At 40.7% G+C, this 72,089-nt stretch overlaps 2 protein-coding genes across 4 annotated transcripts in view; one reads left to right on the top strand and one right to left on the bottom strand.

The window, feature by feature from the left end:
- Positions 1 to 22,802, top strand: part of FLACC1 (flagellum associated containing coiled-coil domains 1) — a 38,508-nt gene extending 15,706 nt beyond the window's left edge. Inside the window, exons 4-15 of the mRNA XM_077747603.1 lie at positions 448 to 496; positions 1,924 to 2,057; positions 3,294 to 3,387; positions 5,047 to 5,108; positions 6,802 to 6,899; positions 8,166 to 8,218; positions 9,874 to 9,973; positions 11,699 to 11,802; positions 16,628 to 16,690; positions 19,884 to 19,973; positions 20,106 to 20,215; positions 22,382 to 22,802. Coding sequence (XP_077603729.1) covers positions 448 to 496; positions 1,924 to 2,057; positions 3,294 to 3,387; positions 5,047 to 5,108; positions 6,802 to 6,899; positions 8,166 to 8,218; positions 9,874 to 9,973; positions 11,699 to 11,802; positions 16,628 to 16,690; positions 19,884 to 19,973; positions 20,106 to 20,215; positions 22,382 to 22,502 — 1,078 coding nt within the window. The 3' untranslated portion in view covers positions 22,503 to 22,802. The remainder of the gene's footprint in view (positions 1 to 447; positions 497 to 1,923; positions 2,058 to 3,293; positions 3,388 to 5,046; positions 5,109 to 6,801; positions 6,900 to 8,165; positions 8,219 to 9,873; positions 9,974 to 11,698; positions 11,803 to 16,627; positions 16,691 to 19,883; positions 19,974 to 20,105; positions 20,216 to 22,381) is intronic.
- A 5,194-nt stretch (positions 22,803 to 27,996) lies between these two features.
- Positions 27,997 to 51,774, bottom strand: CASP8 (caspase 8). 3 transcript variants are annotated; one of them, XM_077747613.1, is made up of 10 exons: positions 51,667 to 51,774; positions 44,303 to 44,530; positions 42,917 to 43,254; positions 38,582 to 38,687; positions 37,640 to 37,778; positions 37,488 to 37,532; positions 37,025 to 37,089; positions 34,758 to 34,899; positions 30,953 to 31,454; positions 27,997 to 29,786 (listed from the first exon to the last, which is right to left on the bottom strand). In XM_077747613.1, exons 3-10 carry the CDS (start codon positions 43,219 to 43,221, stop codon positions 29,651 to 29,653), a joined length of 1,440 nt encoding a protein of 479 aa, XP_077603739.1. In that variant the 5' UTR covers positions 43,222 to 43,254; positions 44,303 to 44,530; positions 51,667 to 51,774; the 3' UTR covers positions 27,997 to 29,650. The 3 variants fall into 3 exon arrangements, with proteins under 3 accessions (XP_077603739.1, XP_077603738.1, XP_077603742.1); XM_077747612.1 differs by lacking the exon at positions 44,303 to 44,530; XM_077747616.1 differs by lacking the exons at positions 42,917 to 43,254; positions 44,303 to 44,530; positions 51,667 to 51,774 and adding an exon at positions 40,509 to 40,594.
- Between the last annotated feature and the right edge of the window lie 20,315 nt (positions 51,775 to 72,089).

Genomic DNA, 72,089 nt, shown 5'->3' with positions numbered 1-72,089 from the left:
ACTTATCCTGAATCTACAATACTGACCATTTCTGGTTTCCTATCACTAATTTCTGATACAAATAAGAAAGGCTTTTGTGCAGACAACGTTAATGTCACTAGTGTGTGCATCTGAGATTATGCACCGCAGGAGGGCCCTTTGGATTCTCAGTCTGGGACTCTTGACCCTTATTTTAGGAGTGGTTCTAATAGGCATAACTAGTCAATTCCCCACTTTTTTACTTCCTGCCTTTTTATCACAATCTGTATACCAATGATCTCGGGATCGTTGAACATTCCTTAGTTCCTGAGTAGAATATTTCAGAGCTGAAAGGGGCCTCAGAGATCATCCTGGTAATGTCACTTTTTACAGATAAGCAGTGAGATAAGCAAATACAGATAAGCAAAGAGAAGCTTTGAACTTCTCTTTATTCCCTGATTGCTTTCTGAACATGCCTTTCTGTTGCAGAGTGAAAACCCATTTAGGAAAACAAGAGGAGAGCAATAGATTACCTTATGTGAGTAAAAACATGAAGGGGACAAAGGGACTAACATTTATTGAGTGCAGACACAGGCCTTTCACATGTACCTGCCTCATTGGATCTTTGCAACGATCCTATGAGGAGGGGCTATCGTTATTGCATATAACGTAGCTGGTAAGTTGCAGAAAAAGGACTTGAACTCAGCTGAGCCAGACCCCAAAGAGGGCGTATAATTTCCACTCTCTACTACCTTGTGTATGGCAAGAAGAATGTGCCAAGGAAACCAGACACTCCAGGCCAGGGTACAGCTCATGTCCACGTGCCAGAATCCCACCGCCACACAGGGGAACCCACAAATGCTGGGGGAGGAACAACAGGGCACTTGAGGGGGCGGGGCCAGGACCACGCTGGAGAAAGGGATGGGGACTAAACCTAGGAGGATCTAGATAGCTGCCTAGGAGTTTGGGCCTAATCCTTCTGGTGTCTGGGAGCCTTCATGGGTCTGATACAGGCACAGCACCAGGTAAGATTTACATTCTAGAAAAAAACATTAAACTTTGTCTGATGGGATAATACTGGTGCTTTTTACTACCTGCTTTTACCTAATTTCTTTTTTTCCCCTTAAACAAGGATGATGCATTTCCGTAATAGTCAGGAAAAAAAAATAAACAAACAAAATGTAATTGCCCTCCAGACGGAAAGGATGATGAAGTTTAGGGGAGCCAGAATGAAGGCAGGAAGGCCAGCTGGGCAGGTATGGCCAAAACCAAAGAGAAAGATGAGGGTGGCCTTAGGCTGTTCCAGGGTCAGAAGTGTAGGGAGGAGAAGAGGAAGCTGGTGTGCATTTAGGCAATAACAATGACAGGGCTTGTGGTGCCATAGGGGTGTCCTGCACAAGTCTAGAAGGCACAATCTTACCCTGGTCTATTTCATAACTGTGCTCGACACTTTCTCGTGTTATTTTGGGTTTCTTCATAAAAACCCTTTGAGAAAGAGTTATCCTAATTTTCTGATGAGGAAACTGAGGCACACAGATGTTGAATAACTATACTTAGGGGCAGAACCAGGGTTTGAACTCAGGCCTAATTCCCAAAACTGAGCAATTTTCATGGCGTCGGACTGCCTTCTGGCCTCTGGTCATGTGGAGAATGCAGATAAGACACAAGGCTTGGGGCAGAGTGCCAAGTGGGATGTCAGCACTTAGGGCTGCACATGTTGAGCTCGAGAAGTCTTGGGAACATCCAGGAACTGTATGAGTCTTGACACTGGATCTCAGGAGAGAAATCTGGGCTGGAGGTATGAGGGTAAGTGGTAACTGGAGAAGTGCACAGGAGGACTTGGGCTCTGGAATCCCACCTCATGTCTCTGTGTTTAAGATGTGGGTAGCACTCTAGTGGAAGATTTGGAGGAATCTCTGCACTCCAACTCTGCAACATTATCTTACCTTCCACCTTGATGCCCAGGAAGTGATAAACGTGTCACCTGGCTATCGCCTCATTCGAAACAGGGAGCAGATTTCTGTCACCTTGGGAGATGAAATGTTTGATAAGAAAAAGGGGTCGCCATCAGAGATCATGGACAGAGTCAAAATTTCCAGGTAATTCCCTTGGGCCTAATCTGGCTCCTCAGAGCTATCCCTGTTGGGCTTGGCCTGGCCTTAAGGAGAAGCTCCTAACTTCCATGCCCAATGCACAGGGTCTCTGTTCTGAAGGTGCTATAAAGTCGCTTCTCTCCTCATCCCTGTGCTGCTCCTCTCCACACTCACCTTTCTGCCCTGATTCCATTTGAGACAAGATGAAGGTCAGGTCAGGCAGCTGATCTGAAAAGTGATTGGGTATAGTATAATTTGTACTAAAGGAAAGCAATTATTCTTAGAGGTGATGAACAGATGAAATATTCATAAAATAGTCTGAATTTGGAGGATATAAAGTAAGAGGAAAGTCAGGGTTTGGGGGGGGGACTGAGTATGCATCCCTTTCTCATTATGCCAAAAGATGTCCCTGAGCTCGTGCTTCTGGGAGGCACAGCATGGAATATTCTAGCTGAGTCTACCCTAGTTGAGCACAGTACATCCATCCTCTGTCATTCAGGCCCTACCGACTCTATCCTCCGATACCATGTAAAGTCAACTCCCACATCCTTTCCATTCTACTTCCTAGATCTCATTCATGCTTCTCTCCCCCTGTCTCCTCTTACATCCTCTCTTGTTTCCTCACCTTGTTGAATGGAGGACCATCTCTCTCTCACTGCACACATCACTGCCTACTGCCCTGTCTACTCCAGCTCAACCAAATAGTGCTAAATAACTTATAGACATCATGGAGGCTCCAGACCCAGAAACACAGAAAATTGTTATCTATTCTGAAAGCCATGCTCTGAAATCCCCTCTTTGTCTTGTGTCTGGACCATTCCTTGTCTATCAATCCCTGTCAGCATCAATCCATCTCCCACCTTTCCCATTTCCTAATACTCTGAATTATTCCTCCTCCATTTCAACAGTCATTACTGAATCAAGGTCAAACCCTGATAGATCTTTGACATATTCCTCTTTCCCTTGTATACAACAGGTAACCAATCCACTCCTCCACCTACTCACACCCCCCACTTCAGGCTAGCTTACCCAAAAGGGCTGAGTCTGGGGTTCAATTCACCCTGCTGCCTAATTCCTTCTCCCAGACTACCCTTCCACCCCTCTCCTGAACCCCATGATAATGGAGCAGTTGCCGAACATGGCCTGACTCTTACCAAGCCAGAGATAGTCACATACAGGGAGGTACCTGACTGGCACAGAATGGAAGCTCTGAGGATGATAGAAGAATTCCTTATCCCGTAGGACTGATATCATTACTGACCTACAAGAGCAGATCTCAGAGTTGACAGTGATCATTGAGCAAATGAACAGAGACCATCATTCTGCCCAGAAATTGGTGAGTGATTCTTGAGTTAGCTGACATCTCTATGGGTAGGGGAAAGACTGTTTTTTGTTTTTTTTTAGATCGCCTGCTATGTTCCAGGCAAGATGCCAAGCACTTTACTCACAGGAGCCATGTTATCTAGGTGACAGCTCTGAAGATAGGACCATGGCTACACAGTAGGATTTCTCTGATTCCATCCTCATCTATAACTGCAAGAACTTAAATCTATCCTCAAAGCCTAACTCAATTTCTTGGAGTTCTTCAGGTGCCTGCAGTGTGTTCATTGCTACTGACCTCACCATACCAGAGGTGTGGCCATTTCACGTCAGGCTTGCTGTGGAGAGTTAAACTTCAGAGGGTGCTGAGGCTCTTCCTAATGGCAATAGTGCAGTTAATGCACCCAGAACCTTTCAGTACCCACTTCCTGGTGCTGCTAAAATTGCAAAGCCCAGTTCAGAATTTGCTGAGGTCAATTTATACTCTCTGTGTTTCCCGGGGATTTTGGTGACACCTCCTTTAGATTTACCCTCTGTTTTATCACAGTTTCTTCTTCCTCACGTCAGGCAGGGATGCCTGCTGGCCTGAGCTGGAGCAAAAAACCAGAGCAATGCTCAGAAACAGCTTCCCCCCACACTCTACTTGCCTGTTGTTATTGAAATCCTGCAGGCCCTCCCCTCACTCTCTGACATGCCCCAGATGTGTCTGAATCCTACAGTGACCAGGCTTGTGACTCACACTGAGACCTCCCCTACTGTTGATTCATTACTATATTTATCTGAAAACCCTGCCAGGTTTGTGGTCTACTTCTACAGATAGGAAATTAAGGCTCAGGAAATTACATAAGTTCTGTGAGATCAGTCATCAATGGTGGATTATTGGGCAACATGCACATTTTAATTCACTGAATCATTGGCCCTGCTAAAGTCCTATTTAGAGATTATTTCCATGCAGGGACCTCATATTGTGATACTTAAAGTTCTCTCACCTGTGAATGTCCCAAACTCTTGTGTGACCCTGTGGAAGACCCAGCTGTGGTGCTGGCTGCTGGTGAGTAGTCAGAGAGGGACAGAGAGAACCCTGAACCCTTTTGTCTCAGTTGGCAGCAGGTGCTGACTAGTCTGAAAGTGTCCTTTCCTCCTGAGACACCAACCAGAGAATCTGATGTGTTAAAAATGGAAGGTCACCTGGAAATCAGCAAATTTTGCCTGTGGTAACACACTTTTCTGACAAAGAGAATTTATTAACACCAGATTTTAAGTTCACTGAAGGTGTAGGGTTTGAGTCTTAGGCCTCTTTGGCTCTTCCAGGCCAACCTCTTTGCTCAATAGATGATTACTTAATTGAATTACATATTAAAGAAATCTAAAGGCCAAGATCTTAGAAAGAGATTACTGTCCAGCAAAGAGACCAGACCTGCCCGTAAAACCAATTAGTGAAACAGATGGTTTCTGTGCACCAACATTATGAACTGATCACATACCAAACAGCAATAGACCAAGGCAGGGATTGCTCCATTGCCTGTAGTGATGTGCTCTCTGGGACCGCAGAACACAAAGAGGAGAGTGTGGGGAGTAGAGCACTCCCCATGAACAGGAAGGCTTCTCAGAAATTGCAGACTGCAGTGAGAGTGGGGTCCTCGATCCTATATCATTAATGCCACGTTGCTTCCAGCTCTCTGATGAAATGGATCTCCGCTGTGCTGAGATGCGGCAGAACTTCGAAAACAAGAACAGGTACGCTTTCTAGCACAAGCCCCTGTGTGCTGAAGGCCCTAAGACTCCTGCTTCCCTGCAAGGTTTTATTTCACTGGGATTTCAGACAGTGCCAAATGGAGCTGGGTAGGCAGGGATGGGGGAAATGGACAGGATTGTTTGATTTGAAGCCACCAAAATGTAGCACAGAGAAGGTCATTCCTGGTTTTGCACTTTCTGATCCAATTACTTCATTTCAAGTATAATCTTCCTTTCTGTTGATTGCTGAGGAGAGCCAGTTTTCGTTCTCTATGAAATTTCTGTGACAAACAACTGTTGTTTTCAGCCCAGGCTCCTCCTCCCATTTCCTCTGCCTCTTCACTTCCTCCCACTCTTTCTCTTCCTCTTTTTTGTCCAGTCATCTCTACTCTCCCTGGCTACTCCCAGGACCTGGGCAGAATGGGAAGAAGGTATGGGAGGAGCAGAAGCCAAAATCACAAAGACAAGCCAAGGGGAAGTAAGAGGAAATGTGTTGCCTGTGTGGGTGAGGAAACCTCAAAGCCTCCTTCCAGGCTACTTGCTGGGCACCAGAGCAGCCTCAGAAGTCCCAGCAGAGTACACTCAACGAGTACACCTCATTGAGTCACAGACTTGCTTTCAAAAAATTATAATAAATAATATATTTGTTATATAATAGCTTTCATTATTTTTAGAGCAGTTTTAGGTTCACAGTAAAATAGAGCATAAAGTACAAAGAATTCCCACAGACAGCCTGACCCCACACCTGCACAACCTAAATAATCATTAACATCCTGCACTACTGTGATACATTTGTTACAATTGATGAACCTACACTGATAAATTATTATCACCTGAAGTCCATAGTTTACATTACAGTTCACTGTTGGTGTTATACATCCTATGGGTTTTGACAAATGTATAATGACATGTGTCCACCATTACTGTATCATACAGAGTAGTTTCACCTCCCTGAAAATCCTTTGTACTCTGCCCATTCATCCCTCCCTTCCCACTAACCCTTGGCAACCATGGATCTTTTTACTGTCTCTACAGCTGTGCTTTTTCCAGAATATCATATAGTTGGAATTGTATAGTACATAGGCTTTATGGACTGGTTTTAGTAGCTTAAATATTAGGCACTTAATGTTCCTCCATGTCTTCTCTTGGCTTGACAGCTCATACAGGCTTTCATTTTAACATTCATCTTGAACACTGCCAGCTTCTGCCTCCTGGAATGGAGGCTAAAGAGACCCTGGGCTCTCAAATTATCCTGGATGCTAATGCAGCCTACAGTTTCCCAAGACAGCCATAAACAAATACTGTGCTGTTAGCAGGGAGTCTATGGGCCCCACCGGCTCCATTCAAAATAATGGTTGGTTGCGGCACCTAAGTGGCTCAGTCAGTTAAGCATCTGACTTCGGCTCAGGTCATGATCTCACAGTTTGTGGGTTTGAGCCCCACATCAAGCTCTGTGCTGATAGCTCGGAGCCTGGAGCCTGCTTCAGATTCTGTGTCTCCCTCTCTCTGCAATAATGGCAAAAACAGGTCCTCACCTTTTTCTGGGTGGATGCCAGGAGAATGAGTCAGGAAGTGAGGGCTCTGCAGGCTACCCACAGCTTCCTGTGTGAGGGGGGAAAGGTAGGATCAACTGAGTGTAACAGCTCAGCTCTGGACTTCTTTTCACTGATTGTGGACTTCTCCCGGGGTCTCACAGGGAGCTCAAAGAGGCTCATGCAGCAGAGCTCAGTCAGTTGGAAAACAGCTACAAAGCAACACTGAAGGCAGAGAAGCTGGCTGCCCAAGAAAAACTAGGTATGGTCTGAACTGGGGAGAATGACTATGGTGAAGGGTGGGAGACTGACCATGGGGGTCTAGGAACAAGGAACTCCCGTGGCCATGGATGGGCTGTGGCTATGCTCTCCAGATGTCCTCCTAAAGCTCAGAGACAGGCAGTGACTGAGAAATACTGAAAAGAGGAAAACCGCATCACCAATGTCCCTCCTATGCCCAAGAGATAGACTGGCCTGCAACCAAGTGTTAGGATCTGAGCAAGTTCTTAATCTCCTTGAGTCTCATTTATTCTGCCTAAGAATTAAAGACAATAATACCTGCCTTTATCAGAGAGATAAGAATGTGAAAGCACTTTTTAAAAATATTTTTTAATTCTACAAATATAATACTATTGTAATTTAGCAAGTTACATCATCTGTAAAATGGTGGTGTTTTATTCTATTATAATGGACACACTATGATTTATATGGCTTTATAATGCGTAAGAGTTCTGTTGGCCACTTATCCCATTATTTGCCTTGGAGATTTTGAGATTACAGACTAATCTCCACAGGGAGAAGGAGAAATTCTATAATCTCCCTTTACTTTGCCTTACTTTTTAAAAAGAGGATATCTATAGCTTGCTGATTTTCCAATTTTCTAAAGAAAACATGTGTCATTTTCAAAATCAACGTACGCTGAAAACATTGCTTTAAAAAGAGAGAAGCAGGGGTGCCTGGGTGGTTAAGCGTCCAACTTTGGCTCCGGTCATGATCTCACGGTTTGTGGGTTTGAGTCCCATGTCAGGTTCTGTAATGACAGCACAGAGCCTGATTTGGATCCTCTCCCTCCCCCTCTCTCTGCCCCCTCCCCTTGCGTGTACGCTGTCTCTCTCTCTCTCTCAAAAATAAATAATAGAAAATAAATAAAACTGCTTTAAAAAGAGAGAAGCAGATGCATACTACAGAGTTTTGCTCCTCTTTCCCCCACGGATATAGGCTTACCCCCAGGGATTAGTTCTCACATTTGGTGTGCATCAGAATCACTTGGGAAGCATATTATCCACAGGCACTGGGCCTCTCCCCTGAGACCTCAATTCAGTGGGTTTGGCTGGGTGGGGAGTAGGGATAGGAGGACAGGCATCTGGATTTCTAAAAAGCCCCCAGTATGATTCCTGAGTTACAACATGGTTTTAACACCTAGAGGATGAGTTGGAGGTGAAGGAAGAGTACAGGAGAGCTCACACTTGAATATGAAACTTTCATTTTAGAGGAATAACGATGACCCTGTTGTTTTCCTTTTGTCCAGATGAGATGGGAAAGGAATATAAGTACTTGAAGAATATGTTTCATATGTACCAGGTGAGATTCAGAGCTCCTTGGTGGATTATGAGAGTAAGAGAGGCAAGGCTCATTCCTGGCTGATGACATCAAGCTGAATCTATAGCTCTTGGCCAGAAAATAATTTCCTGAGATTCCCAGCATCCTTCGATCCAGGCGGCACTAAGCACATCCAGGGAGAAGAGTGGCCTGCAGACTGTGGTGGCTTCCATGTGTGACAAGTCAGTCACCGAGACCCTAACGAAGTCCACTGACAAATATGTGTATAATTACAAAAGTAATACCTGTTCATGGTTTTCTACTAAATGGAAATACAAAAACCAACTACAACAATGACAAAAGAGAATTACCACCCCAAGACAACCTGCTGTTAGTATTTGTACTTTGTAACATCTTTGATTTTAATAGAGTGCTAGGCCAAAAGAGATAAATGTTTTAAAGGCCTTTGATACATTTGGCCAAACTGCCATCCAAAAAGGCTCTCATTGCACCCCCACGAGCTGGGCCTGGGGTGCTCTAGCCATCTCAGAATATAACTCATTCATTGAGTCAGCTAATTTGAGGGAGGCTGGGGAAACAGGCCATGATTTCTTCCTAGTGGGATGAGAGAGTAGGAGACGAGGAATGAACAGGCGAAGGCAGCAAATCCCCATCCTATTGGTGACCAGCTAGTTGTGGTTTGCCCAGGACTTTCTAGGTTTTAGCATCAAAAGTTCAGGGTCCTGGGACACAACTCGGTCTCAAACAAAGACAATCGACCATCCTCTTAAAGGAGGAAACCAAGGTAAGCACCAGCACCTCCTCTGAAATTCTATTTGCCATCCACAGTTTCAATTTCAAAATTGTATCTAAAACTCATTTTTCAAGATGTATCTTGATACAGTCAGGGACAACATCTTAGAGCAAAGCCTAGGAGAAGCATCAGGCTGGTGAGAAGGTAAGCTGCCCCTTATGTTTGCATCAGTCTGTGCCTCTCCAGAGAGTTTGACCTCTGTGGAAACTGAACTGCCCACCCAGTCTTAAAGATGATAAAAGAGAACCTTTACCTAAATGGCCCCAAACAATTACAAATGAGCTCTGATGTCTAGCCCCAATGTGAGTTATGCTGCTAACCTGGGAGAAAAAAAGGAGGTTAGGGTCCTGAGACCTTACTAGCAGCATCCAGGTCCTAAGCCTTTCTTCTCCTTGGGTCCCACCCCCTTGAAGTCTGAACCAACCGATAGGATTGGCATCAGGTTAAGCTTTTTTAACCTCACCCACAAGGGAAGTTAGATTTGCTGAGTTAAAAATAGACACTCTCTGAAAAACATACCATTGTTTTCTAAGTGTTCAAATTGACTACTAGGCCTTTCCCTTGTTTCTTCACTACTATTGAGTGATTCATGATTCAGAGGAAGCTGACTTGTGAATCTGCAGCAGGGGCGTCCTACCTGTCTTTAAAGGAAACCCAGTTCCAAACTGTTCCAAACAAACACCGTGCAGAACTTGCCTTTGACTTTCAGAGTTCTGCAGGCCCTAGGGTGACCTGGGCTAGAATTTACTCCCACCAACCACCCACAGAGGGACTCTCAGCAAGCATTCCAGTGAGGGAAGCTTTAAAAGGCCCAGTGCTGTGCTTGGAGCCAGTGTTCAGCCTTTTTCAGGACTCTTTTCATGGTGCCTTTGTGCCCCCACAGGACAGCATTTATGATGAAATGGAAGATAAGTGGTTGAAGAAGAAGGCAGAATGGGAGAAGGATGAGAAGTTGGAGCGGGAAAAGATCCTCCTACAGCAAAGTGAGTGCAAGAGCTTCTGTCTTTTTGATGGCACATGTACCCAAAAAACTGCCATTAAGTTTGGTCTTAGCTTGAGAACGTCAGCCTTAGATTCACCAAGGATGATGGACACAGGGCTGGATTCTTGAATCAAAGGTTCATGGAGTTTTCGAGAAAGTGGAGTGGACACGGGTGGAGTCTTTTCTAAAACTCAGCTATTTGAGGGTGTAAGCCCGTAGCTCCCAAAGCTCTCTGATTCCAAGTTTAGCTGTCATGGTCTGAAACAAGCTCTGGCATCTGTAGGAGTGTTGACTTGTTACCTGGATACAAGTGACCCCAAAGTTCCAGAAAAATGTTCTTGAATTAGAGTTTCAAATATTCACTTGTTGGGAGAGTGACAACACAATCATCCTGAGAGCCTCTGTATTCCCATATCCCCCCAGAGGATCTCAAGTTTTCAGACACAATTAACATATAACACTGCATATGTTTAAAGAGTGTAATGTGTTGATTTGATACATTTTTATACGATTATATATTTTTACTATTTCCAACACTTAGCACAGAGTTTGGATCATAGAAAGTGTTTTATGGAGGCTCTGGGTGGCTCAGTCAGTTAAGTGTCCAACCCTTGATCTCAGCTCAGGTCTTGATCTCAAGGTTGTGAGTTCAAGCCCCATGTTGGGTTCCACACCAGGAGTAGAGCCTACTTTTAAAAAATTATTTTATGGATGAGCCTCCTACCGTCAGCAAACATCTTCCTAAGTGGAAAAAGGAGAGTGGAATTTATGCAGACTTTGCTCCCTGACCTAGAGGACTGGTTGAGGTAGGAGTGGAGCCTCTACAAACCTGTACCACATCCTACCTCACTTCAGTTCATACCAGACTTGCTTGATTTCAACAAATTACTCATTTAAATGCAGAAACTCTCTGGGAAAGTTAAATCTCAAGGCCATTCCTACCGTGGTGGGAGCTCTTGACTGCAGGAAGGCAGCATGAAGACCCTGCGATTAAGGCTGAGGAAAGGAATGAGGAGTTGCACCTATCTGAGGCTTTACTTAGAACCCTGGTATAGCATAACCAGGTCTTCTTCCAGACTCCTGGCCACCCATACTACACCCATCCCATATTGTCAAAATCTAAGTTAAGATATTACACCCAATCTTGAAAAAGCAGACTTTACCTGCGTATAGTGTAGCTCAGCCCACTACGGGTGGCTTCCCTATCATTCCCAGCACCATGAAGCTGAAGAAGAAATTTGTGTCAGCCCCTCACCCCTCCTTTCTCCTTTTTGATACTGGGGCTCTGTTGGCAAGTTTGCCTGCACCATAAGCAGTTTAAGCCTACCTCTACTCCAGGGCTAAGTACAGAATAAATTTTATTGCTGGAAAAGTCACATTAGCCAAGAGCTATGTTTTAAGGTAAGAATATCCAAGAAAACATAGTAGTTACTTCAGCAGAAGGAATGGACAAAATAATAAGCAACAGATCTAAAATATTAACCATGTACACACACAAAAATCAGAGACATCAGGGGAAAACTATATGGCTGATATTACTGAAAACCACCACCATGTTCACCTGACTCCCAAGCATTTCTAGGTGAGCATCAGAGGCTGAACATCAGGCTGAAAGGAACTTGAGTTTGACCCAGTCTGGAATTTTTATTATCTTCAGATATTCTGAGTTTCTCTCCGCGTCTGCTTTCCCCACACTTACTCATATATGTAATTTCTTCTCCCACAGAACATAATATGACAAAAAAGTTTGAGTTAGAGTCAGTTGAAGAAAAGAAGAAAATAAATGACTCCTACAGTACTGTCTTTGAGAACTTCAGTCGAGAGAAAGAGGTAACTTAGCCCAAAGCACATGAGTGATTGAACATGCGGCCTAGGTGGGACATTCGGTTCCCAAGTGTCCCTCTGTAATTAGGTGAGCTTTTTGTCTTTATGGGCATATTCTTCCTTTCCCAGCTTTCCTGGAAATATATGCAAGTAGACTGGCAGTCTTGCTGTCCTTTATCTAGATGGTCTTACCACACGGTCACTGTGCAATGAAAACTGAAATCAGTGGGAAATAATAGAATGCTAAACACATACAAAACCTGAAATTCCCTATTTTGTCAAAACCTCAATCTCTGAATGTCCTCCTCATCCTTGACTGTAGCTGTAAAGAAAGGGTAGTGTAGCAAACTAAGCTTAGCAAATTTGGTCATGTACAGCTCTTAGTAATTACGAGGAACTACCTAAAAGTTAGAGGTGGTAGGGGCTCCTAGGTGGCTCAGTCAGTTAAGCATCTGACTTAGGCTCAGGTCGTGATCTTACAGTTGGTGAGTTCGAGTCCCTAGTCGGGCTCTGTGCTGACAGCTCAGAGCCTGGAACCTGCTTCAGATTCTGTGTGTGTCTCTCTCTGCCCCTCCACGACTCACCCTCTGTCTTTGTCTCTCAAAAATAAATAAATAAACATTGAAAGAAAAAAAAAGTTAGAGGGGGTAAGAGTTAGCTACTCCTATTAATCACTCCCCCACAACCTTGATACTGATGCCAGGTCATAGTGAAAGCAGATCTCAGACATACAGACATTAACTAAATAAACATGCATTATTAGCAAATAATAGTCCACAAGTGGTTATACCACCAGCTCTCTAAACTTTGAGATACATGACAGACTCATCAGAGGTATGTGCAATGGCAGGACAGGGTAGGATTCTGTAACCACTGTTGTCAGCATCGGCAGCCAGAGCTCATCCTAAGCAGACAAGGACCATTTAGAGATCGAACCTTAGACACCATCCCTGAGTGTGCAGGCTATAGGCTTTGTTAGATTCCTGTACTTTTTTCCTGCAAAGTGTGGACAGTGTTTCTAAAATAGTATCTAACTTCAATATTCCATTTTTAAGGGCCCATTTCCAACCATCATGCTAATTAAAAAGCCACTAATTTCACCAATTAAAGCCCATTTCTGGCACTCACTATAACTGAGCAAAAACAGTAATGTGGATATGGGGCATGCTCTGCAGTGTGTCTAGTTATTCTGGGGTCTAGAGAGCTCAGACATCTGAATAAAAGGTAGCAATTCCTCTAATGGGGAAGACTTGATCATCTACATGCATCCTTTCTTCTCTTCTATTTATTCTCCAATGATGCTGACTGTGAATCTGTAAATGGTACTCTCTCTGTCTCTCTCATGAAGCATAGTTTACACTTAGCAAGATGTACAGATCTTAAGTATACAGTTTGATGAATTTTGACAATTGTACACATCCATGTAACCAATACCCAAATAAAACTCTAGAGCATTGATTGTTTCCAAGGGGCACATGCACTTCATTGTTTATTGCAGTTCTATTGACAATAGCCAAAGTATGGAAAGGGCCCAAATGTCCATCAACAGATGATGACTGGATAAAGATTATGTGGTATATATGTACAATGGAGTATGACTCGGCAATCAAAAAGAATGAAATCTTGCCATTTGCAACAATGTGGATGGAACTAGAATGTATTATGCTAAGTGACATTAGAGAAAGACAAATATCATATGACTTCACTCATATGTGGAATTTAAGATACAAAACAGATGAACAGAAGAGAAAGGAAGCAAAAATAATATAAAAACAGGGACGGGGAAAAAACATAAGAGACTCTTAAATACAGAGAACAAACTGAGGGTTGCTGGAGGGGATTGGGGTGAGGGGTGGGCTAAATGGGCAAGGGGCATTAAGGAAGACACTTGTTGGGACGAGCACTGGGTGTCATTGGTAGGAAATGAATCACTGGATTCTACTCCTGAAATCATATTGCACTATATGCAACTAACTTGGATGTAAATTTTAAAAAAAAAATCTAGAGCATTTCAGCAACCCAGAAATCACTCCCGTGTTCTTTTCCAGTTAAGCCCCATCTCCCTCAAAACTTGCCCCAAGACAACCACTGTTTTGATTCCTACCATCATAGATTAGTTTCACCTGTTTTTTAAATTTCATATAAATGTAATCATGTAGTATATGCTCTTTTGTATATAGCTTCTTTTTCCTCAATACAATGTGAAATTTATCTATTTGTTAATATCAGTAATTTCTTACTTTTTATTGCCCAGTAGTATTCCTTTATAGGAATATCACACAATGTGTTTACCATTTTCCTGTTTTTGGAGGTTTGGGTTGTTTCCATTTTTTGTCCTTTCTATTTTACAAATAAGGCTTTTGTAACCACCCCTGTACAAGTATTTCTATAGACACAATCTTTCATTTCTTTGGGGTGTATACCTAGCAGTATTACTATTGGTCTCTAGGGTAGTTATAGGTTTAACTTTATAAGAAATTACCAAGCTATTTTCCACAGTAGTTGTATCATTTTATTATTGCACTTTAAATACATGAGAATTCCAGTTGCTGCTCCTCATCAACAATTAATATTGCCATTCTTTTAATTTTGACCCTTCCAATGGGTATGAAGTTGTATTTCATTACAGTTTTACTATTTTGTTGGGCAATTTTTTACATGCTTATCAGACAATTTATATGTCTTCTTTTGTGACATGCTTGTTTAAGTCTTTTGCTGTTTGAAAAAACTTATCTTTTTTATTATTGATATGTAGAAGTCCTTTACATAATATGGGTACAAGTTCCTTGTCAGATATATGTGTTACAGATACTGTCTCCTAGTCTGTGGTTTGCCTTTTCATTTTTCTCATGTTGTCTTCTGATGTGCAGAAGTTTTTTATTTTGTTGAAAGCCAAATTATTAATTTTTTCCTTTTTTGGAAAGTTACAGCTTTTTGTGTCCTTTCTATGAAATCATTGCCTAGTCCAAGGATACAAAGATATTCTATTTTTTTAAAAAGCTTTAATTTTAGTTTTTCTGATTTGATGATCCATTTTGAATAACTTTTATATATGGAGTGAGATAGAGGTCATAGGTCACTTTTTTTCTGTAGAAGTATCTAGTTGTTTGAGCATGATTTGTAGAAAAAAAACTTTCCATTCTCCATTGAGTTACCTTAATGCCTTTGCTGTATTTGGAGGGTGGGGGATGAAGAGGAGTGGACTCTCCATTCTGTTCCATTGAATTATTTGTCCATACCTAGGCCAAGACAACCATTGTCTTAATTATTGTAGCTTGAAATCAGGGAGTAAAAATCTAGCTTTGCTCTTGTCTTTCAAGGTTGTTTTGGCTCTTCTATATCATTTACATTTCTTTTTCTTTTTTAAGTTTACTTATTTATGTTTGAGAGAGAGAGAGAGAAAGAAAGCCCAAGTGGGAAAGGGACAGAGAGAGAGACAGAGAGAGAGAGAGTGAGAGAGAGAGAGAGAGAGAGAATCCCAGGCAGACTCCGAACTGTCAGCACAGAGCCCAGCGCAGGGCCAAATCCCATGAACTGTGAGATCGTGACCAAAATCTGAGCTACCCAGGTGCCCCTGTATCACCTACATTTCTATATAAATTTCAGAATTAGTTTGTCAAGAAAGCTTGCTGGTATTCTGACTGAGATTGCACTGAGTATAAAGATAAATCTATGGAGAAATGAATATTCAATAATATTAAATCTGTACATAACAACAAAGTCTTTGATGAAAATATAGTTTCTTTTTAATATTTATTGATGTGATATGGTGAAAGAAAGTGGTCCAGGTTAATTCTTTTGCATGTCACTGTCCATGCAGCACCATCAGCTGAAGGGACTGTCTTTTTTCCATTGGATACTCTTTCCTGCTTTGTCAAAGATTAGTTGGCTATATATCTGTGGGTCCATTTCTGGGTTTTCTATTCTTTTCCATTGATCTGTGTGTCTGTTTTTGTGCCAATACCATACAGTCTTAATGATTACAGCTTTGTAATACAGCTTAAAGTCTGAAATTATGATCTTCTCTGGGTTATTTGTTTTTTGAGTGTTCAATTTGGTGAGTTCTTTATAGATTTTGGATACTAACTCTTTATCTGATACATCATTTGCAAATATCTTCTCCCATTCCATCCGTTGCCTTTTTTATTTTATTGATTGTTTCCTTTGCTGTGCAGAAGCTTTTTATTTTGATGAGGTCCCAATTGTTCATTTTTGCTTTTATTTCTCTTGCCTCTGGAGACATGTCACGTAAGAAGTTGCTACAGCTGAGATCAAAGAGATTGCTGCCTGCTTTTTCCTGTAGGATTTTGATGGTTTCCTGTCTCACATATAAGTCTTTCATCCATTCTGAATTTTTGTATGTGTGTGTACGGTGTACATAGGGGAAGGGAAAGAAAAATAAGATAAAAACAGAGAGGGAGGCAAATCTTAAGAGACTCTTAAACATAGAGAACAAACTGAGGGTTGCTGGAGTGGAGGTAGGTGTGGGAATGGGTTAAATGGGGGATGGGCATTAAGGAGGGCACTTGTTGGGATGAGCACTGGGTGTTTTATGTAAGAGATGGATCACTGGGTTCTACTCCTGAAACCAAGACTATACTGTATGTTAACTAACTTGAATTTAAATATATATATTTGTTGATATGGTAAAATTGCACATAAGTAAGATTTTCAAAATTTACCTTCAACAATTTAAATGCAGGCTTCATTACACCAATATCTAAACTTTGGTGAATATTACATTCTGGGATCCTATTCTGGCTTTCTCAATTCTCTGAAAGAGTGCCAGCAACTGCAGTGATGACCTTTTTCCAAATAAAATTGTTTTTAGGAGCTACTGAAACAACACGAAAAGGACACCTTGCAAATAGAGGAACTGAGAAAGACCAAACAGGTAAGCTCTTTGAGTCTTCTTGCGGAGTTAGCATCTTCCAAATGCACCAGTAAAATTATACACCCTCAATAAAATGGGATTTATGATAATTTTCCAAAGCAAAAATTAAATAAATAAATAAATAAAACAAAAGGAAGACCTAAACCTAAATTTGCTGGATTCAACAAGTCAAAAAGAATGTTAGAACTATAATACAAAGCCATTTGTAAAGCAGAGCCTTCGTATATTTTTAGAGCAATTTGAGCAAATATATGAGCAATACGCTGTGTGATGTCCAGTATCAAATGCCTTCCATTTCTAGTAAGGCTCAAACCACAAAAGAGTCTTGACTTGTAAAATTCCAAATTCTTCCCTTAAGCTCTAAAAAGTACAATACTGACCCTAGGACCTCTAATCCCAAACCTCTCCTTAATATTCCAAACATACCTCACCTCCAACAGCTTCCTCAAATAATTCTGTTCTTCTGGGACAAATTATGGCACTTCCATGTAGGAGATACCTGAAGGGAAACTGTTCAAACCCATGAACTGCCTTCTGGTTCTTCTTACAGTTGTATCCAGAATGGGCATGTTTAGGAAAAGACTAGGCATTATAAAATCATGGAATAATATTTTAGAGCATTGTTGAGTCAACAAACTGCAATGTCCTTCATGGTAGAGGAAGACCCAGTGCATTATAATAGCAGTTTTGATGAGCTTGTCTACTAATTCTATCATTCCTTTCTGGTTCTGTTTCTATTAATAGATTTTGCTTCTCATTTGTGGTCTTATTTTCTCACTTGTTTGCATGCCTAGTAATTTTTTGTTGGATGCCTGCCATTGTGAAGTTTACCTTGTTGGGTGCTGAATATTTTTGTATTTCTTTAAATATTGTTGGGTTTTGTTCTGGGATGCAGTTAAGTTAAAGTAGTCTTTAGTCTAAGGCTAATTTTTCCCCCTACAAAGATAATACCCTTCTGAGTAGTCTGCACAATACTCTTGTGTACTCTGCTTGGTGGGACTATAACTATTCCCAGTCCTGTGTTGAGCCTCAGGATTCTTCTACCTGCTCTGTGCTCATGGTTCCTTCCCCTAACCTTATCTCCTTCTATTTCTTCCCCTTCATCATGCCACCACAATGGCACTAGACTTCTTGCTGTTTCTTTAACAAGCAAGGATCCTTTACTTGGGGTCTTTGCACTTGACATTCTCTCTTCTTGGAAAGCTCTTTCCGAGATATACACACAACTAATTTCCTTACCTCTTTCTGGTTTTGTTCAAATGCCATTTCTGAGGGGCCACTCTATTTAAAGGCTTAACAACCTACCCCAACACTTCCATTTCCTTGTTTTATTTTTCTATACAGATTTTTAAAGTTTATTTATTTATTTTAAGAGAGAGCAAGAGCAAGCGAGCACACATAAGCAGGGGAGAGGGGCAGAAAAAAGAGGAGAGAGAGAATCTTAAGCAGGCTCCATACTCAGTGCAGAGCCTGATGTGGGGCTTAATCTCACCAAACCATGAAATCAAGACCTGAGCTAAAATCAAGAATTAGATGCTCAACTAACTGAGCCACCCAGGTGCTCCTCTACACAGATATGACTGTCTAACCTTATAAACTCAATGAAAGCAGAGATTTTTGTCTGTTTTCCCTACCACTAATCTCCAGTTTCTAGAACAGTACCTGGCACATGACAGGCATTCAGTAAATATCAATTCATTTTTTTTAATGAATAAGTGAACAGAAGAATGCTAAATGACCTAGTACAGTGCTTTGCACAATGCAGATACAACAAGAGATGGTACTTCTCTAGTTTATACATCTTTAGAAAATGCTTATTCCATCGGAAGAGTTCTGAAGACATGTAGGAGTTAAATGAGGCTGACACCTGAAAGCAGAGAGCCATCTGGCTCATTTTTATTGTCTCTTCAGCATTTATCTAACATAGATTCTACATTTGCCCCTTCTCCATACTTACATTGCATCTTCCATCTTTATCCTTGGTTGGTTTTTAATTTATTATTGTAATTATTTTATTGACTTTTATTTAATTTTTTACACACCCTTCACTAGAGTATATCTCCATAAGAGTAGAAATTATAGTTTTCTTATTCATCATAATACTCCTAGTGCCTATAGTAGTAGGTTTTTTTTCCTAATTAAAAGACTATCTTTAAGGGGTGCCTGGGTGGCTCAGTCGGTTGAGCATCTGACTCTTGATTTCTGCTCAGGTCATGATCTCAGAGTCATGGGATTGGGCCCCTCATCAGCCTCTGTGCTGAGCATAGAGCCTGATTAAAAAATTCTCTCTCTGACTCTTGAATGTTGAGAACAAACTGAGGACTGATGGGTATGGAGGAGAGGGGAAGGGGGGTAATGGGCATGGAGGAGGGCACTTGTGGGGATGAGCACTGGGTGTTATATGGAAACCAACTTGACAGTAAACTATTTGAAAAAAAAAAAAAAGATTCTGTCTCTCTCTACCCCTCTCCCCTACTAGCATGCTCTCTCTCTCAAAACAACTTTTTAAAAGACTATTTTTTAGATCAATGTTAGGTTTACTGGAAAATTAAACATAAAGTGGAGAGATTCCCCATATCCTCCCCCACACAAGCATACAATATACTCTGTTATTAACATCTTGCACTAGTGGGGTACATTTGTTACAGTTGATGAACCAATATTGATACATCATTTTTTATTAAAGTCCATAGTTTACATTAGGGCTCACTCTGTGTTATGCATTCTATAGGTTTTATCAAATGCATCATGCCATGTACCCACCACTGCAATATCATACAGAATAGTTTCTTTACCTAAAAGTCCTCTGTCTTCTACCTATTTATCCCTTGCTTCCCTTCCCAATCCCTGGCAACAGCTGATCTTTTTACTATCTCTATAGTTTTGCATTTTCCTGAATGTCATATAGTTGGAATCTGGAATAGATATTTAATAAATATTCGTTTAATAAATTAATGATTGGTAGCTATTGTGACAACCCATGGGAGCTCTAGTGAGAGCTGGCTCTGGAACAGCACAGTTGAGTCTGCAGATGAGGGTATAGATGGGCAAGACATAAAGGAGATAGAAATAAGAGGACATAGTGACTGAACAGTGTAGGAAAAGGAGTAGCTAAAGTTGATGCTTCACATTTTAGTCCAGTAGCACCTGCAGAAGAGAACAAATAGATAGACATTGTTGTCTTCTTAAACAGATCATGGAGGAAGAGTTGAATGCACAGTCTGTTATCCTAGAATCACTTAACACAACCCTCTACCAAACCCAGATGGAACTCCAGAGAGAGGTGAGTCCTGGCTGGAGTGGGGGTAGGAGTTGTACAGAGGAATCCAGGGCTCTGTACAGTTCTGCCATGTAGCTTTGCTCTGGATGACCCTGGTTTGAGAAAGTGAGCTATTAAAATTTACGTGTCTTTCAGAAAGCTACAGTGGGAAATCTGGAGAAAATGCTCCATACCAAGCTTGCCGAGACTGAAGAAAAGTTTAAATACACCATACAGCTTCTGACAGATGAAAACATTCATCTAAGGTGTGAATGATGCTGCTCAAAAAGACATGGCTGAGTTATCTTTAGAAAATGGGAGGGAGCTTGAATGAGGAATAGATATGAAGATGAACCCAGGTATTTCTTAATAAAGTCAAGGCACAGGCACTTCCAGGAGGGAGTTAGTCACTTACAGCCTGGCCACAGAAGTCACCTGATAAGGACAGACCGTTCATCTGAAGTGGTGCTGGACATATGTCTAGACCCCTCTCCCTTATTACATCTTAGTATTTATGCAAAACAGCACATGAAATTTATCTGAGGATCTTTATTTTCTAATTAATTAATTCGTTTTGAGAGAGACAGAGAGAGTAAGCAGGGGAGGGGCAGAGAGAGGGGAGTGGCAGAGGATCTGAAGCAGGCTCCACTCCAACAGCACTCCAACTCATGAACTGTGAGATCATGACCTGAACCAAAGTCGGACACTCAATTGACTAAGCCACCCAGATGTCCCTATCTGAAGGTGTTTGAGGTCTCTGCCCACCACCTATTCATTTTTTGCTTCCCCTCCCAATTCCTGGCAATTACCGATCTTTTCACTGTCTCTGTAGTTTCACCTTTTCCAGAATGTCACACAGTTGAAATCCCTAAGAGATATTTAATAAATAAATATTTAAATAATGAATGATTGGAAGCTATTATAATAACCCATGTGAGTTCTGGGTTTTTACCATGTCCCCTGAGGGGTTATGGGTTTAGGTGTCAGTAGTTTACACTTAGATACAGCTGCATTTAGTTCCTGTGGAAGTCAACTTTAGGTCAGAAATAATACTGTTACCTGAAGATGCATTTTAAATCATTGAGATAGGGGAGCCTGGATGGCTCAGTCAGTTAAGCGTCTGACTTCAGCTCAGGTCATGATCTCACAGTTGGTGGGTTTGAACCCTGCATTGGGCTCTGTTTTGACAACTGGCTCAGAGCCTGTTTCAGATTCTGTATCTCCCTCTCTCTCTGACCCTCCCCTGCTCATGCTTACGTGCTCTCTCTCTATCTCTCTCTCTCAGAAATAAATAAAACATAAAAAAATTTAATAAAATAAAATAAATCATTGAGATAAATTTTGGTGGATACTTTAATAAAGGGAAGTTATTCATTGTATTGATTTGGTAGTAAAACTTTTCCCTTTTTGTCTATTCTTTGACTTGTCTAATAGTTAAATTGACATAAGACAGATTAATAGGGAAAAAAACTAATTTTGTATGTATTAGGAGCTGAGCAAAATATGAGACTCAAAGAAGTGAACAAAGCAGGCAGTTATACCTTTTAGACAAAGAAACAATAAATTTGTAAAGAATTTTCAAGACACAGAAGTTTGGGCTTGGGGTAGTAAATTACTAAGTAAGTAACAGAGTTGTTGTGTTTTTTTAATGTTTTATTTATTTTTGAGAGAGAGCACAGGTAGGGGAGAGGAAGAGGGGATCTGAAGTGGGCTCTGTGCTGACAGTAGCAAGCCCAATGTGAGCCTTGAACTCACAAACCACAAGATCATGACCTGAACCAAAGTTGGACGCTCAACCAACTAAGCCACCCAGGTTTTTTTATACAGACTTCTCAGCCTTAAATTTCTGGTGATAAGGATATCTCTTTACCTTCTGGTATATTCACATATATATATGTGGGGAAGGTATATTCACATGAGAAATGTATTTACTGCTTTCAGGAGAACAAAGGTGATCAGAATGCCTTTCTTGCACTGGCTGTTGCTTAAGTAACTTTAATTTAAAGTGATCAATATGCAGGTGGCATATTTGCGGATGGCATTCTCTGTTTCCCCTCAGCAGAATATTCCTCATTTAAGAATTTGGTAACCTAAATATCATTTCTCATTAAATTCAAAACCACTGCAAGTACAGGGTGCCTTGGTGGCTCAGTTGATTGAGCATCTGACTCAGTTGGTTTAGGTCATGATCTCATGGTTCATGGGATCGAGCCCCACATCAGTCTCTGTGCTGATAACATGGAGCCTGCTTGGTACTCTCTCTCTCTCTCTGTCTCTCTCTCTAAATAAACATTTAAAAAAGAACCTACTACAAGTAATGTGTGTAACTGCCCCAGTGAAGGAATGAAACCACATTTCTCTCCCCTCAGATATCCTAAATCCCCTTCTTTCTACCCTTGAGTCTATAGTGATACATGTTCTTTTTTCTATAGGCAAAAATTAATTGTCAAGAATGAAGAAATTTTTGAAGAACGATCTGGGAGGTCTCTCTCTATGTATGAGAATGATTCTGATACTTTAGAAGATGATAGCAATGAAAAGCAAAAATTATGAGCAGAAAAGTTGTCCTCCAATACAAAAGATGGCAGGAGCACCATCTCTATAGGCTTAGACAATTTCTGTGAGGGTTTCTTGAGAAATGTATATTATGAGTTTAGTTCTTGGATTGCTTTGGTTCTACTTTTGTCTTTTCACAATTTTCTTTCTTCTAAGTGGTTAGGAATGTTTGAATTCTCATCTCAGTTATACAGATTTTCAAGACTCTTCATTGAAAAATGATGTTCCCTATGCCTGGATCTAAACTTTCCCTAGGTATTGTACTATTTTTTCTTCTACATTTACACATTTTGTTATAAAAACACTGATCTGAAGAACTTGTTCCTATTAAATGTTGACTATATTTTGAGATACACCTTTTGTCCCCCTGGGGGCATTTACCAAGCAAAAATGTAAGCTATTGATTCAATTCCAAAAGTCTATTCTCTCTTACATGTATCCCCACTGCTCCACTTCTCAATCATGTTCCCTATACTGTGATTTTGGAAAAAATGCCTGATGATCCTTGCCACCTTTTCTAAACAATCATCAAAATTCAAATCCCCACAGGGCAAGCAATGCAAATAAATGGAATGGGGTGGACACAAAGAAAAACAATCACACAAACAAGCACAGTGTTAAATGGTAATTGGCAGCAGCCTAAATGTAGGGAATTGAATGGGTTGGGATGGGAGACTGGGGGTGGAGTCAATGGGGTGGGAATTGGGTGAACATACTCTACTGTTGCCACACAAAAGCACGGGATCAAAAGAAAGCATTGTGGGAGGCAAGATGGCGGAGAAGTAAGGAGCTCCGTACATTTTGCCTTCACTCCTCTTTCAGAGAAGGCCTGAAGTCGTAGGACACTGAGCCACAGGAGTTTGGGAAAAGAGGCAGAGTACACTGGGAAGGACACCTCATAAGTGCTTGGGTGCGAACTGGGGAAGATAAAAGCGGGAGGGGACCCAGAGATACGGAGGGAGGGAGGGAACCCGGCTTGCGTGCAGCTGCGGTGAGTGATAAACCTGCGAGTGGTGGGGAGCTGCCGCGAGTCCAGGGGAAAGGAAAGGAAAGCTGAGATTGCTCACAGAACCATCGCTGGAGAAGAGAAAAAACCTCGGCTTAGAAAGACAGTGTTTCTTAGCTCCGGCTGGGGTGCTGACTTTAAACTAGGTGCCCTGGTCCCAGAAGGCGCCAGGAAAAACTGAACTGCCGTGCGCCCAGCACCATCCATGGCGGCGGCGGCCCAGTGAACTGGCAGCAACGCCTGAGGAGGCGATCCAGGCGCTGGGTGAAGCGGCAGTGGCACGCGCGACATCGGCCCGCTGAAGCAGCGGTGGCAGTGACCCGGTAAAGTGGCGCCGGTGCCCGGTGAAGCGGCGGCTGCATGAGCAAAAGTTGCCTGCTGAAGCGGCGGCGGCCAGTGAAGTGGTTGCGGCGTGGTGAGGCGACATGGACTCTGAGAACCTGAAGTTGCTATGTTCCCCAGACACACTCGGGTTGTATCGCTGCTTGACCCCTGCGGATCTGAGGCTGCGACACTTCCCCCACCCTCCACTCAACCCCCAGCAACAGGGAAGCAGCGACCAGTGGGACTGTTAAGGGCAGTATAACAAAGCCTCTCAGGGGTAATCAGACTAGATAGTTTCTCTGGATAACACCGCCGTCTTTCTCTCACTTCTCCAACCATATTCCATTCTGCCTGTTCATTCTATTTCCAAATTTACCTCATCTCTGCCCTATCATCTCTCTCTTTCTCTATCCTCTTCAACCAGCACTGCATACACCCGGCTATTTAATTGCAACTGGGAAATCTGGTGATATGCTTTAAACTGATCTTTGTCTAACAGTTTTCTTCTTTCTTCCTTTTCTTTTCTTCTTATTGACCTTTTTATGCGTTTTTATTTTCTATCATTTGCCTTCCCTCCTCTGTCTTTTCTCATTACTTTTTAGTTTTCCCTCTCGGTTAGCGTGATTGTTGGATTTGTCTGTGCGTTTGTGTCCCTCTGTTCCCTGTGTGTTTGTCTGTATGTTTTCTTCTCCAGGGCTACCTCAAGAAACAAGCCAAAGTACACATGGTGGAGAGTCCCAAATACCACTACCAGTAGGAAAATAAAATAACTAAGGTCTCAACAAGAGAGACCAAGAGATACCATTCAAAGAACACTTTCTGAAAGGATTGGCCCTGGACAGTCAAAAGAGTCTTCTTGGGTACAGCAGTGCTCACAGGTGCAGAAAGCATAACAAGTCTTTAAAACTAACAAGAGACAGAAAGCTAACCAAAATGACGAAACAAAAGAGCTCTCCTCTAAAGAAATTCCAAGAAGAATTGACAGCTAAAGAACTGCTTAAAACAGATATAAGCAGCATAACTGAACAAGATTTTAGAACAATAATCGTAAAATTAATCGCTGGGTTTGAAAAAGCATAGAGGACATCAAAGAAACTATGGCTACAAACAACATGGAGAACAAAAATAGGCATGATGAATTTAAAAATGCGATAAATGAAATACATAATAAACTGGAGGTGTCAAATGCATGGACTGAGGAGGCAGAAAGCAGAATAAGTGATTTAGAAGACACCATTATAGAAAACAAGAAGCTGACAAAAAAAAGGGACAATCTGATCCAGGAATATGAAAGAAGAGTTCAAGAGCTCAGTGATACAGTCAAACACAACAATATCCGAATCATAGAAATCCCAGAAGAGGAAGAGAAAAGGAAAGGTGCTGAAGGAGTCCTGGAACAAATTATAGCAGAGAACTTACCCAACCTGGGGAAGGAAGTAAACGTTGAAATACAAGAGGCACAGAGAACTCCCCTCAGACGTAATTTGAATCGATCTTCTGCACGGCATATCATAGTAAAAATGGCAAAATATAAGGACAAAGAGAGAATTTTGAAAGCAGCTAGGGAGAATAGGGGCCTAACATACAAAGGGAAACCTATCAGAGTGATGACAGACCTATCTACTGAAACTTGGCAGGCCAGAAAATAATGGCAGGAGATCTTCAATGTGATGAACAGAAAAAATATGCAGCCAAGAATCCTCTATCCAGCAAGCCTGTCATTCAGAATACAAGGAGAGATAAAAATCTTTGCAAACAAACAAAAATTGAAAGAATTTGTCACCACTAAGCCAGCCCTACAAGAAATCCTAAGGGGGATGCTCTGAGGGAAGTGTTGCAAGGAATGAAGACACCAGAGACACCACCACAAGCATGAACCCCACAAAGGACACAAAGACTCTAAACCCACATATTTCAATAATAACACTGAATGTAAATGAGCTGAATGCTTCAATCAAAAGACATAGTGTAGCAGAAAGGATAAAATAAACAAAATCCATCTATTTGCTGTCTACAAGAAACGCATTTTAGATTGGAAGATACCTTCAGATTAAAAGTAAGGGGAAAGAGAAATATCTATCACGCTACAGGAAGTCAAAAGAAAGCTGGAGTAGCTATACANCCAGATGGATCTGACAGATATATTTAGAACTCTACATCCTGAGGCCAAGGAATTCACTTTCTTCTCAAGTGTGCATGGCACATTCTCCAAGATACATCACATACTGGGACATAAAACTGCCCTCAATAAATATAAAAGAATTGAGATCACACCATGCACACTTTCAGATCATAATGCTTTGAAACTAGAAATCAGTCACAGGAAGAAGTCTGGAAAACCTCCAAAAACATGAAAGTTAAAGAACACCCTACTAAAGAATGAATGGGCCAATCAGGCAATTAGAGAAGTAATTTAAAAATATATGGAAACTGATGAAAATGAAAACACAACAATCCAAACTTNAGGGCACTTGTGGGGATGAGTACTGGGTGTTCTATGGAAACCAACTTGACAATAAACTATTCAAAAAAAAAATAAAATAAAAAAGAAAGCATTGTGGCAATGAGAAAGAATGAAACCTGGCCATTTGTACCAACGTGGATGGAACTCGAGGGGGTTAAGCTGAGCGAAATAAGTCAGGCAGAGAAGGACAAATACCATATGCTTTCACTTATAAGTGGAACAGGAGAATCTTAACAGAGGACCATGGGGGAGGGGAGGGAGGAAAAATAGTTGGGGAGAGGGAGGGAGGCCAACCATGAGGGACTCTTGAATACTGAGAACAAACTGAGGGCTGATGGGGGTGGGGAGAGGGAAATGGGGATGATGGACATGGAGGAGGACACTTGTTGGGATGAGCACTGGGTGTTATATGTAAACCAACTTAACAATAAACTATTAAGGAAAGAAAAAAAAGTAAAAAAAAAAAAAACATTGTGGTTTTTAGGTGACATGTCCCAATTTTTAAATATGGGCAACAAATTTTTAATTTTTTAATATAATACATTGCAAAGTTAGCTAAAATACAATGTATACAGTGTGCTCTTTGTTTTGGGGGTAAATTCCCATGATTCATCAGTTACATACAATACCTAGTGCTCATCCCAATAAGTGCCCTCCTCAATGCCCATCACCCATTTTCTCCTCCCCACCAGCCCCCCCATCAACCCTCAGTTTGTTCTCTGTATTTAAGAAACTCTTATGGTTTGCTTCCCTCCCACTCTGTTTGTCACTATTTTTCCCCTTCTCTTCCCCCATGGTCTTCTGTTAAGTTTCTCAAGCTCCACATATGAGTGAAAACATATAATATCTGTCTTTCTCTGACTGACATTTCACTCAGCATAATACTTTCCAGTTCCATCCACATTGCTGCAAATGGCAGGATTTCATTCTTTCCCATTGCCAAGTAGTATGGCCATTATATGTATACACCACATCTTCTTTATCCTTTTATCACTAATGGACATATGGGCTCTTTCCATAACTTGGCTATTGTTGAAAGCACTGCTGTAAACATTGGGGTACATATGCCCCTATGCATCAGCACTCCTGTATCTTTTGGATAAATTCCTAGTAGTGCTATTGCTGGTCATAGGGTATCTATTTTTAGTTTTTTGAGGAATCTCCATACTGTTTTCCAGAACAGCTGTACCAGTTTGCAACAATTCAAGAAGGTTTCCATTTATCTACATCCTCGCCAACATCTGTTGTTTCCTGAGTTGTTAATTTTAGCCACTCAGACCCAAAATCTGTAAAGAACTTAACAAACTCAACACCTGAAAAACAAAGAATCCAGTGAAGAAATGGGCAGAAGGCATACATAAACACGTTTCCAAAGAAGACATCCAGGTGGCCAACAGACACATGAAAAGATAGGCAACAAATTTTTTAAAAATACAACTGTGTGAGCCAACACTGGGGGGCTAAAGTAAAACATATCTGTGATCCAAACATTTTCCACCTGTTAGATGTCAATAGCAAAAACAAAAACAAAATGAACAAACAAAACAATCTTCAACCAAGAGTAAGTTAAAATTCTATTTTATAATGTCAAAAACATTGAAAAGAAATATTCAAAAAACATTCTTTAAAGAAACAACTTTTTAAAAAGTTCATAAAGATTTAGAATGAACTAAACATATAAAGAAAGAGCAAATGCAAATGCATGAAAGGCATACAATATTGCTAGGGGAAAAGGAAATCATTTATCAATTGGTTACAAAAAAGCTTTTAACATAAGAAATTACATATTAAAATTTATGTTTTTAAAAACTTATAAATTAGTGTAGAGGATGGCTTGGAAAGGGAGGGACTGGAAGTACAAAAACTGAAGCTAAAATGTCATTAACATCAGTCCTTTCAAAAGTGGCATTAATTGCACTTATAAATAATAACAAGGAAAATCATTCCTGGGTTTTGTATAATCTAAATCTAGACAGAGTCATGATGTCTTCTGCCACTGAAATCAGGGTTTCTTCATAGCTCAGGTGAGGAGGCTCACATGTTTCCAAGATTGCCCATCACACATGCCAGAAGAGCTCAGGTTGGATGCAGAAGCATTACACATGAGGTGGTTTTTTACTTGTTTGTTTGTTTTTAGCTAGGTCGGATCACAAAATCTCCCTCAGTGATCTTTGAGAGGGGGTCACTGGCATCCCCCTGCATACTGTTAAACAACAGAAATTCAACTGAGTAAATTTAAAGATCAAACTGGATTAGGTTACTCTCCTAAGAGGAATGGAAAGAGCTTATCAGCAGGGTTATTTCACCAGTGCTGACCAGGTGATTCCATGTTGACTGGTTAAAGATTACATTCCTGGAAAATTGAATTTTGGTTAGGAATTAAGTATTAACTTTCTGACTTGGAGTTTAGCACAAGTGACTCCATTTGGGGCCTACTGTCCCCTTTTTAACAACACCTTTTACAATTGTACCTCACATTCTGCCCCATAGAATCACATCCAGTTAGCAGGAATGTAAGTCTAACAAATTCTCATAGGAATCAAGAATGAGGAATTAGCCCTTTCACAGAAAGGAGGAGAATTATGGTTTTCATGACATCATCTCCCAATACTTGAACAACATTCACTTATTATGAATCCTCAAGTGGGAAATTGCTTTCCCCACTTCCACTCTTCTTAGGTCTTATGAAATCTCTGCACCATCATTAACTGTGTCCCCAGGTTAAAGCTTTGGAATGACATCCTTTTTTCTAATACTTAACAATTTGAAGGGAATCAAATGATTCTAGAATGTGGGGCACCTGGGTGGCTCAGTCAGCTAAGCACCCAACTTTGACTCAGGTCATGATCTCACAGTTCATTAGTTCAAGCCCTATGGGGGGCTCTGGGCTGACAGCTAGCTCAGAGCCTGGAGCCTCCTTCAGATTCTGTATCTTCCTCTCTCTCTGACCCTCCCCTGCTCATGCTGTCTCTCTATCTCAGAAATAAGTTTAAAAAAATTTAAAAAATAAAAAATGATTCTAGGTTGAAAGCAGATGAGAGATGTACAAAGAACATTCTGCCGCTCCTTTTGAACTTTATGATGTTACATACATTTCATTTAAATTTACTATATTTTTTGTCTACTGTAAGTTTTTTAGAAACTTTTTCATTAAATCAAAAATAAAATTAAAACCATGCCTATGTCTACCAATCTCTAGCTATTACTGCAAAGTCAAAAATTTAGGCTTGAATTTGCATAGAAATTAGGTTGTCCTGACTCTCATTCTCCCCTTCCTGCCATCCAAAAGAAAAAAAAAAAAGCCCATAACTAAAAAATAAATTAAGCATAGTGTTATGCAACTAAACAGCATCAATTAATAGGGAAGAAGAGTTTTTTCCTCAGTGTGAAAGTAGGTTGGGGCATTTGTTTCCCCATGTTTTTCTTGTCATCCTTATTGCTCACTTCAAAGTTCACCTCGGTAAGGATGGTGAGGATATCTTCACCCCTGAAAAACATAACAACACTGTGACCATCTGTGAGAAAACAACACTGGCAGACCCTTTCATCTGCTGTACTCAGTGACAGTTCCTTCCCTCAAAACATGAGGCATTGGAAATCATTAAGTTGCTAAACTAATTTTTATTAAAGCTTCCCAATAAAGGAGTTGCTTCAGAGCTTAATAACTTATCTTTGGTTTACTCAAGATCCCTACTGACCATCAGAAACCTCAGTGTCACCATCAGATTTGGGTTCTTTCCCTCCTCCCCTGTTTGTACCTTACTCTTCTACGTACTGTGTCACTTGCCCCCATAATTGCCTCAGTGCCCCCAAACATTCTCTGCCTCAAATTGACATTGCTTCTGTGATCATCTGTGATCACTTTGGGGCAAATGAAAACTCAATGCCTCCTGCAGTTGCTCCACCCCTTTCTTACCAGCCTCACTTCTCAGGTTAGCTAAGAAGGCAACCTGCTCATTCGTTGTCAAGGTTACAAAAGAAAACCATGGTGTTGATGTTATCATTCACTCCTTTGTCTACCATGAGAAATTCCCACTCTTCATACACTTAGAGCATGATGAGGTATAGAACTAGAAGATTGCTTGCTATTCACCTGTTATGTGTGCATTTGTGTGAACTGCGACTACAAAACCATCATTTAGGGTATAATAAATGAGGGAAAGATATTTTCCCACATTTTGAGACTTCAAATTAGAACAAATTAGTAGGATATATATCCCACGTATTAGTGGGATTCTGAAATATAAAGGGTTTCTACTTGTTGGTACTTATCTCCCACAACACACCGAGAGGGTTTAAGATTGGTTAGCTATTGTACAACTTTGACAGAGATGGAGGATGTTAAAAATTGAAATGGGTTATTGTGCCTTCCTGGAAGACTTCCAAAATCAGTTGAGTTGGCTCAGTCATATTCCTGCCTAAAACCAGAGCTGGGCTGACTTTACCTTCATTCCCTGCTCTATGATACCCTATCATTTCAAGTGCTAAATAAAGGAAACTCTGCAGTAAGTATCTCAGGTTTTTTTCCATCTATGAACTAAAGATATTAACATTTTCCTCCTCTCACACTTTGTAATTGACCTGGAAGTACAGCTATGTAATCCATAGCTAGAAACTTAAAAATGAATTAAGGGCAGAGCAGGCAAAACTTACCTAGGACATCTTTCTCTTAGGCTCTGGCAAAGTGACTGGATATACCAGGTCCCCTCCATGGGGTTTCGGTAGGAAACACAGTTGTTCACAGTGGCCATCCCCAGCAGAAAGTCAGCTTCATCTGGAATATAGCTCTTATGAAGTGATGAGTCTATTTCTAAGTAGGCTTCCTTCTGTTTAGAGTCAGTCTCAACAGCTATACCTCTCTGGAAGTTATCCCCTTGACAAGCCTGAATAAAAAAGATTTTGGGCTTCCCTGCAAGGGAAGGGCACTTTGAACCAGTGAAGTAAGAAGTCAGCTCATAAATGGGGGCTTCCTGCCCATCAGAGCCATAAATGATGCCCTTGTCTCCATGGGAGAGGATGCAGCAGATGAAGCAATCCTTGTTATTATGGTCCATTCTTTGGTAGGTTTTCAGAACCTCACAGATTGTCTTTGCTGTAGAGTCTTTGAAATTCACAATCTCAAAATGAAGCTCACTAAAGGTCTTACTCAAAGCCTCTGAAAAGTGAAATAAGAAAAATCATATTACACCACAGTAATTCCCAGACCACAGCCCAGAGCTAGAGAGAACACTGATCAGATAAAGAATTTGAACTGAAGAACAGTTATATCACAGGCCATTTATATTACCTGGCTGATTTCCATAGTTTTCTAATATTTATTGCCCTTAGCTAAAAACATTTCTAATCCCAAGGCAAATGAGAAAGGGGAGAGTGCTATTGTTGACCTTTTGTCTTTTCTCAACTAGTCTATAAGACTGGGTAAGCTATCATATAGGCTTACTACCAAACCAATCTAAATAATAATTGTATTACTTATCAGAACAAAAAGCAAAAACATTTTTTAAAGTTTTAAATTCCTTTTGGGGTGCCTGGGTGGCTTAGTCGGTTAAGTGTCCGACTTTGGCTCAGGTCATGATCTCACAGTTCATGGGTTTGAGCCCCGCATCAGGCTCTGTGCTGAACGTTTGCTCAGAACCTGGAGCCTGCTTCAGATTCTGTGTCTCTTTCTCCCTCTGCCCCTCCTCCCCTCACACTCTGTCTCTCAAAATAAATAAAAGTAAAAAAATTTTTTTAACTTTATTTTATTTTTTTAAATGTTTATTTTTTTTTGAGAGAGAGAGAGAGAGAGGGAGAATTTAAGCAGACTCCATGGTAAAGCTCAGTCCCATGACTTTGAGATCATAACTTGAACCAAAATCAAGAGTCAGATGCTCAACCAACTGAGCCCCACAGATGCGCCCCAAAACACTTTTTATAATAAAAGATCCATATTTATTTTATCTTGAGCGCTCTCAAACTTGTTTATCAAAATGCAAGATACGAACGTTTCAAAAGTCAAGTACAACTAAAAGGGTTATTACAAAAAAGCTATCCCTTTTCTACCTCTTCCTATTACCCAGTCATGTCCCATGGAAGCAACCACTTTCAATTTTTAACTACTTTATTTTGGTATTGGCCTCCATTTTGTAATGAATTTGGGCACTTTGCTATTTATTTATTTATAAAATTTAGATATGTACTGAGTTCTTATTATGGAGGATGAGCATTTTTTTAAGTTGATTTATTTATTTTGAAAGAGAGAGAGTGCATGCAGATGCAGAGGAGGGGCAGAGAAAGAGGAAGAGAGAGAAGAATCCCAAGCAGGTCTGCACTGTCAGTGCTCAAACTCACGAACGATGAGATCATGACCCAAGCCAAAATCAAGAGTCCAGATGCTCAACCAACTGAACCAGCCAGGCACCCCATAAGATGAGCATTTGAACTCTTATTTAGTTATTTACAACTTTTAGTTGAATCAATAGCACTCTGAAAATGTACTTTAATTATGCTTCCTTTCTCACTAAATTTTTTCTTATCTGGAATTAGTAATTGTATTATTTTTCCATTGCTTTGTTTTCTGTATGCATAACGTTATTTTCCCCTGCAGTACTTTAATATCTAGTAAAATTCTTTCAACATTTTCAGGCTGCCTGATTCCTGTTTTAAACTAAAAATTATATATATTTAAGGTGTACAGCATGAAGTTATTACTACAGTCAAGCTAATAACATATCTCCTCCCATACTTAATTACCGTGTGTGTGTGTATGTGTGATGAGTTTACCTGAAATACACTCTCTTAACACATTTCTAGTATTCAATACAGTTTTATTAACTATAGTCATTATGTCATGCATTAGATCTCTATACTTTTTCATCCTAGAGATCTGTCACTTTATACCTACCCTTTGACCAAAAACCCAGAAATAGAATCAAATATTATCTTAATAAAAATGTTTTAACAGAAAATGAACGAAAATCAAAGCCTTGACATCTTTTCCTCAATATCAAGATATACGATGATGAGTGATATAGTCAATGGACTTCAGCTCTGTGGCTTTTGAAATCTTAGAATAGGTTTTCTTGAATAAAGAACTGCTAACAGAGACCATTAACAGAATCTTGATGATTAAAATCAACCTACATTAGTCTTCCAAACTTTATTCAGTTAATGTATCATTACCTGATGTTACGACTCATAAACACCATTTTCAAAAGTACAGTGGTTGGGTTGGATTACTTCTATTATCACTTTTAGTAGTAGCCATTTCTATGTTCACATGCTGCAAATTATTTTTTCATTTAACTTATAAGTTCTCAATCTTAACCTAAATAGGCTAAGCAAAAGAATTTCTGGCTAGTTTAATATTTGAAAATGCCATTTCTATTAAAGACTGACAACTTCATCTGCACTAATAGCTCAACTTTTATAAATGCAACTTCTAAAAATATTTTTAATTTTTTTTTAATTTATTTATTTTTGAGAGAGAGAGAGACAGAGCATGAGCAGGGGAGGATCAGAGAGGGGGGGAGACACAGATCTTAAGTAGGTCCAGGTTCTGAGCTGTCAGGACAGAGGTCAACATGGAGCTCAAACTCACAAACCGTGAGATCATGACCTGAGCCAAAGTCGGACGCTTAACTGACTGAGCCGCCCAGGTGCCCCTAAAAATTCTTTTAAGTTTATTTATTTTGATAGAGACAGAGACAGCATGAGTAGGGGAGGAGCAGAGAGAGAAAGGGAGAGAGAAAGAGAATCCTAAGCAGGCTCTGCACTGTCATGCACAACCTGATGCGGGGCTTGAACCCACAAAACTGTGAGATCATGACATGAGCCGAAATCGAGAGTAGGATGCTTGACCAAATGAACCGCCCAGGTGCCCCTCTAAATGCAACTGCTATATGTTGTCTTGATCCCAAAGCAATGTTTACACTTAATAATACATTCTACAGAAGCAGATTCATTTTAGTTAAACTAAAAGCAAAGCTTATTGTTGTTGCTTTTTATTATTAGCCTTTTAGTAAGACTAAATATTTTACCTTATATATGTTACTTTGATTAAATATTAATTTTAAAAAAAAGCAAGGTCACCTGCATGTCTTAGTCAGTTGAGCATCCATCTTTGGTTCAGGTCATGATCTCCCAGTTTATGAGTTCAAGCCCCACATCAGACTCTCTGCTGTCAGCATAGAGCCTGCCTCAGATCCTCTGTCCTCCCCTCTCTCTCTGCACCTTCCCTGCTCGTGCTCTTTCTCTCTCTCAAAAATAAATAAACACTTAAAAAATAAAATTAAAATTAAAAAACAAATACAGAAAACTAGCCAATACATAAAAATGTTCTTCACTTCCACAAGGAAATATAATTATGTCCATTTTTTTCCTGAAACACATGGCCCTGTTGGTACAATTTTTGTTCTTCCCTTTCGATAAAAACATAAGTATTAGAAACATTTCACTTCTTTTCAGGGTTCTAATGTACCTGCGTCAAATTCTGTTCCGTTCCTATCCTTAATGTTCTGAAGTTTGGGCACATCCTTCCGTGCTCTGCTAAAATCATAATTGTTAAAGATCAAACAATATCCTCGAGGTTTGCTTTTCATTCGGTAAACTTTGTCCGATGTCTGGAAAACAGAAATTCAACCCAGGAGTTGACTCTGTGGGTCAAACACTTGAGATGTGAACAAACAACTCCCTAGTAAGAAGTCAGCCCAACCTCTTAGCCAAACTGGGACTCAAGTGCACTTTCAATGGCCCTACCCCAACTTGACATTGTTTCTCCGGTGAACTAGTTTCTACCTGTTCTCTGAACACAGGCTTTTGTCCCACAGTTAGTGTTAAAACCAGGGTCCCAGTACTTGGGCCTCCTGAGAACTTTGCACATATATTAATATTGTTGTCATCATAACATATTTTCATTATTTGTTTTAGTTTAAGCTCAAGGTGGCTAACATCTGCACCAGGGACTAGAATTTATTAATTTGTGAAAGCTCAACCAGAAGTTGCTGAATGAATGAACGTCTTAATGCTGTTTTTTGGGTTGTCTGTCTGTCACCTTGTGATTCCCTTGGCTAGTTATTCAACTCATCTATGTTTCTGGGCTAACAGCTGAGGGACTGGCCTTCACACTTGACATAGTGCAGTCCCAGGATTTTGAAAGCCGATGACTTAATTTGGCTCTCAGGACCACAGCAACTGGAAGAGAGACCTGTACTAGTCAGGTGGGTCTTGGCTACACCACAGGTTACAGGATCCAGACTTATACCTGAAGGCATCAGTCAGAGATGGCTTTGTATCCTGACTTTCCCAGTGCTGTTTCAGTCCTGATATTCAGCATGCATTGGGAAATCTATGCAGCTCCTTGAGGTAGAGAAAAGGGCTCCACACTAAGGGCTCAAGTTCCTGGCTCTACAACTTAATAACCTTAAGACTTTGTACAAGTTACCAAATTTCTCTTGCACTCAGCAGGTTTAGCAGTTCAGTAGGGAAGTATAATTCAGTAGGGATGACACTTGTAGAGTGTTTTGCTATTTGCAAAGTGACATATGACTTTGGTTAATTTTTGATTTTCAGACTTAGGAAGATCTGGTAATTTGCTCAGGAGCCCACTTACAACTGGTCTCTCTCAGCTTACTTTCTAGTCTCCCACTAGACTGACAACCTTTAGAGTTTCCTTTGCTTCTCACCACAGAGAGCAGCGAATAGGCTAATGAATCAGAATGTAGTTGGTGAATCTTTGAAGGTTAATAAATCAAAGCAATTATGTCTAAAAAGGCAATTCGTGCATTCGCTCATTGAGACAGGAATATAGAGCCAGCAAGATCTTGAGCATTTGCAGCTTACACCTAACTCACAAATGAGAAACAGTTTTTGAAATGTCAAGCTAAAAGAAAAGGCTTTACTTTTCCCAGTCTTGCTAGACTTTTCCCCTTGAAGCTTTCTCCCACTTAGGCTGAGGCAGCTGCCGAAAGAATTGCATAGGAGGCTTCTCACTTGCTCTGCCCACCAACTATTCCAATGCTTTTGTCTTTGCTTTTAAAATAAATTTTTAACCCTCCTACACTGTTGGTGGGAATGTAAACTGGTGCAGCCCCTCTGGAAAACAGTGTGAAGATTCCTCAAAAAATTAACAATAGAACTCCCCTATGACCCAGCAATAGCACTGCTAGGAATTTACCCAAGGGATACAGAAGTGCTGATGCATAGGGGCACATATTCCCCAGTGTTCATAGCAGCACTTTCAACAATAGCCAAATCATGGAAAGAACCTAAATGTCCATCAACTGACAAATGAATGATTTGTCATTGACAATTGACAAATTGTCAATGTCATTGTCATTGACAAATGAAAAAGACGTGGTTTATCTATACAATGGAATACTACATGGCAATGAAAAAGAATGAAATCTGGCCATTGGTAGCAATGTGGATGAACTCGAAGGTATTATAATGCTGAGTGAANCTGGATGTTACATGGAAACCAAGTTGACAATAAACTATGAAAGAAAAAAATAAAATTGATTATTATATATTTAAAAATAATAAAATAGACTTTTAACACTTTTTAATGTTAAAACTTAAAGAATCACATTTTAAAATTTGTCCTTTTGTAAAAATTTTCTATAGTTCTCAAAATTTCCCATAAGTGTCTGCCCCCTTACTAGTTTATCTAGAAGCTTAAAAGCTAAGGAATATAAGAACTAGAATCTTCAATGCAAAGGGAAAAAAGGAACTGGAATTTCTCCATACCTGTGACTCACTGTCCTGTTCTTGTGGAGAGTCCAACAATGCCATCATTTCCAGGGACTCCACCCCTACAAGCAATGGAGAATTAGATATGGCAGAGATGATACTTTAGTAAAGAAACACAGCACGCAGGACATCATAAGGTCCCCTTTAAAATGAAAATTCACAGACTGCCTTGAACATACCCTTGCAGTCCACAGAATAAGTAAAAATCTTTTTACTGACTAACTCTTCATCTACTTCAAACTTGCCAACCTGGAGCTGCAAGGTCAATGTCTCTTGACAACTTTTTTATATTTTTCGATGTGTAGAAGTGACAACAAGTAGGCATCATGCCTACTTCTTCATATTAGGAAATCTAGAACATTAAGATGTAGATGTGGTAGAAGGCTGTGGAGAGGAGGCAATGGGGGTATGAGATAGTAAATTAACTGAGTAAATCTTAAAAACATATTTCCAATATTACCATTTGAAAATTCATCTTGACTCCTTTGAAGGCTCGGTCTTCCCTCTGAATTAAAAAAGAAACACATATTGATTAAAAACAATCCTAACATAGAGAGATCTGTCATTTTAAGAATACATTTGGCTAATTCACAGCTGTCAAGTTATTTCTACCTCTGCTCAATTCTTCATAATCGGTGATTTTCTTCAGCAGGCTTTTGTTGATTTGGTCACAGATTCTTTTCAGAGTGTCCAAATTTCTTTCCCCTAGGATGACCCTCTTTTCCATCTCTATGAAAATATCAAGCAAGTTCTAAAAGGAAAAGAAATAAATTTGGAAGACTGGATTGAGACATACTGGCTTTTAGATTAGATTTTCTTTTTTTAATTCCATTATCTCCAAATAGAGGGCCCACCCTAGCTTCCCAAGCTGACCCTCCCAAGAGGACATCCTGGTCTTATAAAACCAAAATAGCACTAGAGATGCAATTCTGTGTTTTCTGGCTCAGTAAGACAGAAATGAGAAGATAGAGAAGTGACATCAGATGTTACCCAGGCCCCAGGCCCCAGGCCCCAAGCCCTGTGCTGAAACCACCTGTGGACACCTTTGTGTGAATTCTGTGAAACAGCCTGAGGTACATGGCTGGGACACAGTAGCCTGGTCCCCATGGTGACAGCCCTGGGCACTGCCTCTCTCCCAACACTGGCTTTGGTACCTGATTCACCTCCAGTCCCATGTTCACACACACACACACACACACACGGAGTTCCAGATCCCAGGTAGTTTCAGAGACTACAGAAGTGGGAAGGCGTCTCCAGCTCACCACTGTCTCTCCTGGCTCTGTAGGGTCCCGCACCAGGGTATAGCTCCACAACCAATCTTCCTCTGTAGCTCCTGACTCTGCCATGCTCCTGATAATTAATGTGAGCAGCCTTTCCCAGTAGACAAAGGAATCCTATCTACAACACTGCTGCCTGAAAGCTTTTCTCTTCTTCTCTGTTTGAAAAGTGAGAGTCCAAGTAGTTTTTATTAGACTAGCCCACTCTACAGTTTCAGAAATCCTCACTGGCTGACTCTCCCTCAGGACCAAATCTTGGTGAAACACCAGTTCTTACCATATCATCATCCACTTTACATCTGGAGATGTCCTGGCTCAAAAGAAACTTAAACGACCTCAATTCCAATTTGCTTATATCTTCTGAAATTTGAAAAAGCATGACCCTGTGGTGGGAAATGGAGACACTTTAGAAATGGTTTCTTAGGGGCATTTGGGTGGATCAGTCAGTTAAGCATTCGGTTCTTGATTTTGGCTCAGGTCATGATCTCAATGGTTCGTGAGTTCAAGCCCCACATGGAGCTCTGTACTGACAGCACGGAGCCTGCTTGGGATTCTCTCTCTCCTTTTCGCTTTGCCCCTTCCCTGCTTGTACATGGGCTCTCTCTGTCACTCTCTCTCTCTCTCAAAATAAATAAATAAACATTAAAGAAAAGAAATGGTTTGGGGCACCTGGGTGGCTCAGTCTGTTGAGCGTCTGACTTCAGCTCAGGTCATGATCTCATGGTTCATGGGTTCGAGCCCCACGTCGGGCTCTGTGCTGACAGCTAGCTCAGAGCCTGGAGCCTGTTTCAGATTCTGTATCTCCCTCTCTCTCTGACCCTCCCCTGTTCATGCTGTCTCTCTCTCTCTCAGAAATAAAAAAAATGAAAAAAAAAAAAAAGAAATGGTTTCATACATAATTTCTCATTTGATGAAAGGAGTCACAGTGGAGACTTGATTCTAGTCACCTACCCTTAAAACAAAGATACCTAATGAAATAATTTGTGAGTGGAGGTCTTGGAAAGAGGCTGCTGTGATGACACAGAAGGCTACTGACTCATGCCCAACTATTCTCCCCTTAACATAATTTAAAGTTCCACTAACTTTGTCATTCCATTCATTTCAGCTAAGTGAAGTGTGTTTTGCCTTCGACCCTCACTATAAAATCAAGAGCTTGTTGCGGTAGGAAAAAGTTTTTACTTAGGAAATTATGCTTTTCAAAATGAAAACTGGATCATCACTTCCTTTATTAAAGCTTGTCAGTGCTCTGCCATAGGAAGGGCAAACACATGGTTCTGGAATACAGACCTTTGTGAAGCCCAGCCTACCTCTTCAGCTTCTCAGGCTTCCCACTTACCACTCACCCTCATCTCCTCTCCAAACCCACCTGGCTGCCCTGCCCCTCACCCCTTTATGCTGTGCTCCCCACACCCCCATTCCCTTGTCCATCTGCAGACAACTAACCACTCACCCACTACCTGCTCAAGGACCACTTGAGTGTCTTCAGGGCTGCATTCACCTCACTGTGCCTTTGCCACAGCAGAAGGCTTACACAAGATGTCATAATTGTTTATGAAGCTCTCTGAGTCCCCTGAGAGCAGAGTCCATGCCCTTTTTGTTTACATAAGCCCAGTGGGTCATGAGGTACAGTATTTAAGTGCAGAGGTCCCAGACTACTGGTGTTGGACCCTTGGTTCCACAACCTCAGAGCTGTGTGACTTTAAACATGTCACTTTTTTCCCCTCATCTATAAACTTGTAGATAATTCTATATACCACTGGACATAGTGAGAATGACATGAATATAGTTATCTGAAGCGCTTAAACCAATCTTTGGCAACACACTAAGTGTTCAATACACAATAAGCATCGTTATTTCTTTTTTCTTTTTACTTTTTTTTTAACATTTATTCATTTTTAAGAGACAGAGTGTGAGTGGGGGAGAGGCAGAGAGAGAGGGAGACACAGAATCTGAAGCAGGCTCCAGACTCTGAACTGTAAGCACAGAGCCTGACGCAGGTCTTGAACTCACGTCCCAAAAGATCATGACCTGAGCTAAAGTCAGACACTCAACCAATTGAACCGCCCAGGCACCCCTATTATTTCTTCTTTTTTTTAAGTTTATATATTTTGGAAGAGAGTCAGAGAGAAGGCGAGAGAGAGAGAGAGAGAGAGAGAGAGAGAGACAGGGAGGGGCAAAGAAAGCGGGAGAAAGCGAATCCCAACCTGTCTCTGTGCTGTCAGGGCAGAGCCCAATGCAGGCTCCACTTCACAAAGGGTGAGATCAGGATCCAAGCTGAAATCAAGAGTCGAAGGCTCAACCAACTGAGTCATCCAGGTGCCCCAAGCGTTACTATTTCTTAATCCATGATAGGTTCTTGGGATATGTTTATTGAATGAACAAAGGAATATTTAATAAGTTAGAAAACCTTCTACTATTATGGTATAAAGGAAACTAACATTAACACAAAATCATGCTAACTTCAAATTAGAAAATGAAAATTCTGAAAATAAATATAGTGTGGAACAGAAGTTACTCAGTATTATCTGCTTTATCCTTCCTCTCATGGATTCCACCCTAGAAGTATTTCTCCAAAGCTTTCTCAGTTTAGCTGAGATTGGGTCCAGTCAAAAGCTGCTGTCCCTTTTAACTTTAGTACAAAGTATTTTCCCTTTTACTTTCCTCATTACTAAAACCTACTAGCTTCCTTATACCATCACTGCCTAGAAATAAACCTGGTAGTTCATAAGATACTTATTTTATAGGTAACAATTATAATTTGAAAATAAAAGTGTCTAATGCTTTCTTATAAGTGGAAAGTGGTCACATTAGCATACTTTTCATTTCCTGGTTAACATCCAACAATGATTAACAACAGTAGAACTTGTGCTGACTTTTTGTTCCCAAGTGAACATTTTAAGAGTTTAACAGATAGATCCTCCCTTATTAGAGACTCTTAGCCCTCCAGCAGACAGGTACAGCTCATTGTGTGGCATTGACAATATGCCTCAACCTTGCTTGTCTGGCAGGAGGAGTGCAACTTTCAAAAGACCAAGATGGTGGGCCTAAGATGAGACCTCCAGCTTTTCTCATTCTAGGGCTGTTGTTTTTTAGGACTAATTGGTGCCTTCATGGAAAAGTGTCACAATTCCTTTAAGCCAAAGTTATCCAATATTAAATAATGTCCTCCCTCAACGTGCCTCCTAAATTCATGTCCACCCTGGATTGTTAATGTGACTTTAGTTGGAAAAAGGGTCTCTGCTGTTGTAATCTTGTTAAGACCAAGGTCACACTAGATTAGGATGGGCCCTAACCCAATGACTGGTGTCTTTCTGAGAAGAGGAAAATTCCGACAAACAGGCACAGAAAGGAGATTGGAGACAGAGCTTGGAGTGGCGCATCTAAAAGACAAGGAACACCAAGGATTGCCTGCCAGCACCAGAAGCTAGGGGAGAAAGAAACATGAAACAGATTCTCCCCAGAGTTCCAAAAGGAACCAAGCCTGTTGACACCTTAACTTTACATTTGTAACCCCCAGAACTATGGGTGTATAAATATCTCTACTGCACTAAGCCACTCAGTCTGTAGTACTTTGTTACAGCATCCCTAGGAAACTAATACATCCAGAATATCTCTCTTTCAAAATGCTCAGTCTTCACGTAGAGAAACATATGATAAGGAATGTGTCAGAATCTCAGGTCTCTGAGATTAAGGACCAGGACATTCATAATAAGCCAGGCCAGTAGAAGATAATGGCTTTCACAGCTGGCTATGAGGACTTGTCACACATGTCATCATTAATGACAAGAAAGAAGAGACTGTGAAATGGGCCATAGCTAAGACTTGAGTAGCAGTTTTCAGAAGGAAAGCTAAAAGTAACTTTAAGGAGCATCTGATAACAGGGGATGTTGAAATAGAGAAGTTGGTAATATGTTTCTATTTTAAAAGTCTGTTACCAACTCACCAAGAGGTAATAGAACATGGTTTGTTATCAGCTCTGAGTACCCACTGTTCCACAAGTGGGGAGAGGCCTAGCTGGAGACGTTTGGCAGGACTGACTACCAAAGTCACCACCATTCTCCTGGCAGCAGCTGGGCACACAGAGTCCAGTCTTGTGGGGTCCAGCCTGGCCAGTCCATAATGACTGACAGCATACACCCCTAATTGGAGAACTTTGTGATACAACACTTTCAGTGTGGGATAAGAGCCTAACACCCCACTGAGAATATCCATAGTCATCCACAAGCTGGCAGGAGGGAGATTTCACATAAGAAGTAATGACGCATTATCCAGTAGAAGGCAAAGTAAGCACATGATGTGGACAGAAGCAGAGCAGAGGTAACGAAAGGGGAGACAGAACAGAGAGAGACAACGTTCAGAAGATGTCTGTTTTAATTTCGGCATACCTATAGATAACATTTCACTTTGGAAACAAGTGTTTTTATTTTATGGTTTAACTTTTTTCCTAAATTATATATAGGATCTCTAAATTTCTTAATCTGGTCCTGGTGGGACATCTTCAAGGAACTTCCAAAGTCATACCACACAGATACCCCGTCATCAGCCCAGGCCACAAAGATGTGTCCATTGCACCCACACCTCCCAGTGCCTGAATGGTGAAAGTTCTCCCCACCTGTAGGGAGAGATCTGAGCTCTGCCTGGTGTCTGAAGCTCCTGCTCCATCTCTTCCTTGCTGGTGTGCAGGTATTTGAATAGCAGGTCCAGTCTATTAATTCGGAAAAGCAGCTCCTTCAAGAAGGACAGGTTGCTTTCCTCTAACATTCTCTTTTCCTGGAGTCTCTGGAATAACATCAAGGCATCTTTGATGGGTTCTTGCTTCTTTTGTGGGATGTAGTCCAGGCTCAGGAATTTGAGGGAGGCCAGGTCATCACTGCCTAGCCATTCCCCAATATTATAGAGACATTTATTGAAATTCATGTTGGTCAAGTGTCAGGAGAATGTAGTTGTCGCCTAGGACAAAATACAATATTATGTTCAGACGAGGAAGAAAACTACCATTCACTACTTCATTTCTTCATCAAAAGCTGTTATTTCTACTATACACCAGATGTTTTGCTGTGCACAGGTCAAAAAACAAAAAACAGACACAAGTTTCTGCTCTCAAGTAGCTTACTATTTTGTAAAGTAGATATACAAATTAGCCAATGGTCAGAGAGTTGTGACCAGGGCACAGTAGGAATAGAGAGGAAAGAGCCCCAGTGCAGCCCAGGAGGAGGGCTTCCTAGAGCGAAGTCACCTTTGGGAAGGAGATAAGAAAGGATAATTCTTGCAAGAAGTAACTATGCAAAAGATGGAGGCAAGGATGTTCTGGTCAATTCAGGTAGGCACAAGGAGCTCAATAAAATAACCACCAAGTGCCTGGAAGGGGAGAGGGGTGGGAAAAAGGATGAAGCTGTGGCCCAGAACTGTTACAAAGGGTGTCCCACTGTGGGGCAAGGGCTCAGAGATTATCCTAGAGATGATAGAGAGCCAAGAAAAGAGTGTGATGTCAGCCAGTCTGGGATTAACAATAAAAGTGTGGAGAACAGATTGGAAGGGCTGCGGCCAGAGAAGTGATCGGGTCTGACTGAAACAATGGTGCTAGAAGACATGATGCAGCGCTGTCCCCCAAAGGCCTCAGGACCAGTACCCACAACTGATCAAGAACCCATGACTGCAAATGGAACCAGTCAACTTTGTCAGCCTTTCAATTCAAACAGTCTCTAAATCAGATTACGTGGTGTTTTCACACACTTATATGTTTGAGCAGATAAAAAAGGAGAGGGCAGTGTTTCTGGAAACCCCAGACAACCTTCACACAAGCAGCCCAGGATCTGGAATTCCTCCTCCAGTGAGCCCTTTGAGTCACCTCCTACACCCTCCCTGCTCTGATAGGCCCATGTTTGTGATTTTAAAAAGCCCTGGGAGCAGGGTTTGTATTGGATTCTTCAAAGGAACAAGCTTGGGACCCAGCTCTGCAAGGTGGCTGCAGTATCATGGTCAAAGCCAGGAAGCTCACCTATAGAAGAGCATCCGGGGAGGTGGGTTGTGCAGTGGTTCAGATTATGGGGCTTTAGTGTCAGACAAACTTCGATAAGAGCCCATCTGGATCACTGGGCCCAGGCCTGGGCAGCTCACGTCCTCCGAGGGTTAGATTCCTCTTCTGTCAAATGAGGATCAGAATACCCACCTCCTAAGTGTTGTGACTAAGTAACTCTTATAAGGCATGTGGAGTAATGACCAGCAACTAATGAAAAAAAAATGAGTGTTAACCTGAAACAAGGAAACAGACCCTGGCCATGGGGACCTGACATGAACTGGGCACATGACCTTAAGTACTTCTCTGACCCCCTTGGTTTCACATTTCCCTAGTGGAAAACACATTTGGAAGTAGTGTTTTTCAAACTCATCATTGAAGCCTTACTCAGATGCTCCCTTACCTTAGGAGGTAGTCCTGGAGGGCTGCGATTTGAGAACCCTGAACTAGAAAACCTTTAAATTCCATCCAGTTCTGCCATTTCCTTGATCCCACAGACTCTGCCCCTGGGCATTTTCCTTAACCTCAAATGACCTTAACTAATTTGTAGCTGTTTCCTCCCAGAAGCAAATTGAATGGGTTCCTAGATCCTTGAGCTTCCTGCACTGACTAACATTCTTAGATGAAAACATAAATTCTATTACTTGAAGTAATAATCTAGTGAACCAAGGCCCATGTATTTTCTATATCTGTTGTTAAAATGGAAATATTTTTGATTTTCACATTAAAGTTAAGTTTTAATATTTTTATAAAGTGCCCTGAAGTCTTTGAAAGTTTTAGGTTTTCCTTTTAAAAACACCTTCCCTCTCCCCTACCCACTCTGATTATAGAAGCAGTAGTTTTTGTATGTGTGAAAATTGAAAACACAGTAAATTGTAACATGGTCAGGGTTATCATTATCATACATCACACACACAGAGAAAGATACATGTATATAAAAATTAGAATCAGCTTGTGTATCCAGGTGTATACATCTATGTCCCCCCACTTAATATTTAGAATGAACATTTGGCTCAACCATTGAATATTCTTTTCTTTTTTTTAACGTTTATTTATTTATTTTTTGACAGAGAGAGAGCACAAGCAGGGGAGGGGCAGAGAAAGAGGGAAACACAGAATATGGGCAGGCTCCAAGCTCTGAGCTGTCAGCACAGAGCTGGACGCAGGGCCCAAACCCATAAACCGGGAGATCATGAGCCAAGGTCGAATTCAACAAACTGAGCCATGCAGGTGCCCCTAAGTATTCTTCTTTGGCATATTTTTAATGTTTATTGATCTCCAGCATGTGGATCATTAAAATTTATTTTAAGAAATTTTCAATTTCTTTACTCTTAAAAGTATTGTATTGGGGAGCTTTTTTATATATCCTGTGCATAACTCTGACTATTTCACTTTAGAATTAGAATTATGGGGCAAAACCTTTTTCTCCCGTTTAATCTAGAACTTACATCATTATTTATAAAGGTTTTCTTTTAATTAACAATAGAACTCCCCAATGACCCAGCAATAGCACTGCTAGGAATTTACCCAAGGGATACAAGAGTGCTGATGCATTGGGGCACATGTACCCCAATGTTCATAGCAGCACTTTCAACAATAGCCAAATCATGGAGCGAGCCTAAGTGTCTATCAACTGATGAATGGATGAAGAAGATGTGGTTTATCTATACAATGGAATACTACATGGCAATGAGAAAGAATGAAATCTGGCCATTGGTAGCAACGTGGATGGAACTTAAGGGTTTTATGCTGAGTGAAATAAGTCAGGCAGAGAAGGACAGATACCATATGTTTGCACGTATAGGCGGATTAGGAGGAGCTTAACGGAAGACCATAGGGGAGGAGAAGGGGAAAAATAATTGCAAAGAGGGAGGGACACAAACCATGAGAAACTCTTGAGTGCTGAGAACAAACTGAGGGCTGATGAGGGTGTGGGAGAGGGGAAGGGAGGAGATGGGCATGGAGGAGGGCACTTGTGGGGATGAGCACTGGGTGTTATACGGAAACCAACTTGACAATAAACTATTTAAGAAAAAAATAAATAAAGTTTTTTTTAAATGTTTATTTTTGAGAGAGAGAGACAGAGAGTGAGTGAGGGAAGGGGCAGAGAGAGAAAGGGAGACACAGAATCCTCAGCAGGCTCCAGGCTCTGAGCTGTCAGCATAGAGCCTGACATGGGGTCTGACCACACAAACCATGAGATGATGACCTGAGCCAAAGTCAGACCCTCAATGGACTGAGCCACTCAGACGACCCAGAGCATCCTTGTTTAGACAAATTTTCTTAATTCAGGAAACTAGAAATCTCTTGGGAAGATACACTTTGCACTGGATTCACAAAGGCTCCAGAGCCTAGATCTTTCACAAAAGCAATCAATTATCAAAAAATTATTTTATTAAGAAAAGATATCTTAAATATGTGGCGAGCACCTAACAGCATATATTTAAAATGCAGCAGGGGTGTGTGAGTGGCTCAGTAGGTTGGGCATCTGACTTCAGCTCAGGTCCTGATCTCAGGATACATGGGTTCTAGCCCCGTGTCAGGCTCTGTGCTGACAGCTCGGAGTCTGGAGCCTATTTTGGATTATGTGTTTCCCTCTCTCTGCCCCTCCCCCACTCGCTCTGTGAGTGTGTGTCTCTCTCTCTCAAAAATAAAACATTTTAAAAAAATTTTTGCAGCAAACAAAACTTGGACATATAAGGGAACAAACTAGCAAGGTCATTCCTTAAATCACACTCCATAGAAACACACGTGTGCTAAACAGGATATGTGCATGGAGTGTCACCACCACACAATGTGTAACCCTGAACAACTGGAAACATCTCAAATGTCCATCAATAAGGAAGTGGCTAAATAAACCAATGTATGGTCATACTACAGAATATTATGCAGCAATTATGAAAATGTACTCCATCTTCTGAAATAAAAATGATAGCTATCCAAGATGGGTTAGTATGACAGTAAAAAAAAAGAAGAAGAAGAAGAAAGGAAAAACAATTTCAATATTTTAAAAAATCATACATCAGGGCATCTGGGTGGCTCAGTCAGTTAAGCCAGCAACTCTGGATTTCGGCTCAGGTCATGATCTCACAGTTCAGAGCGTGGAGCCCAATTGGGATTCTCCCTCTCCCCCTTTCTTTCTGTCCCTCTCCGGCATTCACACCAGCTCTCTCTCTCTCTCTCTCTTTCTCTCTCCCTCTCTCTCAAAATATATAAATAAACATTAAAAAATATTTAAAAATCATAAATCCACTTTAAAAAAAACCTCAAAACAGTACTATTAGACTTTCGGTTGTTACAGGTACACTTGCAAAAGCAGAAAAGAAAAAGGTAAGGAGGTGCTGGGAAGAAACATACCAAATTCAAAAGTTTCTTCTGGGAAATGAAGGACAAAACTAGGACTTGCGGGGTGAAGGAATGAGGAAGGAGATTTGCCCTTTTCCTGTAATATATTAAGACGAATGTATGTAGATATGCTTTGTGAAAATGAAACTACTGTCAAACACGTGGATGTGTTCTTGGGTTTAAGGTACTGTAAGAGAGTGAGTGAAGGAGGAGCACGAAATGAGGCCCTCTGGGATGCCAAGGGCAGATTAATCAGGAAGGAGACCAGGGAGAGGAGTGGCACCACCACATGTGTGTTCTTGAAAGAAAAGAAATTATTAGAACTTAAACTTTAAAAAAACAACTTTAAGAGAACTCAGAGAACTTATTTGCCTCCAAAAGAGAAGGAAAGTTCCACACACACCTTTCTCAGAAAATAAAAAAATCTAATAGACTAAGTAGAAGACTGGAAGATGCAGCTGGTACAAATGACAAACTCTAACAGTATTTCCTACCAGTAGCAAATACACATCCTTTCAAACACATACCAAATAGTCACAAAAATTGTCCACAAAGAAAATCTCAATACGAGAGTGCCAAAGAGCAGAAATACTACAGTCCATATTCTCTTTTAGGACTTAGCAGTGAAATCAGAAATTAATGTGTTAATTAGAAGTTAACAATGAAAAATGGCCAAGACAAACACACTACAGAAAGGGCTATCCACATTTGGGTGGCTTTTTCAACACATGGTGTTAGAATAATTGGGCAGACTTCTAGAACAAACTGAAATGGATCATAACTGAACTCCTTACATTAAAAAAAGCTGCAGATGGATCAGAGATTAAAACCCCCGAATTAAAATACTGAGGAAAGAAACACAGGAAAATTTTTAAAAATAATCATGCCACGGTAAAGAACTTTCTAAGTACAACAGAAAACCTGGAAGCCAGTAAAAAAAAAAGGTTGATATCATTCTTCAAATTTTTTAAATTTTAAATTGCAACATTTAAATAAATCTTGCACTTAAGTGAAAGAGTAGAAAAGGGCTTATTTACTTAAAATAAGGCTCCCATAGGTCAATTTTTTTTGAAAGAGAGATAAAAGAGATAAAGAGATCCAATCCAATGCATAAACAAGTAAAGATCATAAGCACACATTTCAGAGAAAAGTAACACTGGCTTTATTTTTTTAACCAATGGCTTTCAAACATTTGAGAAGACATTCAACTTCATTCGCCAAAAAAAAAAAAAGTTGAAATTACAAAAGATCAGTTTTCAACTGCCAAATTGGTGAGGCACAAAACTTGTAATACAGTGTCATGAGATGGTAGGAATAAAAACAGGTAGGTAGGTAATTTGGCCACATCGGTCAAAATATAAAATGACCTCACAACTTAACTTCTAGGAGTTTTTCCTACATTAGCTTAAACGTAATGCACTTAGAAAAACATGTACAAAGCTATACATGGCCACATTGCTTGAAAGAACAGAAGGGCAGAAATAACTGTTTATCAACATCAGAAGTTCGATGAAACTCTCCTTAGATATTTAAAAAGAATGGGAAGCTCGCCATGAGTGGATATGTGTGGTCTATACAACATACTATCAAGTGGTGCATGGATTTGTGTATTCGCAAAAGATCTTTTAACAGAACACACAAGAAGCTGGTTCAGTGGTTTGCCTCCAAGGAGAGGAACTAGAAGCCCAGGGATTGGCAGAAAATAAGGCTTTAAGTTTGGATTTTTACTAGGTGCATGTATTACTTATTCTACAAGGACTCATATTTAAATTAAAATTACCACTTAAAGACCCATTTTCATTCAAAAGTTGGGAAGGATCTAAACTCGGTCCAGCCCTGTTTAGCACCATTAGCTCCAATGTCCTTAAAATTTTTAAATCAGTTCTAACCACTGTTAAAATCTCATTTTACACAGTTAAATGAACCAAAGAATTAAATGAAAGCAGAATCTCTTTTTTACCCACCACAATTTTTTTGATAGCAATGCTTATTGTATTCATTTTAGAAAATAAAGAAAAGATAAAAAAGAAAGAAAATGACCTATAATCCACTATCCAAAAATAATCACCTAATAATATTTTACTATCTTTCCTACCAAATATTTTATATTTATTTTTCCCTTGTATTTTATCACACCATATTTCTGAGGTATAAGTGGATTTTTTCGAATGGTAATATTGTTAAGTACATCTTCATGTACATCTTCATATCTTCATTTTTTTCTTCTACAGCATGGATTTAAAATTTTTTCAAGTACCTAATCATATGATTGGGCCATAATTTACGTAACAGTCTCTGCTTACATTTAGAATAAAATCTTAAATGTCTATCTCCATGTACAAATCTGATTATTTTCTTACAATAATTTCCTAGAAGTACTAACTACTGAAGCCTTCTTAAGGCTTCTGTTACATATTCAACAGCATTTTCTGACAGGATATAAATAATAATAATAATACAATCCAAGGCCAGAATGATATGAGTTTGTGTTAAGATGATTGGGCCTTGGCTCCTATCCCCTGTAGCTGCCTCATCGCATTCTAAATGATTTTGCATCACATCAAAATGGAGAGTTAGTTGGAAAAATACTGGTGAGGCTTCTTTTCTGGCCCAGATTTTACAGGATACACTAAGGGATAATATTCCATCTTTGTTTGTTTGGGTCACACATCTCTCTAGTCATAGTGCCTGGAAAGCAGTCAGCTGCAACAGAATCTTACACTGCTGGCAAAGGAGTCACCCCTAGGCACCGAGATCTGTAGATACAGGGACCGCAGATGGCCCTTGCTTTATGGGACCTGGGTTTACCGCATAAGATCAGGGGCTAGAAACTTTGTTATAGTAATATTTTTAAAAGAACTTTTATTGTTGTATTTTTCTGATCATAAAATAGTAAAAGTCACACTTACCCCTTAGAGAAAATACAGAAAAGTATATAAAGAAAAGAAAAATTACTTAGAAACTCACCATTTAGATAACTCTTTGGTTACATTTGGTGGTTTCCTTCCAACTATATTCGTGTGTGTGTGTGTGTGTGTGTGTGTGTGTGTGTGTGTGTGTAAATACATATATGTAATGTGTTTATATACAGACATAAAACATGTAAATTTGAATATTTCATGAATAATACATATAAGGCAGAAGAAAAGAATGGGGATGCAAGGCCTCCAGGAAGTTTTCTTTTACTTTCGATTATATAATATCTGTTAAATAATAAATCCATAAAAGAATATTTGTATTATACAATATATAAGCATCTTTACTATTTTTAGTAATAAATTTATGCCCCCAAAGTATTTGATATAAATGTTTATATTATGATATACAGGTGTTTATAACATATATCCATATAAACATAAAAATATTTTTTGACTCATTGTACTACAAGCCTCTGAAGAAACTGGTATTATCATCTTCATGTTACTATTGTGAAAAATCAGTTTAGATAGAAGCTGGTAAGAGAGGCAGCAGGCTCAGATTTGAACATCTCACTCGACAGGCCCTGCAAAGATTTAGATTTTATCCTACTTGGAGCTGGAAGCCAGTGAAGGAATGTAACCAAAAAAAAAAAAAAAAGAAANTAATCATAAGATTTTTAAAGATTAAAATATTTAAAACACTTTAAGACAAAAAATACAACTCCCAAAACACAAAAATGGGAATTCTTAATAAATCCACTGTAGCAGAGAACAGATCAGAACCTTACAAATCAAACCTGTACATGCTAGAGCCCAGATTTAGATGGTGTCATCTCATTCCAGAGCCCAACTCTACCACTGCTTCTGTCACAATTTGATTAAGGATGAGGTTCTCTGTATAGTTATACCTGGAGCATTCCAGAAAAACCGAACATAAGCTGCAGGAGGCCTTGAGATCTAGAGTCTGTAGGGCCCTCGCCGTGGCTCTTAAAGGGACTGCGTGCTATTTCTTATGGTTTCCCCACCCTCTGCAGCCTAGAAAACTCTAGATCAAAGGCCCTTCTCCCCACAGGACCAACCAACCTTACGAAAGAAGCAAATCCTGAGACCCTCACAGCGGCAGCAGCTTCTTCACACACCCCTGTTTCCTGATGTTTCTAAAGAAAGAGCTTTAGAAGAACTGAGGAAGAACTTAGGCACTGCCCGATCTACTTCCTGTTTTGAATTGTCTGAGTCACAGAGCCCAAAGACTCGCCCCTGAGTAGCACCTCCTCCCAGAGCTCAAAAGAGTCCTATAAGAACAAGGGACAGGGGGCTGAGGGGAACCTGGCTCCCTGACTCTGGCTGTGTGACTTTGGACGGGTCATTTGCCTTTGGGGCCTCATTACCACATTCCAAAATGAGGAAGTTTGAACTGAATGTTAACTAAGAACCCTCTCTTTCCATATTTCAGAAATTTACAGATTTTTCTGGGTTCAAAATGTTTTCATTCAATAAATATTGATTGAGCATTTCTGAGGGAACTTGTAACTGTGAAAGCCCTCATCATGGTTCTGAGAAGGTCTGCTATCCCCCACAGTTAACTCTCCTGGTTTCCCATCTACACTAGAATACAAAGATCACCTTCATGGGCCCGAAGTCACCAGATCCCACCCTTAGTAGCCTAGAAAACCCTAGAATCAAAGGCCTTTCATCTGAAAGGCCCAGATGACTTTACTAAAGAGACAAATCATGGGGTCCTCACCATAGTCTGGGCTCTAGAGATAGAACAAAACACAAAATTAGCCCTGCCTTTTTGCTATGAATCAGTTGAAATGTTTTTTGATGTTAAAAGAAGAAGAAAAAAATCAAACACTTCCCTTCCTCGAAACTGCCTTTTTTATATGCCCAAATAGAATATAAGCTTTCAGAGGGCAAGACCCACCTTAGGGCTGAGCGGATTAAACAAGGGATCTGAAAGTGCCTTCTCACCTATAGAGGGCTAGGTAAAGGTGCCATGGTAGGTAAGATCGATGCCCTTTGCTACCATTTGATTATGACCGTGGAGTCCGAGGGAGAACATAGCAACAGAAGAAAATCCTGTTAGTAGCTAAAACATAGTCTAGGAGGGATTCCCTGATTATTGATGCTTCCTAAGCATTTGTTCCACTGTTTTGTGACCAGTCCTTGGGCTAGGCTGTGAGCTTCACAACGGTAGGGATCATATCTTTCATGTCTCTGTTCCCAGAACCTGCCATAGGAGTAGCAATATCTATAACCTACAAACGTTTCCTGCAAATCAAGAAGAAACCCCATAGAGGGACAATGGAAATGAACATGGAGTTTCTTGACAGGGATGCTTAAATAGCCAAAGTGCACAAGGTGATGCTCAAAAGTTTTAATTACCCGAGAAATGCAAAATAAAGCAACATGATACCCACTTTGTACCTATCAGATATTGGTCAAGGTTTGCAAGTTGGACCAAGGATTGGTGGGCATGTTCTTATGTAGTCCTTCTCCAGGACTACGAACACTATCCATCATGTAATACCATGTAGGGGTCAGAAAGTGGGACCTGGCAAAACATAGAACTTTAAGTGTCAGAGTGCTTGCTTTTTATTTTATTATGTTTTTAATTTTTTTAATTAAAATTTTTTAAACATTTATTCATTTTTGAGAGAGCGAGAACAAGGGAGGGGCAGAGAGAGAGGGAGACACAGAATCTGAAGCAGGCTCCAGGCTCTGAGCTGTCAGCACAGAGCCCAACGCAGGGCTTGAACTCACTTTGCTGAAGTGGGATGTTTAACGGACTATGCCACCCAGACACCCCAGGGTGCTTGCTCTTTAAAAAAGAAACAGAAAGAGCAAAATACAATTTAAAAAATATTAATACATAGTAATAATTGCTAATACTTACTGAGAATTTATTAGTGCCGGTCACTGTTGTAAGTAGTTAACTCATATTATCTCCTTGAATCCTCAAAACCACTTCATGAGGTGGTATGAATCCCATTTAATGACGAGGAAACTTAGGTACTCGTTCCAGTTCATAGATAAAAAATAGTGTATACACACTAAACAATGATACATTTTGCAAAGATACAGATCAATTCAGGGATAGTATCAAAAGATTCAGAGTTGCCTTTTGGGAGGCAGTGGGGAGGGTAGGAAGTAGGGTGGGAGAAGAATGGGAAGAGAGCACCTAGAATATGGCTGGGAAACAAAGAGGCGCTGGGCAGGACCTGACAGATTAACTCAACCCTCTGCCCAAAAGGAAAAGAAAACAAACAAAGTAGGTAAACAACGAATCTCCAAACTGACCCAGCAGGAAAGAGACACGCTGTCTGCGTTTGAGGGAGGCAAAGAGGGGGGGAGAGACACTAAGAACAGAAATGTAGCAGAATTGAGTTAAAAAGTAGCAAGACCAGAGGCTATGGTTCGGAGAGAAACTCCACTCAGAGGTCTGGGGCCCTGGCCGGACCCGGAGGTGTCCCCACTCTGCCCCCTGAACGAGTCCCTGGAAACATTGTATTCAGAACCCACCTCTGTATCAGGCACTCACCTGCTCCACCCTGTCCCGGCAACATCACAGTCACCAAGTGTCCAATGCCAAGACCCCTGAGCTGCCTAGTTTCATACAAATACCTAAGGCTTGTCCACACAACCAGAGAAAATTCCTATGAAACAGGGTGGGGATGAGGGCAGTGGGGATGGAAACACCTCCAGGAAGAAGTTTTCTTTTACTTTCGATAACTCCACTTTCTACCTCCCCAGGGGATTCACTTCCTGTCCTCTGCATTCAGAATTTATTAGCGAATTCAGCAAAGCTTTAAAAAAATCACAAAGGACAAGAGCAGCATCTGGTATTCAGCAAGCAAAAAAAAAAATTCCTCAACAGAAAGAGCTAAAAAATAAACTTGATTCCTAAAGCAAGTGGACAGAGATGACTCACTGGAACAAGAAATGTTTCTTAAAGGAACAGATGCCCCACTTCCAACTATTCAGAAAAGGGACGGGGACAATGTGTCACTATATAAACTAACTGGTTAGTGAGAGGGGCAGAATATGCCACCCCAAAATATATCACTTTGCATATGGATTGTTTTTAATTAGAGTTTATTAAGAAATAATCAGTGCAAAAAAGACACTTTGACCCTCCTTTTCCCCCTGAAAGCAGGATATAAATCTTCCCTGTTAAAGATACCCTCCCTGTATCAGGAGGTAGAGAGATATCCTTACTACCAGGGATAGGGAATTTAGAGCTGAGAAGATTGAATAAGCAAACCTTGTTATTTCCTCACCAATTTACCACTCCAAGCCTGAACTTCTTTCTCTTGTCAATTTTTCACAAATTTATTGTTTGTCTACAAGGTATAAAAGCTACCTGCTTTGGTCATTTCTTCGAGTCTGATATTTCTATGATCTCCCCCATAGGTATGAAGTTAAATTTGTTCTTCTCTTGTTACTCTGTCTTATGTCAATTTAATTATTAGACCAGCCAAAGAAACTAGAAGGGAAAAAGGGAAAAGTTTCCTGGCTACTGCACCTAGAAGCTGGACATGTATTATTGGAAAGCATTTACATTGACTACATTTAGTATTAGTAACCCCTGTAATTTCCAAAGATGGGTCTAAGACTGCCTGAGGCAAGTAAAATGCCATTCTCCTTCTAAAGAAGTCCAGAGAGAGGAATTGTCCCTCTGTTCTCAAATCTCAGTGCTGAAGCCATGGACCAACCATGAGTTCATATGGCTCTTTGAGGGTCAAAGCCAGCCTCTAGCTGAACTGTGAAATCCTGCACAAGGGGTTCTGGCCCAGTGCTGAGTAGGGATAACAACACTGTTTGCTCCGTGGCCATGCTCTGAGGTTGAGTAATAACCAGTGCCCCTTCCATCACTAAGCCCGAGTAGTGGTAACACGGAGATTTGTCCCTCAGGACTCCGAGCCTCAAGGCCCCCCCAGCTTTTCCTCACCCTCTATGTCCTCCCCGTCCTCTGCCTCTGTTTCCTGTTTGAATTTTTTTAAGGGCTTTCTTCACTTTTGCAAAATCTTGTGCATTTTAGAACCAAAACACTGGCAAATTTAATGCAATACCTATATGTTGTACCCTTTACAAGAATTATCTCCAATTTTCATTACAATGGAGGGGATTCTTCTCCCATGAGGCTCAAATGGATACATAGATTCAAACTCAACCCTGTTGTAGCAAACACAAGGATTTTTCCACTGTAACATACTAGTCTGCCTTCCCTAGCCCTTAGAATTTGAAATGAACAATGTAGATGGAAGAGCAATAAATTTAAACTAAGACAGAGTCATCTACGCACAAAGGTCAGAAAGTCTTTGAGCTCTCAGTCAACTAAGAAAAACGAGTTGTCCTAATGGCAAAGGCTAACATTCATCAAACATTTTGTGCATGCCAGGCATAGTCACCTGACTTATTTTACCTTCTGAACAATTCTCAAAAGCGGATGCTATTTTTTGCTCCCATTTTATGGATGAGGAAACTGAGGCTTGGATGGGTTGAAAGACTTGGCCAAGTGCATTCAACTAGTGAGTGATGGAATGAGGTCTTTTAATCTCTTAGACCCTGAGCAGTTAAGGTCTTAGCAGTCATTGTCTAAACATCAATACACAACCATAGTTCTCAGCTTGACTAATCTGAGAATTAACTGGGGAGGTTTAAAAATATACCAATCTTCAGATCCCAGCTTTGGAATTCCTAACTGAGCAGAATCACAAGAGATAAAACAGATCAAGCACTTAAGAGTTCAACAGTTGTCAATAAACATTTGCTACCATTGTTTCTTAAGTTCACACCATCTGTATGATGGATATGAATTATTAGACAGATAGTACAGATAAGGAAAGAATTCAATATCAGCTGACAAATGGCTGGGTCAAAGCACAAACCCAGGAATGTCTCACTTGAGCGTTTGGGCTCATCCTCCACCCCACTCCCTCTGTCTGCAACCAGACATTTCTGACTGTCAGAAATGGATGAGTCACTGGAGAAATCCAGGGAGCTCTGCTGAGAATGAATGAAGAGATCTCACTGTCATTTGTAAAGTTTTTATCCTAGGGTCTCCCAGTCTTAGCTCTTGCTAAAAAGAAAGATGAATAAGTAACAAGTGAAATGTGAACCTCAAGCTGAATTAACTCTTACTGTGATCTACAAGGATCATTATTAATTCACATGCTTTACCCAGTTTCTTGCTTCCATCTTGAGATATATGTGTGTGTGATTATTTGTATCAAAATGAGTAATGTACATGGTCCTTTGTCCTAGGGAAGCCTGGGACATGTTGGAACATCGGAAATGTTGCAGCTGCAGCAGGGCTTCGGGGAACCAGCCCCCACCTAGTGCAGGGTAAGGACAGCCTGGCTTGCCAAGTGCTTTCCATCTTCCTGAACCTCAGCCCCCACCTGAAGGCCTACTCCAGACTCATGTCTACTAATCTGCTAACAGCAAATTTGGATCTGTACATCTCTTTAAGAAAGGCTAGAAGGATTAAACATCCTTTCAAGTCACTGAAGCACACCCTTGCCATTAATCTTGAACCAGAGGACATTAGTCAAAGACAAATATTGACCATGAAACAAAAATCCCTGGAACGTGCATATTCTTTTGTTTGTAGCCTCTTTATTAAAAAGTTGTATATAACTGACCCACAGTCCAGGTGGTCTAGTTTCTGGATTCTATTGGACACCTCTTGGCCCTTTTTATTATTTTTTTTTTTATGTTTTATTTACTTTTGAAAGACAAAGAAACACAGAGTGCGAACAAAGGAGGAACAGCTCCAGGCTCTGAGCTGTCAGCATAGAGCCCAATGCGGGCTCAAAGCCACGAACCCCTGAGATCATGACCTGAGGCAAAGTCCAAGGTTTAACTGACTGAGGCACCCAGGCACCCCACCTCTTATCCTTTTTTGGTTCTGTCAACTTTGGCTCTGGCCCTAGACTCCTTTCAGGGAGTGGTAAAAGAAAGGAAAAGAGATTATATTCCAGTCAATTTATTTCATTCCCTATTGGTTCTTGGAAAGAGAGATTCAACTATTTATTTAAAAGTTTCTAACCACTGGGATTTTAAGTCCTTTGATTTTTGTTTCATTATTGAGATGATTAGATAGTCATGGGCAGATAGAAGGGTTTATAGTCACTGATTTCAATATGTATATTCTGCAACTTGCTGGTTACCAATACCTTCCCCCTCTACTCTCTGAAAGAAACTGCTGCAGACCGGAATACATGCCACTGATCTAGAAAGGGGGAAACTGAGGTCATCGGTGGGCTCTGGATACCAACATTTATGTCATCAACCTAACTTTTTCTATATTTTCTTGAAGACCTGAGCACAGACAAGGTGAGGGTCTTCCACGTTCTTCCTTCCTTAGATGCCCATGCCCAAGAAATGAAGCACCTCAAACCCTACAGACAAGTGTCAAGAATCATTTTTTAAAAATTTTTATTATAGTAAAATATGCATAACATAAAAATTACCATCCTAATCTTTTTTAAGTGTATAGTTCAGTAGCATTAAGTACATTCACATAGCTGTACAACCTTCACCACAATCCAAGAGCCACTTTAATGATATAATAATATATTCTTTAGGCACAATACAGCTTCCTTTCAATTTCAATTTCAATTTCTTTTAAGTTAAAGCATTTCTCTTGCTTTATCTCATTTGATCCTAGTCGGTAACCACAGTTTTTAGTCTAAGGGAGGCAGAGCAGGTGTTTCGAAAACATTTAGGAAACTGAAGCTCTCAGAAGGATGCAGTTGGTTGAGCTGGGGCTATAGCTCCTGCATCTACATACAGCACTAGTGACCACTTTTGAAAAAAGATGGGTGAGGGGCGCCTGGGTGGCTTAGTCGGTTAAGCGTCCGACTTTCGCTTAGGTCATGATCTCGCGGTTCGTGGGTTCGAGCCCCGCGTCGGGCTCTGTGCTGACTGCCAGCTCGGAGCCTGGAGCCTGTTTCAGAGTCTGTGACTCCCTCTCTCTCTGACTCTCCCCTGTTCACGCTGTCTCTCTCTCTCCTAGAAATAAAAAAAAAATAAAAAAATAAAAAAAACTATTTAAAAAAAAAAAAAGAAAAAAGATGGGTGAATTGTTCTCCAAAACAGATATTTTCTCTATTTTAAAAGAAGTCATTCCTCACTTTCTGCAAAGGACATTCATTTTATTTGTTCCAAGATATAAGTATTTCAAGAACATCTATAAGAGTAACAATTACAAGGCATTCATATTTTTTAATGGGCAATGATTTTTTTCTCTCAAAACAATTAGTAAAAATAGACACATCCTCAGTAGGATAGCTACTGTGCAAGCTCTAGGTGAGACTGCCAAGGAGGCAAAATGTGTGTTCGGTATCTTTCCCCACACAGGACACTATTTCTTTCACCAGAAGTATAGTCTCAGGCTCACAGTCCATAGCCTGTTCCTACCGAATCCTGCTCTCAACAGACATTCAACCAAAATGATAACTCATTGTTATATCAGGAGGGTTAATGTAGTTCTTATCTATCTTTCTTGGGATATTCTATACAAAACCAAAAGTAAACATATATTTACATTAACTTTAATTTGTGCATAGATGATTTGCATATTTGTATAAACATTTGTATGTTCTAATTTTTCATCTAAATCCATCTTGTAGCTCTTTTCACATCAGTACTTATGAACTACCTCAATCCTGTTTTACCACTCCGTGCATCTAGGCTAAAGTTTAATACTGCTTGGGACAATGTGCATTTAAGTAAGAGTTCTTAAGAACTCTGAAGCCCACTTGGACTTCTTAGAACAAGAATGCTGAAGAGTAAAATTGCCGTGCTGACCCTGAAACTGACCCTGTGAGCTGTGGCTATTTGATTCACTCACAATCAGTGACAGTTAGTGAACAAAAGAGGTCTTCTGCCACTAGGATTCAACATGTTATTTTTTCTTTCAGACTTTTTCTTTTAAAGTATTCAGAAGAAGATTAAATGAAAGAGTCCTGATAATAGTCATTCTAAGTAACATATTAGAGGTATTGATAAAATTCGTATTCACTCATTATTAAATAAACATTGGTTAAACACCCAGTGATGGTTAATTGTGTTACAAAAGAAAAAGATCATGAGTAGACATAGAAGCTAGGTTCTAAAATGGATTCTTTTGTAATTTACCATATTGTTTTACAAACTTCCAGTTTCTGAGAGAATGAATACCTCCCAATTCACACAACATATAGGAGATCAGAATATGCCACCCCAAAATATGCCAGTTTGGCATAAGGATTATTTTGAGTTAGAGGCAAATGAGAATCAACAGATAAAGAAAGAAGCCTCTGGAGTATCCTTTATCTGACTAAAAGTAGAAACTTTTGAGAAATGAAAACTGCCATGATTCCCTCTCCCAGGGAATTTTTATGACCAAGAAAAAGAAGGAAGGTTGGCACCAACTTAGTTTGCCCCATAGAGTTACCTTCCTGCAGTTTGCTGCATTAGAAGCCTAAAAGCCTTTGTCTTTGTCTTATCACTTCTGTACATATTATACTTTGCTGAACTGCTATGAAAGTCCAAGTTTTTTTAATTTTTTTTTTTAATGTTTTATTTATTTCTAGGAGAGAGAGAGACAGCATGAGCAGGGGAGGGTCAGAGAGAGAGGGAGTCACAGACTGAAACAGGCTCCAGGCTCTGAGCTGGCAGTCAGCACAGAGCCCGACGCGGGGCTCAAACCCACGAACCGCGAGATCATGACCTAAGCGAAAGTCGGTCGCTTAACCGACTAAGCCACCCAGGCGCCCCTGAAAGTCCAAGTTTTAACCTCCTTTTTGAGTTACCCATCACAGAGATTTCTCCCACTTGATGTGCTGTGATGCATTAATAAATCAATTTTCTTCTTTTTCATCTGTCTTTTAATGGTCTAATTTTCAGGGACTCAGACAGAGAACCTGGGGGGGATAAAGGGGAAAAGTTTTTCCCTCTCTACAGTCAAGAATGATCCCAACAACAGAGCGGAGGAGATGCAAAGTATCATGGCCAGGTCTGTTGTTTTTCCATCTTGTTTCTCTTTTTCTTTGTGCAAGGGCAGTAAATGAAATTTTCCTGATGGCTCAGACTTTAGCAAAATATCCACAAGTAGGGATGGTTGTCTCTCCAAATAGAGGATATGCTAGACACATCCTCATAGTAAAAATAAAAGACAATGTATGAGTCATGTCTTTTATTTTGTACTTTTGATGCTTTGACATTTTGAGGCCTTGCTGATCCTGGAGAGACTGTCCTTCCCAGAGCTAGTTAATTCCTAGAGAGAGCAAACAAGTTGACTGTAAGCATGTCTTTCATATGCAAATCAATTAATCCAGACTCAATATCCCCAACCACCTCTTTTATGAGATCTCTTACTCCAGGCCACTATTCCCCTGCCCTAATCACTGTAGGCCAGTTGCCAAATGACTAGGGACAGCCCCTTACATTTCAGGGCTCACTGAAATTATGCAGACAAATTCATCCTAAACCTAATTATTCTATCTCACCCATTCCTTTCCAAAGAAATCACAATAACAGCTTTTGCCTCCATTTCCCCCTAACTCCCTCTGCCTCCTGACCAAGATGGTGCTTTTCCATATGGACCCAAATGGTGTGCCACTTCTCTTGAGATCCATGAATATAAACTCTTTCCTCAAAACAGTCATTTCCAAATCTGCATGTTTTACCATACCGTATTAAAACAAATTGCAGGTACTCTTAAAACAGATAGCCACACTGTTTGTTGTTTTTTTTCTTGACATTTTCAATCTCATTCTGTACAGTCTACAGGAGCAGAAGATGAGTTCCTTGAGAGAGAATCAGAGCAGAAGGTGTGAAAATTAGCAAAAGGGAACCTCATTTTGAATGGAGTCAAGGTGTGCCTGGGTGACTCAGTTTGGTTAAGTATTCAACTTTGGCTCAGGTCATAATCTCACGGTTCATGGATATGAACCCCACGTCAGGCTCTGTGCTGACAGCTTAGAGCCTGGAGCCTGCTTCAGATTCTGTGTCTCCTCCTTTCTCTGCCCCTCCCCACTCATGCTCTGTGTCTCAAAAAGATGAATAAATGTTAAAAAAAATTTTTTTAATCTCATGAGACTTAGGAATCTTAAAAAAAACAGAACAAAACAATGGAGTCAGAAGGTTGGAAGGAAGAGCTCTCACCCTTTACCACATGTTGTTAATTACAAATCCAACAAGAAGAGAAACTCTTGCACATGGATATTACTTTACTACCCTAGCAGGAGAAAGGAAGGCTTTCCTCCTTCCCCAGCAACAGCCCAGCCAATGAGAGACTGTCACAACTCAGCCAATGAGAAACCACTGTACTCTTAACCCCCAGTTTACTCAAATGGGTTCTTTGTTTATAAAAGCCCTCCCAACTTCCCCCCTTTCCTTCATAAAAGAGTGTTTCTCTCCTTTGTTCTGCAGACTTGACTATGGTTTTGCTGTACCTTGCTTATTCTGGATTGCAATTCTCTGCTATTATTGAATAAACTCATCTTTTGCTAGTAAAATAACTGGCAGCTTTGTTTATAAGGTTAACAAAGGACAACTGAAGTGTGGGTGAGAGGGGGTCCAGTGGGAGAGAAAGGACTTGTACTTGTCCAAGTGAGTGCCTTAGTGAGGAGAGAGATGGGGGGAAATACTTGGTGTAAAGTTAATGTGATGTTATGATTCATAATAAATATATAGTTTGGTCTTCATTCTCTGTTCCTGGTTCACAGCACCCAAAACATTTAGAAGATAAGAGTGATTAGAGCTTCTTTTGTTATAATATTTGGTCTTTTTTCATCTGTTCTGAAATTGCTTCAGAGCCATAAAGGTGAAATGGGTGTCTTGTTATTCATAACAAGCCCTTTCAACCACAACTGAGTTTAGTTAAAGAGGTGGCTTTGGAAATCCCCTAAGAATGGAGTTGCTGGTTGACAGGGGAACCAACCATGAATAGAGAGTCGGAGTTGGAGTCCCATCTCTTGACCTCTGGGGAGGAGTGAGAGGTTGAAGTTTGAATCAATCACCAAAAGCCAATAATATAATCATTCATACCTATATAATGGACCCTCCATGAAAACCCAAATAAGAAGTGGTTTGAAGAACTGCCAGATTAGTGAAGATGCACCCATATGTCAGGCCCTAAATTCCATGGAGACAGAAGTTCTGGTGTTTAATACCCTCCTTGACCTCACCTTGTGTATCTGTTTATCTGGTGTTCATGTATTTCCTTCAATATCCTCTGTAATAAACCAGCAATCTGGTCATTAAAATGTTTCTCTGAGTTTTGTAAGCCATTCTAACAAGTCAGTTGAGCCTAAAGAAGGGATTGTGAGAACCCTGACTTTATAACCAGACAGAAATACAGGTAACAACCTGAACTTGTTATTGGCATCTGAAGTGTGGGATAGGAGGAGCAGTCTTGTGGGACTGAGCCCTTAACCTGTGGAATCTGACCCTATCTCCAGGTAGGTAGTGTTAGAATTGAGTTAAATTTGAGGAACATCCAATCAGTATCCACAGAAAGCAGAACCAATGGCTTGGTGGTGTGGGGAACCACAACAGAGTTAAGAAACTGTCCACAAACCAACCTTGCTCTGACACAATTGCACCTTCAGGGGGGTTCCCCAAAATGCCCTCAGGTTTGATCATTGTGTTGTGCCCAAATCGCGAGTCCCCAGAGACCACCAAGGAGCCGACGCTGATGCAAATACATAAAGGTGTTTATTACAAGCTCGAGCAGGGGCTCACCTGTCAACTGGCACAGCGGCAGCAGGGTGAAGCCCCGAACAATAGCGAGCAGGGTTTTTATGGGGTAAGGATCAGGGGTGTTACAATGCACACATTGTACGCATAGCATCATCACATAAGCACCAAGCATAATTGTACAGCACCCATGGAAACAGTTTTGACCATTCGGTATCTGTGAGGTGTTCGTTACTTTTGGCGGGACCCAATCATGACCTTTGAGAATCCTTTGAAAATGACCAATTATGAGGTGAGCTCAAAGGGCCCACATGGGGTTTTAGGCATGCGGTGAGTGATTAGCTAGTTTGTACAAAGTAACTATCTATAATCTTCAGTCCCTGACTCAGACCACAGGAATGTTTTTAACTTCTTTTGATTGGCTGATCCGAGGGTGGTCCAAGGTGGCTTCAGCCTTGAGCAATCTGAGGCTTTTCCTGGAACTGGGGCTACGTGCAGCCCGAGGTTGCTCTTAATGGGGGCCTTAATCTCAAAATGACGTTACTTAGGCTCCTCAACTGAAAGCTGTTATATTCATGGTTGTGGTATTATTACATGGTTGTGATTGTATCTTATAAAAGATACAGATTAAAATTAGCCAAGGGAAGAGACAGATGGGGCAGAGTCCAGAAGGATTCCAAAAGCTGACTTTTTTGTTGTCCCCTCCCCACGGAGTCATGGAGAACGTTAACTCCTCTCTGCAATGAGGTGTGACAATATACACTGAATACTGCCAACAAGGGAAGTTCATCTGAGTCTTGGCATCCAAAGTCTTTACTGGGGATCTGTGGTCATCAGCCTGCATGGCTCTCCAGTCTCTCTGGGAGGCTAAGTTGATACCCATAACCCCCACCATAAATCACATCTTAAAACTTTCTGGCATAGTCCAACTCCCCCAGGCAAGAAAAGGACATTCCAAATCACAGAGATTACCTCCCAGAGGCCAAAAGCAAAAGGTCAGCTCAGTGTTGGGGCAAAGTCCAATTCTTTGTTACATACTTAAATTGATCAGGGTGCTTGAAAGAAGATAAGACTTGCACTGTATTCCCTAATAGAAGGCTTGATGAACCACAGAACCTCAGAGGACCATTACAGTAAGTCCACTGAAGTGGAATGATTTGAGGAAGCTCTTGAAAGAGCCTCACTTGCAATCCCTGGTATTTGGGGGGCAATGGGAGCAGACTGCTGCCTGCATCCAACTTGGAACATGGAGAAGGTAAGAAAATTATTGATATTACCACTTTTCAGCAGAGGGAGGCCAATTCAGAATTTTCTTATGGAACGAAAGTTGCCTGGCTCAAAATCTCTAGTTGGATCCTCCCAGAATAACTGGTTGCCAGGAGCTTGATATTGTGGAGATCATCCCTCTGGCTAGGAGCTTGACTGGGATAAGCAGGACGCTGTATTAACTCTCAAAAAGTCCACTGTAACTGCCAAGAGAGATCTATAGTTAAGTAGGAGGACTTTTGCCTCTGTACTTTGTTCCCCTGCACCACTCTGGGGGTGCCAGAAACTATGGAGTAGGTGGAGAGTGAAATGACAAAGAGAAAAGTCCCCTCCCCTACTGAAGGTCCCCTAACCAGGGCTCACCCCTGAACTAAGGGAAATGGAGATCCTTTGACTTCTGTTGAGATGGAAATTTTAGAATATCTGAACTAAATTTTTAATAGGTGAAAATGGGTCATAGTTACCAAATAATATCTTTCTTCTAACCAAAAGAGAACTGAAAACTGTGGGATCTGACCAGTGTTTAGTCATAAGAGATATCTCAGACCATCACAGGAGATGTCTCATACCATCACTGAAAGTAGTGATGGGAGATGTAACATTGGTATCAACTATACTTCAGTTGAAAATAAATAAATAACTTGCGGTGCTTGGGTAGTTCAGTCAATTAAGCATCCAGCTCTTGACTTTGGCTCGGGTCATGATTTCACAGTTTGTGGGTCCAAGCCCCACATCAGGCTTTGCACTGGCAGCATAGGACCTGCTTGGGTCTCCTCTGTCCCTCCCCCCACTAGCATGCTCTCTGAATAAATAAATAAATAAATAAATAAATAAATAAATAAATAAATAAAGTTATGGGAGAAAAATAAAGGCAGCTCTTATTGGCAGGCCAGTGAGTTCAGGCCAATCCATAAAATAAACATTAGTTTTGGGGGGTGGTGAGGTGGTGGAAAGAGATCAGTGTTTGCTAGAGCTTAGGGAAAGGAGGATGTGTTGGCGGAGCACAGGGGATTTTTAGGGCAGTGAAATTATTCTATGTGATACTGTGATAGTGGATACATGACATTTTTGCATTTGACCAAACCAACAGAAGTGCACAATAAATGCAGTGACTAAATCCTAGTGTAAAGTATGGACATTAGTTAATAATTAGGGGCACCTGGGTGGCTCGGTCAGTTAAGTGTCCAACTTCGGCTCAAATCATGGTCTCACAGCTTATAAATTCCAACCCTGCGTTGAACTCTGTGCTGACAGCTCAGAGCCTGGAGCCTGCTTTGGATTCTGTGTCTCCCTCTCTCTGCTCCTCCCCTGCTCATGCTCTGTCTCTCTCTCTCTCTCTCAGAAATAAACATTAAAAATAAATTTAAGAAATTAAAAAAAATAATGTGTCAATATTGGTTCATCAATTGTAACAAATGCACCACACTAATACAAGATGTTAGTCACAGAGGAAAGTGTGTGAAGAAAGAAAGGCTGGGAGAGATATATAAAAAACTCTGTACTTTCTGCTCAATTTTTCAGTAAACCTAAAACTGTTCTTTAAAAATAAAATTTATTACTTAAAAAGAAAAAAGTTCTCACAGATTTATTATCCCCTGATTAATGGATAAAGATGACACTGCAGTAAATTGAAAAAAGGATAGTCTTTATGATAAATAATGACAAATCAACTAGATCCAGCCATATAAAAATAAAATGAGCCTTTATCTCCTACCTACAGAAAACTCACACCCACATGGATCATGAATCTAAATATGAAAGGGAAAGCAATAAAGCTTTTATAAGAAACCCTAAGAGAATGTCTTCATGATATTGAAGTAAATGAAAGCTCTTACAGGACCCAAAAAATACTAACCATAAGGGAAAAACTAATCTGCTGGAATGTTTTAGAATTAAGAGCTTCCAGGGGCACCTGGGTGGCTCAGTCAGTTAAGTGTCTGACTTCATTTTGGGTCATGGTCTCATGGTTCGTGAGTTCGAGCCCTGCATTGGGCCCTGAATTGCCAGTCCAGAGCCTGCCTGGGATTCTCTCTCCCTCTCTCTCTGCCCCTCCTCCACTTGCACTAAATAAACAAACTAATTAACTAACAAAAAAAAAAAAGAAAAAAAGCATTAAGAGCTTCTGTTCAGCAGCATGAAAGCAGGCTCATAAATAGGGGAAGAAATGTTAGGATGTGGAGCAATCTTCAGGATGCACTGATAAGAGAAAGCGATGTTGCAGAGCAGCCTAAGAGTAAACATTTACACACAAGACGGTCACCAGAAAACACACACTGTCATCTCTGCAGCCCAGCCACTTCGATGTCATGGCTCTAAAGTGAAAAACCTTCAAATGATTTTCCGAAGGGAAATTTGCATCTTGCCTTGAGGTGACTATTAACGGACAGAGTCAGTCAAGCTGAAAACCTAAACTGATAATGTTGCCACTTGTGATCATCGTCTCAGCCACCTCAGTCAGCCATGTCCCCATCTGTGAGATACTAGAAAATATATATGTTGGTCTCTTCCCCCACTCCTGGCACAGAGCTTTTAAAACCTTATAGCTCCCCAAGTACAATGAGCACTAGGAGGATCTTTTGTTCTAATGAGGTGACTCTGGGTGGGCTGCTGGATGGGGGCTAGTCCCCAGAAAGACCAAGCCGTAAGTGGAAGCTTGGAGTTTTCAGCCTCGCCCCCTCCCTCATTCTCCAGAAAGGGAGAGGGACAGGAAATGGAGTTAACAATTAATCATGCCATGAGGAAGACTACATAAGATCCCAGTAGTGGGGCTCTGGGAACTTCCAGGCTGGCAAACACTTCCACATCAGGAGGGTGACACGTCTCAATGCCATGGAGACAGAAGTTCTTGTGCTTGGGACCCTCCTAAACCTCGCCTCATAGATCTCTTCATCTGGCCATTCATCTGTATCTTTTATCATATTCTTTAATAAACTCGTAAATATAAATAAGCATTTTCCTAAGTTCTATGAATCACTGTAGGAAATTTATTGAATTTGGATATTTGTCTTTGTCTTGTTAATCATTTAAATAGTGGGGGGGAAGGGGAGAAATAATTACCATGACTAAGAAAGTAGGGTATTTAGACCTTAAAATTGAGGCTGTTATTCATTAATCTACTGTGCAAAGGAGTTCTGAGAAATTCAGCAACCCCTGGGGGAAAGTAGAGCTGAGGGTAAAGGACAGAGCCAGAAGGAAGGACCTCCAACCTGAAAACCTTAAGAACTCAACTGGATTTTCAGTTGATAGCAAGAGCAACTTGTGATTTATATATATTCAGTTCAAGGAAAAGTATCATCTGGACGTCCCAGGGGCTACCAGTGTAGGAAATTCTAGAATAAATTGGTTCCTTCCTAAAATCCTAAATAAACCTTACCAGAGGGCAAATACAGGTGCTTCTTTCTGGGATGTGTTTTTGCCAAGAAACTCCTCCGAAAATACAATGAAAGTCAAATAAAGAACATTTGGCTAACATTCCCTGTGAACACATCCTCTGAAATTTCCGCACACAGAGTAGATCCAGCAAATCCATGTGAAGAAGGTGAGGATCCAAGAAGTAAATGAGGCACACCTTTTTCCATGCCATGGCAGCAGGCCAGGCCATGATGCAGAGTGGAGAGAGCACAGGCCAGAAAGTGAGGTACACATCTTGAGTCTGCATTGCACAATTCAGCTCTCAGTCCAATGTCTACATTCCCAAATAAGGGAGTTAGGGAGTTAGACTAGACAATCTTTATGAATACCTTCAGTCCAGGGCACCTGGGTGGCTCAGTTGGTTGAGTGACTCCTGATATCAGCTCAGGTCATGTTCCCAGGATTGTAGGATCAAGCACTCTGTCAGGCTCTGTGCTGAGCATGGAGCCTGCTTGATTCTTTCTCCCTCTGCCTCTCTTCCCCATTTGCTCTCTCTCTCTCTAAAATAAAATAAAAAACTAAAAATATACCTTCAGTCCAAATATTTAGTGAGTATATGATGATATGCTTTTTTTTTTCATTCAGTGTCTTATTTTTCTTCCAGAGTTCTAGTTAAGACATTCATTTATTGGGTGGTAGAAATATATATATATAATGTATTCTTTATTATTATTTATACGCATTTATTTATTTATTTAGCAATGAGAAAAGTAGGGGAAGGAGTCCTATTATAAGCCAGATACTGTCCTCGTATAAAGCAGAGAAGGACACAAAAAAACTCTAGACCTCACAATGTGATTCAGTTTCAATTTTTTCTTGTGTTAAAATGAGGAGGAACTTTGAATTCTGAGACACAATTGCATAGGCTCACTTTTCCCTGCGCTTCTCCCTCTAAGTACAGGCAAATACCCTGAGGATAATTCAGCAATTACACAAAGACTGTCAGAGGTACAAAGAAAGTGGCAGACTAAGGAGAGGTCTTGAGGTTTGAAGAAGGACACTCTGTTTTGTCCCATAAGCTTTCTTTTATCTCCCATACATGCCAGACTGAGAACTGGACAGGGCTCCAAATATAGAACCATCAATGAACATTTTTTATAAAGAACAAAATAAAGAGAAACAACAACAACAAAAAAGAAAAGCCTGCTCTGATTGGCCAATGGTCTAGGAAGGGAGTAGTCAACCATAAAACTAGTGGGGACATAGTCTAATTCACACTCCAGCAGTGACAGTTATTTGCCATAGTGACAGTGTCACAGGAGATCCCTGCCCAACATCTGAGGCAGCTGCTGTGTTTGCTGGAGACCTGTGCCTGACTCCAAACCTAAGCAGTGATAGGCAACCCTGAGAGTTCCTTGGATGTACAATAAGGAAATTTGAATAGCAGTTGATGACATTGTTAATCATACTCAGAATTCTGGGATTGTTCATGCCTCTCCTGCTGGCTACCAAACCCAACTGAACCTTCTCATGAGGTCAGGTCAATTGGTCTGAGACACAATTCAGATCATAACTGACAAATTATCAAGCATGGAAAAAGCAGCTAGTACCAAAATAGAACAACTTGATCAACAGAAAGAAAGGTAAAAATGATCTGGACAATCAGGTGAGGGTCTTCCCTACGAGATCTCTGAGTTGAGTTACTCAATGACTAGGTCTCAAAAGAAGAAATTGATGGACAAGCACCAAGGAACTTATGGGTAGGCACCAAGCCATAGGGAGCTTGACAAAGCCCAGAGGATCTGATGTTGACCAATCTATGACAAATGCAGACTATTTATCCCTCCCAAAGAACTAGAGGTGAATCAGAGAGTCCCAGAAGCTTTTACCTAGACCTCTCCACTTTCAAAAGTAAACAAGATTAGGGCTTAGATGAAGTCTCTCTGTCCTCAGGGCATACTAGAGGCCATATGCAAGGTTAGTATAATGAGGAAATGGGCAAGAATTTCACTTTAGGGGCCTTTTAGATACTGATGCACTGGTGACTATGATCTCCCAACCCCTGACAACAATATGACTACCAGACAATGCACTCTGGATTTGGAGCTGAAGACACCACCACTGGGACCTTTGCCCAAGCCCAACTATGGATGGTCCTTTTGATTCTCTACCAATCTCCATTGTTACACCTTCGCTACTGAATATATTAATGGTATTGATGTATTGTCTCTGCAAATCCCCAATCATCTTCACCCTCTACCTCTGATAGGAATTGCTACTGTTAGAGCCATCTTACTGGAGCATGTGAAAGACCATGAATCTGCCCAACTACCAGCTCTTAGTGCTGTTGTCCCCCCAATACAATATTGGCTGCCTGAGCTTAAGGAGACCAAAGTGCTCTGTGAGACTCTCCATTCAATACCTTCTCTGCCTTTGTGCAAAACTTCAGGTGCCTGGAAACTTACCACTGATTACTGGTGCCTCAGTGACATAGAGATGCCCTTACACTGGTGGTACCTGACATTGTGACTGCTACAGAAGCTATTGCCTAGGCTGAGGGAATTTAGTATGTGACAGCTAACATTGCAAATGCTTTTTTCAGTATCCTTCTCATCTGAGTATCAGGATTAGTTTTCCTTCATAAATACATACATTTAATGTCATTGCACAAGGCCACCTAAACTCCCCTCTCTCTAGCATCAACTGGTAGGCCGTGACTTGGAAAAAGCCCTGTTCCTAGAGGCTTTCTTAATGCCTCTTCCTGGTGGGCCCAAACAAGGACACCACCTAGCAAGGACTGGGCAAACTGTTGATCTTCATGGGGCAACACAGTTAGGCTGTTAGACAAGTGCAAATCCTAACACCCCACTGAAATTCCCAGGTGTAATCTGGGCCACGCAGAACCACATGTTCCATTTGAGTTACAGATCTTAACAAGCTCCCCATTTAATAATTGGAGCCTATGGCAAAAGGACACTGCTACAAGTCATAAGCTCTTGTTGGGCTTTTGGACCCATGAGCTCCTGGATTTGGCTGAAAATTACACACCCTTTGAAAGAACCATTGGCCTGTTATTGGATATTGGTGGATACTAAATATATCCATAGCTTTGAAATAATCTTAAGACCATAAATCCAGATCATGTTGTAAGTCTGAGCAGAGGCCTCAAATTACTGAGTAACAGTGGCTCAGGATCATCCATAGTAAAGTGGAGATGGTGTATACATGTGTGGACAAAACCCCAGCCACTTGAGGTCTCACAACTGCATAAAATGGTCTCAAGAATCCCCCTCTGCCCACAAGGCATAATGGTAGAGGAGCCACCAGCCCAGATATAAAGACCTTGCAGAACTACATGGACTTAGTTCACTGATGGCCCTTTACAGTTAGCTTCTATCTGGCTGGAAGTGCACCTGCCTTCTAACCTGAAAGACTTTGTCCCTTAGCAGGTGCAGAAGGAATGTTCAGCACAATGGGAAGAGCCTCATGCAGTATGGATGGCTCTCTAGTCCTCTCCAGTGAAAGACCCTGCTATATTTCATTGACTCCTGGGCTATGCTAACAGCCTAGCTATTTGGTCATGGCACTGGCAAGCCTCAAACTACTATATAAAACAAGCCCCACTGTAGAAACAAAACATTTGGATAAAGATCAGTTTGCTCTTAATGTGTTTTTTTTGTTGTTGTTGTTACCCACATGAATGTTCCCCAGAATACCTCCTAACCTGACAAAGAGAAACATAACCCAATGGGCAAACCATGCTTGTCAACTAAACACAGAGACTAAAATATCTTTTACCCCAGAACAAGCAGATGTTCTGGATCCTGGATCCATGAGAGTGTGGCCCATGGGAATTCAGACACCGTCCTAGACCAAGCCTACACACATGGACTGTCTTCAGAGGACTTTGAAACTGCATAGAAAAGCTGTCCTGACTGCCATATCATGGACAAGGCAAAAAACCCTGCCCAGAGATACTTTCCTGAGCCAATGGGCCAGATGTTGCAGGTAGATCATATTGGGCCTCTTCTCATCCAGAGGGTTTTGCTGAATCCTGACTGCAGTTGACACTCTCTGGATTTGGCCTAGACATTCCTATGTATTCCATTGACTCAGGTCACACTATCTAGGACATACAAGACCACATTTGTTTCCTCCTCAGGTTTCCTGAGCACACTAAATCTAATAACAGCCCA

The sequence above is a fragment of the Crocuta crocuta genome, unplaced genomic scaffold (assembly GCF_008692635.1).
Source record: "Crocuta crocuta isolate KB4526 unplaced genomic scaffold, BGI_CrCroc_1.0 scaffold159, whole genome shotgun sequence".
Lineage (NCBI taxonomy): Eukaryota > Metazoa > Chordata > Mammalia > Carnivora > Hyaenidae > Crocuta > Crocuta crocuta.
The sequence above is the reverse complement of the archived record's forward strand: the minus strand, read 5'-3'. Positions and strand labels throughout refer to the sequence as shown.

Coding starts and splice junctions, on each gene's coding strand:
- CASP8 (XM_077747613.1), bottom strand. CDS start 43,221: ATGAATTTCAATAAATGTCTCTATAATATTGGGGAATGGCTAGGCAGT. Junction 37,090..37,487: donor TCAAGATGAATTTTCAAATG/GTAATATTGGAA, acceptor CATTGCTTGTAG/GGGTGGAGTCCCTGGAAATG. Junction 34,900..37,024: donor AACAGGACAGTGAGTCACAG/GTATGGAGAAAT, acceptor TCTGTTTTCCAG/ACATCGGACAAAGTTTACCG.